Below are 64,230 nucleotides of genomic sequence, written 5' to 3' on the forward strand. Positions count from 1 at the left end.
CTGCAACCACCTCCATCCCTCCATGCTGCCAGAATGAAGGGATAAATAGCAGGTCAAAAGAAGAAATTTCAGCAGAATTTCCTTTGCAAGCAGGTATTTTTAAAGCTGCCCAAACAGATAGAGCTAATGACCATCTTCCAGTCTGAAACTGAGCTTAAGTATATGGTGTTCCACTCCTGAACAGGAAAGAAAAATCTTTTCCAGGATATGAGATCAAACATAGTCTAAGCATATTGAAGATAACTGTTTCCAGAGCAAATAGAGAGTAGTGGAAATCACTCTCTCCTTATATGTTAAAAGTGCTGAGGAGACAGGGAAAATGGGCAACCAAAAGAAGGAGGCAGCCCAAGCTACCATGTAGTGGAAATAACTTGTGGATAACAGAACTAAAAATATTAAAAAGATTACTTTCAGAAGATCCCTTCTAAGAAATAGGACCTCATGCAGCTAATTTTTTTTTCTAGAGGAAAACATCTTTTGATCGGAAATTATTAGTTACAAAAAAAAAAAAAAAAAAATTAAAAAAGAGCCAACAAACCTCTGTATCTTCCTAGGCTTCCTTTTTGGTCATTATATAACTGAGTGGGCTGTAAGAGTTCTTGACTTGGTTATGGGTACACCTGCAGTACAGTACCTACCCAAGTATGCTGCTTAGGCTCCCTAAATTAGCACAGTTTCCATGATCTGTGTTTCAGGCATCACTGACTGTATTTTGCTTATGTACCTCATGAAAATTCAAGTCGTTCACAATGCTTAGCTTTTGCTGCACTCTCACTCCATCACTGTTGCCAATACATAAAGTTCCTTGGCACATCAGGGCAGACAAACTGTTTCTCTGGATGGCTCATTTTTCCAGAAATGACATGTGTCACAATGCAGCTCAGATTCCTTAAACCCTACATTCATTCCCAGCCAGTCAATATATTCTCATGCCCTTGTATACAACCTTCAGTCCTTGAAAGGAAGAAGAATTAACTTTCATAAAATCAATCCTCAGTATTCCTAGTGTAACTGACTGTACTGTCACACCTAAAGCCTCTGCTTCTTCAAACATTCTCCTCATTCCTTGAGGAAGAAGAAAAGGATAACAACTATTTTCTTAATTCGCACCCTCAGAACAAGCATAAGTGCTTATGGAGGTAGAAAAACTCCATGCCTTCAGAATTAAGTCCTCCTTCTGCTGGAGACAGACACTCTGAATGCTCACAGAATCGTTTTTCTACTTCTGGGCCAGGAAAACCACCCCAGTCATTCTTTGCTGATTCTGATCAAGCAATGAGACTTGCTTGAGGCTGTACATAATTCTTAAAATTGTACTTCGAAGAATGAATTTAACGCAAAGGGGTGGAGGATTTGTTTTCTCCTTTCAGTCTAAATGGCTTCTAGTGACACATATTTCTACTGGTCAGCTAAACGAAAAGATTAGATCTGCCAGACATTCCAGTATGTGGGTAGTGCTGATCAGAAAACAAATGAACAAACACACAAAAAACCCACTAAGATTCACAACTGTGTGTGTAGTTTATAGTTTATACCTCTGTTAGTTTTCTCTCTTAGTCTGCCTCTTCTAAGGCCATTAAAAACTTCTTTTGAGTTGTACTTATGACATAACTTCAATATGTAAAGAGATACATCAGTATGAGTTTACTTAGCTTCTTCAAAGTGCTGTTCTTGCAGACACACAGGCTCCCATCCCACAAGGAAACATTTCATGCATTCAGTAATCATCACAAATGCTTCACTTACTATCCTAGTTTTATTCCCTGGCTGAGTATGTTTAAGCAGAAAAACCAGGGAAAAACACAGGCACTGAGGTAAAAACCTGTGGAGCGGAGGCGAGCAGGGCTGCCTGTCGGCGCCTCACCAGGGTCACCTCTGCCACCTGCCAGCCACCACACCCCGTCCTGGGACATGGCCCAGGCCCACAGCAAAGGGGTTGCTCGCCCAAACCAGGAAACCCCCATGCTTGTTGCATTAGGAATTTCATTTCCATTTGGAAGCAAAAAAAAAGATGTAGTGCTATAATATCCTTCTTTTTCCTGTATCCCCAGTTCCTGATTGGCCCAGCCTCTCCCCTTTCTTCTTTCTTTTTTAATCTAAGAAAGTATTTGCCTTTGACTATAAAAAAAAAAAAAAGAAAGAAGAATATGTAGAGAACTCAAACATCAAAATGCCTCAATCTATAACCACATGTCCTTAACAACTAGCACAAAACAGCTCCTGAACGACAGTAGGAAAAGCACAAATGTGACTGAAATGGCATTTACAAAATTAAGAACTCAAATCTTTGGCACTTCCTAGAAGGATTGGTTCCAAGAAAATAGCATTAGTGGTGCACTAGCATGGGGAGTAACCCTCCTCCAAGTCTCTGACAAAATAGCTCACTGAAGGATGACTGTCAGATTTTGCATCATTCAGGAAAAAAAATAAAATTTGAGCAGCTGAGCATAATATATATTAACATTGAATGGTTATTATGTTCTGGACAACTGTTACAAAGCTGTTAGAAGATGACATCTGCTCTTCAGAAGAAAACCATACTTAAATGGGGTTTATAGCTCTTAAGTATAAGTGATTCAATTTTTAAGTCATGCTCGGTCACAATTTTTTCAGACATATTTCTTCTTTTCCCTTCAGACAATCTAAGCATAAATCTGCTGTTCCAAATCTGATGGATACCACTCCATCCTCTATCAGAGTCAGAGTCTACTTACAGATAAGACACTTTCGACTATAAGGTCCAAATCATGCTCCTAAAACAGCAGTATTCTACTTCCTTCTTCAGCCCAATCCCAGTCTCTTAAATAATTGAGTCCAAGTTCCCACATTATGTGCAAATAGAGTCATTGCTATTTAAAAAAGGGCAGGGAAATTAAACACAGTATGTCATGCTAGAACAGGGGTGCTGCTTAGATATTAATGATAATTAGGATATGAACAGATATGCAGGCTATGGACTGGTTTAATGAGGAGAAAATCCATAACCTCCCCCAGAAGATGCTCTAGCCAGTGCAGGCAAAAATTAAAAAAACTAGCCAAAGGCTGCCCGCCCACCCACAGAGTGATTAGTGGGGGCACTGCTTGCCAAAGCCAGTTCTTTACTAAAGCCTACTGTGTACCAAGAAATACAGAGAAATACAGAGTTTCTTCTGGTATTCTTTAGGGAATTAATGGAAAAACTAGAGAATAGTTAAATAATATTTTGGTTGGCTGGGATGTCCATTTCAGCAATTCAAAGGACAAAAGATTAACTTGAGAAGTACTTGCAAGGAGTTTCAAAAGTCAAGTACAAAGGAGGTTAGCACCAGAGGAGACAATAAAAAAGGAGTTTAGCCTATGATCCAAGGTACTGCATTGTACTTTAAAAGTTTACACAATGCTGCAAAACTGTATGGTGTGCTGCCAGCAAAAAGTTTCAATTATATGCTTTTGGAATGGCAGGTCTTATGTTTGGTGCTCATCTAAAATTGGCTCTTGTTTCTTTTCCACAATGGCTCATTGTGTTTTGTTGTTCTGGACCAATTCTTTCCTTCTTGATTTGATGCTTCTTGGATACTCAGTCTTAAAACAATTTATCTTTTAATAGTCACATTAAACACAACACAGCAGTACTGCTTTTTGGTATTGTCCTTAGTATTATTTTTGAAGCCCTGTCGGAGGGATTGACCTTCCACTCTCTTGCCTCGAGTCAGTGGATTGTCACTAAAGACTAGGCTGAGCTGTTTCTCTTTACATAGTTTTCCATCCCTGAGTTTTGTGCCCAAGGTTGGTAACTTCCCAAAAATCAGCCTCTTAATCATGGTGCTACAGGCCAATATATCCAGGTACATACAGCATGATTACACTCCCGTGCAAAAAAATAGGCATTTTATCCCAGTGAGGGGTTTTACAAACTGCGCAATTTTCAATTCTGAACTGCTTTGACAGTTACTCCCAGGAAAACTAAGCATACAGGCTCAATTTTACCCTTCACCAGTTCAGAACCAACCATTTTATGAAATCCATTAGGAAATATTTGTTTATGGATACATTCCTCTGGACCAGACTATTCGTATTTCTCCACTATCAGTTAGGATTTCTTTTCCACCCTGACCCACTAGGCCCACCTTTGGACAAACAGCAGCACAGGCCAGGCACTATGATCTCATTTCAGTTACACAGCACTATAATTTTGAGTCTATAATTCCCATTCTGCAAGGTCTTGCAAAAAACTAGCTTTTAAAACAGTGATATACTCAGTCAAAGTCCTGAAATGATACACATTGACCATCCTAATCAGGAAACTCAGACAAGTTTTAGCCTCATAAAGTATATTAAGTTTAAAAAGGCACAAAGAACAAAACATCATATAGCTGTACTTGCAACCACTTCTGCAGTGCCATGGCCCATTTCAGGGAAGCATCTCTGTTCAGGAAAGCAGTCACAGATGAGTTCGAAACAGGCACTTGCTGAGGTGCTATCCTGAATGTAGCCAATATTTGGGCCATTTTTATAAATCAGTGGCCTTGTGAAGGTTTGAATAATCTATACTTTTGCCTTTCGGTTTTCAAATGCAGAATACAAGCTCAGCAGTCATTAAGAAACATTGCAACCTGTGGAGCAATGAGGGCAAGTACTGGTAGAAGGTTTTAACCTACTTCTGGTTCCAGCCGTGCAATGTCCTCACATCTCTAACGTACAAAGGAGGTGGCTCTCCTAATTCATTCATTATTACACCTCTGATTTTAATTCTTTCTAGATATTTTGCTAGGAATATGGTTTTCAAACAAAGCTCACTCTAAGTTGTCCCTTTGGCAGCATATGGGTCACCACAGCAGTTCTTGGAAACCTTCATTCCTTGCAGCAGGTTCAGCCTACTCCAGCACTCCTGCACAGGTACATGAGATCCTGCAAAACAGGATGATATATGGCACTGAATATTGCTATGGAGAGAGGAGTATTCTCACTCATGCATGCATGTGCAAAAATGTGCTGCAATAGCCAACAGTCCTTTTTATTCAAAATTTCACTCCCTTCTCATATCACCTCCAAGGCCCAGTAGAATAATAGAGACATCTGCAAAGGGGAGTAAGAAATCTTTACAGATCCTCCTGCCCTACCATAATTTACTGCCTTTACATCCCATCCTGATGGCTGGTTGCTTCCTTCATCACCACCATGCTTTTACCATTATGACAGAAAACGATGAGGCAAGAGGAAAAGACCTGCAATCATGAAGCAACCCAGCGATAGCCCAGCTAATAACATGAAATAAAATGCATTGTGCTTCCCAGCTCCAGTGAGAGAAAATGATGAAGCACAAACCCAGTTCTCATCATTCAGCAGTCTGGCTTGAAGAAAAGAAAGAAAAGAGACACCACATGATAGCTAGAATAAGATTTTGGATAATGTCACAGAAATTGTTCCATTTTCTGTATTACATAACTGACTGGTTTCAGGTCCTTCTTCTTACCTACATATGTGAAGTTGTCAGACCGGATAAAAGTGAAGGGATACTACGCTATTTGACAATAAACCTCACTTTCAGCAACCAGTGACAGTCATCCTGTTCCAGAAAGCATATGTATGTTCTGTTTTGCCTGTAGATTATTCCCTCAAATAACTCTCAACTAAACTTTTCCTTGTTGCATTGTCTATAATCCAAGAAAAACCCTGATGATCGTAATGTGGGAAGACAGTTGCCTTCTTCTGCTTATTTCCTATAAGACTGCTCAAAAGAGTAACAACTTTATTGTGTTTAGTCTTTTCCCCCAAAGCTAAATTGTTGGAAATGTAATCCAATAAAATGTCTTTGCAGTCCATTTCATGATCTTTCAGAAAAGATTTTAATTTTGAGCAGACTTTTACCTTTTTTTCCAAAACCAACAAGTATTTGTTGCTTGCCAGAGAAAAAAAAAATGGGTTGAAAAGCTCTGATTTTCTGACACTTGATCTTATAATCTAAATTTTTATTTCTTCCTTAAGCAGTCTGACTTCTTGGGGGAATATATGAGAGCAATCAAAACCAGCCTGAGAAGCAGGAGAAGCCACCAGAGCCCCTCCAGGTGTGACACTGACTGACATGGGGTCCCAGGCTGTGCAGCCCCACAGGGCCAGGTTCCTGAAAGGCACCTTGCAGGCAGGTGTGCAGAGCCTCCTGCAACGAGAGTTGACAGTGGCCCTGGACATATGACAGGGGTCACACTTAATCCATGAGCCCAAGCTGTCCTCCACCCAGCCTGTGCCACAGGAGTTCCTGAGCTTAGAAAGTGAGGAGTTTTCAGTGTCTGCTACTCTGTCCCCAGGAGCTTGATCTGAACTAAAAGTGAGTTCCTTTGGGATCACAGGAGGAAGACCTCCTCTGCCAAAGACATTACCAGACTTTCCTGTTCTTCACTCTTCTGATTTTTCCTAGTAAGAAAACACCATTTTTTAGGTATATTGCAAAGGATTGTGGACCAGTTCAATAGTTATATCACCAATAAAGGGTTTTTTCCTTCAAATTATTTCCTTACATCTTAAATACACAATATTACATTCAATTTGCTTTTTTTTTTATTGCTATTTCTATTAGCCTTACTGAGCATACAGTGACTACATATTCTTAGCTATTTTATAGAGGAGTTCTTTGAAAATAAGCAAAGACATAAGTCAATTTATGAGATGCAGAAGTGTATTACCATCTGAAACTGTAGCTTTTCATACTACTGTAAGTCCACATTGTTTTGTAGCATTTTTATTTTTATCAGAATTTCATTAGAGTACAATGATAAATGGCTGTTGCATACCCCCAGGCTCACAAGTTGTTGAGCAAAAATCTGCCATTACAGGAAGGTACAATTGCTAGATTTTAAATAAATACACTCTGTCATGAAGCTGTATATAGCAGGTATATATAACAAATTAGTATCAGAGGCACATGTATATTATATAACCGCATTCTAGTAATGTATTTATACCCTGATTTATTCAAACTCTATGTGATGAGCTTAATCATAAATAGAGGCAAATTAAGAAGTGCATAATAATTTTCAGCTCAGAGACCAGCACCTACTGTGGTGGTCTTCTGCACAGGGATGAATATCTTACTTAAAAATCACTATGCACAGTAATTTGGAAGGAAATAACCTCCTTTGTCATGTTTGCATCTATCCAGCAAAAGGAAGTTAGTGATTAATGCTCAAGAAAGAATCTGTTTCCTCCATACACTTTGATTTACTCTCTCTTATTTTTGTGTTGTATTTTGATAAAGGACATTGTACTCATCCATCAGGCCTGGTCTTAATCTTTGTAACTAACCCAGCTCCTGAAATCCTCAGGCTTCATGCAAACCATTAGTACTTGTATACAACCATATTACCAACTGCTGCAGACACAAAGCAGCTCTTTGCAGCCAGGCTACCCTTTTATATAACCTCAATATTTTCTCTTATGAAGAGAAATATAATCAAGACAAGGCACCAGAATTCATCCTGCATAGTGATATTCATTGCATGACTTTATGGCAGCAGCCTCATTTCCTACCAGTTGCCAATATATTGTACCACAAGTCACTTTCTCTCAAAATCAGTACAACTGATTTTTTTCTCAGAAGGTTTTCCAATACACCCTTGAATGGGGAGAGTCCACTGCCCAGTGCTGCACAGCAGGATGGTTTTCCAGGGAGGGGTGCGAGGGGCAGTGGTGGAGGCACAGGAACTTGCCCTGCCCCTATCACCACCCAGCCGAGTTCTATCTCACCCAGGCATGAACACCCACCCAGCAGGGATCCAGTCCATCCTCACTACAATTCCCTGCTTTCCTAAAACCACAAAGTGCTCACTCCCCTGTCCCGGAGGCTCACCACACAGGAATCAAAACCTTCATGGTCCCCTTGGTCTTCTTCCCATTCTCCATTCCCCTCTAGGTTATTTCTACCTCAAGTCCTCTCAGCAGACAGCAGAGATGCCTTGTGTCTCCCGCAGCTTGCCCTCCACAGACAACCTCAGGAGAAAAGCCACTCCAGCAGCCATGGGGAGGGATGATCCTGCCTGGGAGACAAAACCCCAGCCAAAGCTTACAAGCCACATTTAACAAGAATGCTACCACCTGTTTGGCTATGACATCTGCCTAAATAAAAATTAAATACAAAACAACACCCTGATTTTAACAATAATTTGAATATTTTTACAAACACTTGTTAAAGGGAGAAGACAACTTGCCAGGAGGACAAATGCTCCAGGAATCGCTGCATCCCAGTCTGACTAGCAGCGTTTATTCCCTGCAGCTTATTGCTCAAAATCGGATAAATGCTGGAAAATCTCTCAACTCACCACACTTAGGAGCCACAGTACAAAGCAATGTTTGTTTTAGAAATACGATTACAATGTATACAGTGATTTATAAATATTTGCATTTTATAATTCTTTCTGCAAATGAGTTTGTAAGTCAATCCACACACGGATGAGATTCTTCCCTTGCAAAAGGAATGAGCCACAGAATTTTAACTAGTGCCCTCTTAATGCCTGTGAGCTTTGGTCACTTTTTCCCTCCCAGGGCTCTTCCCTCATGAGGTACCAGGGGAAAATTACTAACTTTTCCTTTGCACAACTTCTTACTTGGGGCTGTGTGGGAAAGGCAGCCATTGTCCAAAAAGCAACAAAACCAGCAGGAACAAAGGAATGGTCCATTTCAAAACAGAGTTGATATTTCAGACAGCCTCCTGCAGTTCCTTCCCTGTATTGTACAAGAGAGTGTAAATACTTGCTGCCACAAAGAGGCAACATGCTCCAGCTCTTGCAGCACACAGAAATGCACCCATCAGGGTCCAGACAGAACAACCAGTCTTACAAACACTTTTTACAGTGATGTTAAAGAAATCCCTAGCACTACTGGGGAAGCCAAAGGGCTAATTAGCTCACAACAGAGATGCAGGTTAATGCAATCCCTCAAGGGTGCTTCTCCTGAAGTCCAGGTATCTAGAGTGTTAGTGCCAAGTGCCCACACGTCCTCTTCATCCTGCCTGACTTAAGGATATGTGGAGGCTGGAGATCTCTCTTCAGGCTGCTGAATGGCAAATCAAGAGTATATGGAATTACTGAGTCACTTCTCTCTCCTTCCTCATACACCAAGGAAAGAAAGAGAGGGAATTCAAAAGATTAAAAGAAATAAATCCAAGTCACAAAACAGTGACTGCATGGCAGTCCAAAAGCAAGGGGGTCAAGCCTGCTAGTGCACAAAGCAGAGACAGCATTACATGGAGACAAGAAAACACCTAAGCCTGTAGCTCATGGCCAAAACACCATGAGACAGCCTTCCACTGTGGCTTGGGGACTTCCTGTCAGTGATGAGGTTGCTCTCCCAGGCCTCCAGTACAAGGGTTGCCTTTTCTAGGAGAAAGAGAAAATGGCATGTGCAGAATTTTACTTAATTTCACTTTCCCCCACTCCTCTCCACATACCCCTCCACCCAAGTATGCACACTTGGCAGTTTTGCTTTTTCCATGCTGAATTGGACTCTGGAAGAGGAATTCAGACAAGAAAATGTAAGGCAGAGGCTGATGCTGCAAACACATCAGCCAGCATGTCCTCCTGCTCTACCAAAGGTAAAGTGCTGTCTTCAAGACAAGCTTGCTTGTTGGGTAAACCAGGCTGAGAAAAGATGAACATACCTAAAAATGAAGTAAAATAAACACATCTACAAATGTCACAAAGAAACTGTCCATTTCTATGTGCTACAGGACAAGTCCAACATCACTGAAACAACAAGGGCACACAAGTCCAAATGCGCTTAACCCAGGCAACCAGAAGCGTGTTTCAAACCACATTAAACCAAGTGCACACTCTTCATCTGATGGCAGTAGAGGTTCCCTTCTTCATTTTGGACATCAGCTCCTTTTTCTCCTTAAACCATATACCTGCCAAGCTCCCTGAGTATCTCCAAAATTCTAGCAAATAAACCAATTTCTGACAATTTGAATGAGGCTGTTGCTAAGCAACACCTTTTCTCTTTCCTTTTTGGTTTGTTTTTTTCGGTTTTGTTTCAGTTTGTTTGGGGGTTTTATGTTTTTGTTTGGTTGATTGGTTGGTTTTTTGTTCAATTAAACTTACAAAAAAAACCTCTTAAGATTCAAAATTTTCAATTTTTTTACAAAAACAATGCCTCAAAAAGAAGCTCATTTTTGGAGACTAATTGTATTTCCTATATTCTTCAAATAAAAAACAAGTTTGTTAATAATATGATGTTACTAATTCTTACCTACAGCCCATCTTACACTTTGGGGAACTCCAGTGCTAATCAGCTTCTTTACACCCATCCTTTCCTTCCCATCTGTACTTCTGCTTCGCCCTGTGAAAGAGGAAGGACCCTTTTCCCTAACTGAGTTATGGTAAATATGTGAAATAAAAAATCCACATAAGAGATGATCCAAAGCATGCAATACTAGTGGGGGATTTTCTTTTAATTTCAGCATATTTTGGATCTGAAAGGAGTCAGGCCATTTATAAATTTCCTTGCAAACACTGCACATAAAATTATGAAGCTGTTTCTGTAAAGCGGCTCATTAATTTAAAAGGGTGGCTGATCCCTGAAGGGAAGACCCTCTTCAACAGGGAGGTTCTGATGTCACACCGGGATTTCATTAGTGTACTGGCTAGAAAAAACGCTAAAATAAAATGTAAATAACTAACTAATTATGCATGCAGTACAAAATGGAGCACCTCCAAAGTAATTAGAAATGTCCATACATGGCAGTCGGAAATGCAAGCTGAGCACAGAGGGTTCATGCTCTCCAGCTATGACAACAGAGCGATCACGGAGAGTTTCTAGGCTGCGGTGGGGCAAAGAGAGATGGCATTTCCTGAGTGTGCTGCCTGTGACTAAATTTAAATTAACAAAATTACGAGGGATTGAACCATTGCCAAACCAGGACATTCTGGGCTCATCCTTGTCTGTCAGAGACTCATGCTAAGGAAGGCTGAAATGTTACATTAACAGAGATAGAACTGGATTGTTTTTAACAGAGCTGAACCTCAGTAAAGACAAATATAGTTCTGTATATTGTCAGTGAAAATGGTGTGAGTTACAAGAGAGGATGAACATAGTGACAAGTAAGGAACTAAGATGTTTCCCCTTCCCTTCACCAATTAAAATTTTCTTTTATTTTCATGTCATTATTCTACCTGTAAAACCAAAGGATTCAATGTAAATGCTTCATTATTTTCTTAGAACTCCTTGTTAGACCTTTTTAATCCTTGGCACAAAGAGATGTCATTTTGAAATTATTTTCCTTCTAATGAAAGTACCGTCTTTGCTAGGAGATGTAGGAAACTTTCTTTGTAGAGAATACAATTATGCAGAATGGCACAAATTTTGCTGTCATTTGTAATCCTAAAACTCCTGTGGAGCTATTGAAGCTACATGGGCATTTCAGAGAAGAATCTGTTTTAACTCTTAGACACTCTCCACTTTTTTTACAGCAAGAGCTGTCACTTCCCACTCAATTCTTCTGCCAAGACATCACTTTTCCTCTGCTGCAATCTCAACTGAGTCCTGTTCTGTCACAGTGATGTGATGCTCGCTACCTCAGCCAGAGGTTTTGTACTCTAAGTCAGGTCATACCTGAAGGAGTATTATTAGCAACCAGCAAGAACACCAAGCAAAGCTACTAAGCCTAGAGTTTTTTCTCCTTCTAAAGCCTCCCCTCCATTTTTATTTAGAAATCGGTAAACTACAGAAGAGCCTCTCATGTCTCTTTTTCTTGGCTGGGTGTCGTGGGTGCTACTGCTAGACACTTTTTTTTCTTTTTTTGTCATATCATAGTAAAACAAGAAACACCCCTCAGTTTTAAGGTTCTTCATGGTTCACACTATTGTCACCCAAGCCACTATGTTTCCTCCTATAGACCAACTTTCTGTGCTTCATGCAAAAGTCTGTCTTCTTGTTGCCTTTGTCATCTCTATTCATAACATCTACTCTTCCTCTGAAAACGCTTCAATCTAGGAAAGCCAGTTTCCTCCTCCTATCTTCTTTTCAGAGTTACTTAAAGTCTTACATGTTACAAGAGGCATTCCAGCTCAACTAGCACAATTTTACACGTTTCTGTAATTCCATATATGACATAGGTCTCATATTTAACCCATACTAGATTAGAAACCCTTGACCATCATCTCCCCAGGGACGCTCTGTATTTTACCTCTTTTACACCTTTAGGTGGAAAGCAGAGCTTGGCAACACCCTGAACCAAAGTCCTGCTCTGAAAAGGCATTGGGTCTAGTTACTAGGTACTCCCTGCAGAACGAGAGCCCTTGTCATAGTAACCTACATTTTTGAACAGATGCTAGATAAAGTGCAAGCTGCTTTTACTGCATAGTTTCAATGTATCACTCAAGTCAGGTTTCTGATATGTGGTCCTGGAGCAAGCACTGCTGTTCCCCTGCACACACCTGCACACACAAGCCAGCAAAGGTTGCTTTATTAATAACTAAGGTTAAAAGACAAAGTTAAGGCAAATAAATATTTTTTCCCAAATGAGGAAAAAGCTGATGATCTCGAAAAACAGTGCCTTCTGGTAAGATCTCAAGATTGTCATGGGCTCGGTTGTGATTTCTTGTGCAGTATTTTTTAAAGCGTCATGTTTGTCTGCCTTGGGTGTTTGGGTTTTCTAACACAGGGCTGATTTTTCCATGTTTTAGGGAAGGAGCATGTTCATTGGGAAGAGCAGTATAGGAGTGAGGCAGAGATGGAGATGCATAGCAGCCTGCCCACGCAGCAGCAGCAGGCACACAGGGCCAAGGAGGGCTCACCTCGAATGAAGCCCCTGCCTTACCGGCACAGGATGTCACATCCACAGCATGGGGGAGTTGCCATGGGAACCACCTTATTTTTTATTTTTTTTTCTCCTAAGCAAAGCACACAGACCTGTGCAACCCGCCAGCTTGCTCACTGTAAATTATTGCTTTCTCAAGGGTTCAGTAACTTATAGAGGTGCCCCTTCAGAAGTTGCCTGAAGTGTTATTAAATAAACTCTTTTGGGGGTACCATATTGACACTTTTGCCACAAAAGGCAGGTGTCAGCCAGAGAGAGAAGGGGAGCGCAGGGCAGGAAGAAGGGGGTACTGGGGGGGCAAAAGCCATCAGGCACCCCAGTCTTCAAAGGTGCTGCACAGCATGGAAACACAGGAAAGCAGTTAAAGGAGAGAAGTCCCATGTAGAAAAATGTGTCATGGAAATAAAATTTCATCTTAAATACATTGTGAATATTATTAATTGATTGGTCAATTATAGCAGACTTCAATGAAATCACTACTGTAAGTCCCTAAAACCCATAGGGGTTTTTTTAATAGTCTTTAATTTAAAAAAACACCTGCAAGTTCAAAAACATACTTAGGCTGAAGGTGAAAATTGAGAAGAGGGCATGAGCAAGGTGGGTTTCTTGTGATGTGATTATTAAATAAAAATATTGCTCTTTTCAAAGTTTCAAAAGTGAAAAAATAGACAGTTTAATAATGCAGATATGTTGTATACCCTTTCAGAATGACTAACAAAAAAAGGTAGAAATCCCTTGTGCATAGAATTTAGTTACTAAAATAAACTGAAATTAAAAAAAAAAAATAAAGCAGTGCATTAACAGTCAATTTCTTTGCCTCTTCAGAAATAAATATGCAATTATTAAACCACAAATATTCTACCCTGTTGAAGCCAAGGGGTGAACACTGGATTCTGAAAAGACAACAGATCCAAAGGGTAAGACACTCTAATTTCTTTAGGAAGCATTTTTTCTGTGAGCAGCACATTTACAACTCTCTATGTGCAGTCTTTGGTATTTTGTTTTTTCTTTTTTCCTTCTTTTTTTTAGAAAATAAAGAAGGGGGAAGGGGAGAGAGCTGCTTCTGGTTTACAGGCTACAAGATGAGATTTGCAACATGCCATATTTTGTGTGGTCTAGCAAGCTACTACTGGTTCAGGGAGCATTCTATTTGCAACTGTTTTCCAGGATAATAAAACCATGTGCAAGTGTTTTATAGAATGTATTTCATATAGAAAGTTTGTAATCCAAATGTATAAATACTCAAATAACCTTGTGTGAAAGCAGGTAAAAAATGCCAGGGGGAAAACAAATAACAAGAAATCATATTTGAGGAAAAAACAAACAAACAAAAAAAAGTAGAGTGAAGGAAGATGCTACTGCTATTCTTCTAATGCAGTGAGGTGGTTTGTGAGGAGGTTTACATTCCTGGAAGATAATGTTAAATTATAACTATATTTTATTCATTCAAATCGTTAACAAGTTGATTTAAGCTATCTCCTACCAAGGACTTGATCTGGGGGTAGGAATACATGGGAAAGAAGAAGGTGCTTCACTGCTTGCTGAATTCTGAAAGTATTACTTAAATTATATTCAAGTCATCAGATAATTATGAACTTTCTTTTCCTTTATATTTATATGGAATATTTATTGAATTGCACAGTGTGCTTTTACAATAAAGTGCTTTTTACATTGGTTTCTTTGTTCATCCAAAATAAAACTGACAGTTATCCTTTTATAACCTATTCTGAGAACATTTTCTCTTCTTTGAAACTGATTGATGCACTACTTTAAATGTTCCTGCAAATATCGTTTCAATTCAAGTTTCTGCATAATGTAATAAGAAGATAAAAGAATTCTATACTTCAACAAGAGACATTACAAAGCAACTAGAGACATTATCAAGGGCATTAACAAGCTCCTAATAGCAATAAAACCTTTTAACTGTCTGATGTAGAACATGTTCCTACCAAACCACCACGTATTATGGTAATTGGCTCCAATTTCTGAATCTTTCATTGTAAAGTTACAAAGAGTTAGGTAGACCCGAAAAGTGAACCTGGAATTCACAGTTCAGTTGCTTATCTTTTTTTATTATTGTTATGATAGTGTTTTCTTTACAATACACAGAATCAGCATGAGCCCCAGCTGCAGCAATGTCATTTTATATTCTTCTCTAAGGTTCCTGATCCTCATCTTATTCTCGTTTCTCAATATTTAAATGTATATGGTTTTAGTCCTTCTAACAGCTTATCATGTAAAGAGTATTACAATGTGTGAATTGGTCATAGTTTGGCCACTTCACACGCTCAGTCGCTGCAACACTGAAAGTTCAGAAAATGAGATATAACTGAACTTCAATGCCCTAATTTACCTTAGGAAATAACATGGGGTAAGTTGCTTACTTTTCTTTTTTGGATTCTCCTCTCAAAAACATAAAACTCAGGCTTCATCCAGGGTCCCATGAAAATAAATACAAAATTCAGTACACAATAAAAATGAAACTAGAACCTGCAGCAGAAAAGTGGAGAAGTGACATGAGGCTCTGTGGTGATTAACCTGCAGTGTAAAGCCATATGTCCTGCTGACATGTCTATCGTACTACACCATCCTTCACAGGCTGGCAACCTGTTTACTTGAGAAGGGCAATCCAGTTGGCATCTAGAATCATGGTCCAAAAAAGAAGTTGTAATTTCTTGCCTCTGAAACTATCCAGGCTTAAAGGACAAGATGCCAAGAAACAATGTACTTCAAAGGAAACTCTAAGGAGAAAAAAAAAAAACAACCAAAAAACCCTATAATGTTTCCAGCCCAAAGCTTGGTGTTTAGGCACCACAAAACCCGTCTCCATTAATATGACAGGCTTTTGGGGCAGATGTGCAAAGTTTAGATAAGAAACAAAAACTGAAAACACCAAACAGGATAACTGGACTACACACGTCTTTCTCTCTCAGAAGAGCAAAGAACTATCTCATTTCCGAAGTTCTGGCTGATGGCTGGAAAGATGATCACTTGGACTTCACTGAGATCATAAAAGCACAGCATGCAGTTTCTACCTAGTCTGGAAAAGCAGTTTCACTATTTCCTGTAACATTTAATGGCACAATACTTTCATTACAGTGTAAATTAGAGTAATCCTTTTATTATTGCCATTATCAAAGGCTGCTTTAATTAGACTCACTTAAAGGTTTGTTAAGGCTTTTGACAACAGAGCACACAACTATCACACAGTTACAAACATGCTTTCAGCAGGATTACTAATAAACCTCCTGAAGCCTACTCAGAACTACAAAAAAAAAAAAAAAAAAAAAACCAAAACAAAAAAAAAACCAGGACAAACAAACGCGTTTTCCAAAAAAAGCTGTGACTGGTCTTTCCACTGCAGCTGTTGTAAAAGTCTGGGAGATTAAAACAAAACAAAACAAAAAAGACTTGAGGAGCAACAGAAACAGAATAAATCTGCAAGGACACCAATTATGTAGGTGAAACATTTTATCAAAGTATTGTAATTACTGTGACTTCACTTTCAAAAAAACATAAAATGGACTTTTTGCTTGACAACAGATTTTCTTCATAAATTCCACCAAAATCTCTATAGCCTTGCATTCTGCTTATTCCAATCTATTGTGTCTGGTGTTAACCCATTAACAATTACAAGTGAGATATTAGCCTTGGGAAAACAAAAATGGCATCACTCAATGCCATATTACCTTACACATTTCTGCAGTGAAGGAAAGCCTACTGTGGTGTTGGTCTCCATCATGGATGAACCTTTTTGAATGGTGCTATTGCTAAAGGCATTTTTAGGGCATTTTAGAGGATTTCCATTGTTAAAGCAGTACATTTTCAAGTCCTCATTTTACAGAAAACGAGCAGAAAGAAGCCAACAACTCCAAAGCACGGAAAGACGAATAAGCAGGCACCACAACACTGTCTTTGGCATACAGCCAAGACTGAAAATCGCGCTGATACCGCCTTGCCGAAGGGACACGCGTGAGTTATCCCTTGCGAACACGTTTCCCCTCCGATTATCGCTGGAGGCTGAGCGACAGTCGGCCCTTCCCGACGCACCAGCGGGTCGGGACCGGGAGTTTAAATTACCGCGCTCATACCTTGGGGGGGAGGGGGGGGGGGAAGGGGGAAATAAGATCCCGGGTGGCACGGGGAATTAATTACGGCCCGCGTGGAGGGGCTGGGGTGGGGGCGAGGGGCCGGCAGGGGAGCGAAGCGGGGCTGGGACGGGCGGGCGGGGGTAGCGCAGGGGTAGCGGAGCAGCCGAGCCCGGCCCGGCGCCGCCGCGGAGCTCGAGCAGCCCCTGGCGGAGCCGCGGAGCCGCTGCCGCCGCTCCGCCCGGCACTGGGGCCGCCCCGGCCGCGACACCCGCTGGTGCCGGCCCCTCCGGCTCCCACTTACTGAGACACGGGTCCTCCCGGGAGCTCGGTCCCCGCTCCCTTCTCCGTGGGCTTCGACACCGTCTGTCTCCTTTTCTGGCACTTAGAGAGGGGAAAAAGCAGTGGGGAATGTTCAAATACGTCGATTCGTCTCATTAAAATGCCGCTACCTTCAGACAGGTGATCTACCGGACAAGCTGCTGAACGGGAAGGGGCAGTTCTAGAAAAGCATTTTCTGTCGAAAACTTCCTGAGATCGCGGCTCTTGCTGTGTTTGAAAGGGCATCTGTGATATTTGGGGTCTCATATGGACCCCAATTTTGGGCAGCAAACCTCTCGTTTAACGAGGACAGCCGGAGGAGCCCCGCAGCTCCAAGCCCACGGGGCATGAGGCACCCCCGCAAGCGGCCGTCTGCCCTCTCGCTCCCAGGGGAGGAGCAGCATCCGGCACCCCCGGCTCCCTGCTCCTGACCCGTACCAGGGCGTGCAGAAAGCTCAGACTGCTCCACAACCCCGGCCCAAATTAACAAAGACCGTTGAGCTCTGCAAACCCGAACTGCTCTTCCAGTACACAGCAAAATGAAAGGGATAAGATCAGACAGTTTCTGGTTACAAAAATCGGTTTGATTATGAATTAGAAAGATCAATGAAATCAAATAAACCACTGAAAGGGGGATAAAAAGCTACACTGTAAGTTTCTACTAAATGTCGCTTTATTTGAATAAGAAAGGGAGGAATGAATGTGAGGAAAGCAAACAGTGTGAATAATCTCAGCCCTAATGATTAATAATTGCTACTTACCTGACATCCCAAGGCCTCACGGGAGCCCGGGGGGACAGAGCTCTGCAGGCACTGATTGAGGTGCTGTGCAGTGACTCAAGGGGACCATGGTAAACACCAGGCAGGGGGGCATCAGGCTCCTGCACGTGGGGTCTCTACACAACCTCTCCTACATCCTTGTAATCCACTAAACACAGAGGTCTGGACACACTTAGCATGAAGCACAGGAGCCACTGCTCAGTGCTGGGTGGCTGCTCAGTAGCTCAGGCCACTTCATGACACCCTGAACCCACATATCTTTCATTAACCTCTTTGTGAGGACAAACCAAACTACTACAAACCATCTCCTCTCCTAATCCTGCCTCTTTTTCACAGGCAAAGCTGGATGCTGTTTGTGAGCGCTTACACACATCCCTGGGTTAGGACAGCACAAGCAACTTGTGTACTGCCACTGAGGTTTGGGAACTGACTGCAGGAGCTGCTGTACCGGCTGGAAGTGTGAGATGAAGCACATCTGCCTAAATCACAAACCCTAGCACAATGCATGACTCATTCTTGCACCTTGGAAAGGAATTGCTTTTGCTCAGGTGGCACCAGCAGCTGAATTTTACAACCAGCTTCCCAGCTTCATTTGCTTCTTCCCATATAAAAAAAGCGGGGCCCTGCATTTTTCAGACTATTCCTGAAAGTTGTTTATTTCACTGTAGCTGCATAGTACTTAAGATGAACTCAAGTTTAGACTATGAATTTTTCAAAAATAAGTGGGCAAAATAAATCTTTTTTAAAAAAATCCTAAAATTAAAAAAAAAAAGGAAAAAAGAGGAAAAAAATAAGAAAAAGAAAAGAAAAAGTTACAAATCTCTCCAGGGTCATTCCAGCACTAGGAGAAGTAAGTAGGACTGAGCTGACCTGAATAAAAGCAGATAAATTAGCCCAGTGTTGTTTTCAGGAATTATCCAACTAGAACAAATACATTTTGTTAAATATAATCTAAACAGACTGCACTGGGCAAACAGATTCTGGACTGGGGAGTCTATGGAAACCCAAATGTTTAAGAACAACAACATTAGATTGTCCACCACTGAATTTTTGAGCAATACATTTTGATCAACTTCTTTCTTCCCACTCCCTTCCCCTTATTCATATTTAATTGTCTGAATTGTCAGACAGTTCAGATTGGAAGGGACCATGGGAGTCCATCCTATCCAGCCTGTGCTCAGGACAGGGTCAGCCATGAGACCAGACCAGGTGACTCTGGGCTTTGTCAGGTTCTTGCAAACTTGCAAGGATGGAGGCTGCACAACCTCCCTCGACCCCCACATGTGGAAAGTCCCTCCTTGTATCAGCCTGAGCATTTCAGTTTATCCCCACTTCCTCTCACCCTCTGCCATTCGCCAGTGTGAAGGGCCTGGCTGTGTCTCCTCCACAACCTCCTCACAGACACTGGCAGGTTGCTGGTAGGTGCCCAAATCCATCCCCTACCCTGGCTGAGCAAACCCCCTTCCCATAGCCTCTCCTCACAGGGCTCCAACCCCAGACCAACTTGGTGGCCCTTCACTGAACTTATTCCACTTTAAGGATGTCTACTCCTTTCATTTCTGCTGCACTTTTCCACAGAGTTTTCCTCCCAACAGCCCATCCCAGGGATGAAACTCAGAGGTTTCTCCTTTCCCAGGGCAGATCTTTGCATTTGTTGCCATTGATTTTCATGAGATCCCTGGCAGCTCCCTTCTCCAGCCTGGCTAAGTGTCTCTAAAGGGCAGCCCAGCCCTCAAGTATGTTGAATGGTATCCCTCCCCCAGCTGCAGCTGGTGACACCTGCACACTTGATGAGAGTGCACTCCACCACCTCCCCAGGTCACTGACAGGGACATCAAACAGGACAGGTCCCGGGATAGACCCCTGGTACCCCATTTGTGACATGCAGAGCAAGACTCATCACCCACAGCCTTCTGAGACCCAGCCTGGGTTTATAATCCACATACTCATCCACTCATCCAGACTTCAACATACTAATCTGGATGCTTGTCAGCCTCCTCCTTTTCAAAAGAGCTTTCTCTTGTTCTGATGTAACACAAAAAGAAATGTCACTGTACAAACCTCCTCCACAGGCAGAATAAACAACCCAATCACTGGAAAAGACCATTACTCCCAATAAAAAGTGGAGAAGTAAGAAAACTATGGGAATGTCCTACAATTGACTTTAGAGACAAGCCTGTTTATGCAAGCACTGCTGTATGCCACAAGTGCCTGAGCAATTTAAGGAGTCATTAGATAGTGTAACAGATGTTTCAATACTTTACAGATCTAACTAGCAAGCAAAAGCCACACCACATTGCTGTCACCTGCTTCAGTGCAAAGAGGGAAAGAGGTGAACTCACCAACCCAATTTTTTTTTCACATCATTAACTTCTTTCTTCACCACTGCCTCTCCCCGAGTCCTCGTTGCCTTCATTTTTCTGTCTCCCTGTGTCAAAGCTCCCATCTCCCCACTGTCCATAGGGTCTCTATCTTAGTTTCCTCTCTCCCTTCTCCTTGCAATCCTGAAGGACACAAGCAGCCAAAGCCTGACAGGCCAAAACAGACTTTTTCCATGGTCAGAGAGACACAGGTGAGCCTCTCCTCACTCTCACCTGGCTCCTGCTGGGATTCTGCTGCGGGTTGCCTCCAACATTTCATGACAAACATTTTCCATTACATTTTCCATTTCCAACTCTCAACCTTTCTATCATATGATTTCAGGTTAAAACAGCAGGAATTTTGTACAGCTTATCTAGTTCAATATGATCTTTCTGTCAGCTGCTGAAAAAAGATTGTAGGCGTTAAAGCCAAAAGCCAAAATCCAGCTGTGATTCATCTCCAGCCTCACCCTAGAAACTTAACCTCATCCCAAATACCAGTTTTTCTAACTGAAACCAAAGGCCGTCATTCATAACTTTAACACTCATCACAACTACCATAAACAGATTTTCCTCAGCTGTGTATGCTTTTTAGTGATTAACATAGTACAACAGCTAAAATAGAAAATACTATGTAGTTCCAGCTACTGAACTTGTATTTAACAGCTGCTCAGCACCCTGTGGGACTTCCAATGCTGCTTTTCCTCCAGGCAGATAAAGGAAGAGTGTGAGAAGAGTCACGTTGTCTTAGACCACCAGTGCACCCAGGCAAGGGCTGTAACCGCAGCCAGCAGGGAAAAGGATGAAAACACACACACCTTACACAGATATTCCCTCTGGCCATCTCTGGCCTTAGAGATAATGCCTTTGTATTATAAGAAGACATAAAAAGAAGAAAAACACCTCATTGGTGTTTTCCATTGCATTCCTAAAAAAAGGGGAGAAAGCTTCTGAGAAGAACAGTCCTTCCCCAAACTGACAGGTGTCAGTGCTCCTGCTAGAATAGCTCTTCCAGGAGATCCAGAGCAAGCTCTTGCCCTAAACCTAATGCATAAGAGCAGGGCATATGATTTATACGTATTATACTGGATTAGGAAAGAGACAAATTTTATTTCTGCCATTTAAAAACTATTCCTATATTTAGAATTTTTATATCATTTCACAGAAGGATACATACTCTTTTGTTAGCTATCACACCTGTACCCTGTCCTAGGTTTTCCCATATTTTCCATCTACCTCATGTCAGAGCAGTGGTTCCTGAACTGTAGCCCACCAAATCACAGCAACTCATCCACAGGAAAAGCTGCACAGTTCTTCATTGCCTTTGTTTAATAAAGTTTAATGGGGAGGACACTTCACTCCCTTAGCTCACTCCTTGCAGCTTCATAGTTGCCTATGGTGGAAAGACAAAAGTGCTTGGGAGTCACTTTCTGCTTTCTGTTCCAAAGAAAAATAGTTTTATAATGGAATTTTTCAAGGATAAAATTCACTTGGCCATATAACCAGTTAGGACAACTAAGAAATTCACAGAAGTATATCTCTGCAGCAAAGGACCCAGATTCCAGAATTTTGCAGATCCCAGACACTAACTGGCTTGATCTTGTAATTTACAGTGATACCACATTACAGTGACCTGCCTACATCTGACATTAAGCATAATTTAATGCTTGTTAATCAACAATGAGGGGAAGTGTAAGCCCTGCGTTCCTTATCTAATGCTTTCCCTCTCCTCTGCTGAGAGAGTTAGAGGATTTGTCTTGTTCTGTCTATCATCTTCTTCGGTAAACACCAATCAGTGCAATAAATCTGGTAAGCAGGTTGACTTCTGACCTCTTTGTTCATATTTGTGCCATATATAAATATGTTGCTGGCAATATTTTCTGGTGAGTTTTTTTTAACCCATTAAACAGAAATGCATTATAGAATAGAACATAAGGGAATTTCAAAGTATTATAAATATAGGATTAGGAAACTTGCCAGCAATATCTATCGCTGACAGCTAAATTTATTAAAGTTCATCAGCAGTAATTGCCTCATTGTTCAATGACTTTTGCATGTAATTATCACCAGTCTAAACACAGATTGCCTCAGGTACAGTATCTAATGTGATCATGCATTTTGAATCCTATTAAAATAGCTAAGATGTAACAGAGATTATTCTCTCCCTACCAGTAAGGAAGGGAAAGAAGCAACAGACGCAGAGAGAGTTTATTTTGCTCAGCCTAAACAGTGTTATTTCTCTGTCTCATTCCAGTGTTTCCAGCAATGCTTTGCTACCATAGATGCTGAAGCAAGACTTAAGAGATGCCAATTCTATACCAGTGTCATTTATCTCAAGGACAAATGAAAATTCCTGTGCCCCACTAGAAAGACAACGCCTGAGGCATGATTGCTAAAATGGGCTTTAAACGTCATGCTATATTTTAATAGACAGAAAGATGGATACATCAATGTCTAAAATAATAATTCTTAAATTATATTTATCAGAACAAGGAAAGGCTGGAATTGTAATTTGAAGAAGTCTGAGCTCCAGTATTGTGAGATAATATCCAAGGAGAGAGGACATACAGTCCTTTCTTTGAACTTCTATGCTGTTTTAAGATGTTTTCAAGATCTAAAGGCTCAGCATCAAAGACAAAATTTCATACTTTTTTTACAGCAACCTAAAATCTTCACACCGTATTACTGTCCCATTCCCAAACCCCACTTCCTCAATAAAAAGTAAATACATCAATTATTATTCCCTTTCCTCAATGTACCAGCTCTTTTGAGACTGAACAGAATACACTCTACTCTTCTGAATCACTACATGCAATAGACACATGAAGGGTTTTTAAAAAATGAAATAGAATAAAATTTCAAAATTTAGCTTGTAGATTTATTTAATATTTTCAAAAGGATCGTCTTAAAAGCTTCAATAGCATCTTAGAAATGCATTGGTCATTGTAGCCAATTTTGTCAATGTCAAATACCCACCATTCTCATGCCTCCTTATATGCACATTTACCTATCACTTCCTAGGGTAGTGACTTTTCAGATAAATTCATATTCAAGATTGTGTTTCAGCCGTAGATTTAACAGCAAAGGGTTGCAAAACCATTACGTAGTATTTAAAAATACAGCATGAAAACCTATGTTGAATAAGGACTTTCAGCAGAGAAAAAGGATTTGACTGTGCAACACAGACAGCTTCAGAAATTCTACAGTCTTTTCAAACACTACTAAGCTGTTCTCAATTTGATGTTGTCTGTTGTCAAGGGCTTTTGCAGTTCTCTTGTGAGAAAAGCAGCTGCAGACATAAATGCTTGAATAAAGATAAAACTTGTCCCATAGTACCTTCCCTTACCCCTCCTCCTGTTGCTTTTTCTCTCAAGTTTATTAGCATTAATAATTGGAAGCACTGATGTAGCCTTTTAGGGTATTAGACCAAACCTGTAAATTAATGCATTGGTTCATCACAATTCATTAATCAAGCCTGTGCTGGATTTAACAGACAGCAGATTATTAAAGACACCATATTACACAGATGAAAAAACCCAGCTCCCAGAGGGTCAGCTGTAATGTGAATGGTTTTGCATAAAACCATAAACCTGCTATTAAATTAAAAACAGGCAAAAATTATGTCCACTGCTTATCTAAAGTAATTTTTTTTAAAAGGGATGTTATGCTAATTTGCTTCTTAACTGGTCCTGGTTACAGAGCAAAGGACTAAAGGTTAACGGCAATGGCTCCTCTGATGCTTGGTTAAGCAACTTACACTAACATATCCTGACTGAGGTGAAGAAATTAATGAAATTACTACTGTAATTCATTACTAATGGAAAATTGTCAATGCTTTCAGCCAGCAGTTCACACAAATTTTCTGCAGACATGAAGTCCTAGTATAGTGACTCATGCTCTTAGACTTGCTACTCTTATGTCAAATCCTGGCACCATTCATCACAGCCGAACTTTATGCCATGCTATCCAGCAGAGTTGAGCAACCTTTGATCTCAATAGCTGAGGTCTTTCTACTTCTGTGACACAGGTTTATGAAGAAAGAAAAAATAACATGTAATTTTCAGCATCAATCTAGAGAATGCTAAAATAAAGAGAGGGGAGAGGCAGAATCACTGCAACCAGCATCCACAATATAATAAACATAAGAAAGGTTGTAATTTTTCAACTATTGGTGCCAAAACCAGTGTAAATTAGTGTAAAGTTTATATATCAATTACCAATTTAAAGGACAACTTCTATAACAAATAGTGAACATTAACAGTTAGTGAAGATTTTGAACAAGATTGTCCTACAATGTTGTGCTACATGGTCCTGGTTTCCCTTTATATTCTTCACTAAACCACAAAACAGAACATCAGAGTAAGGCAGGATAGCAAAATTGTCCATCCCAAAAGAGAGATTCATCTGTGACTACTGTAACAGTTGTCATCTACAGATAGCAAGAATATGTTATATTCAGTGACTTTGACTATATAAACAAAGTATTTAATATTACTTGACTGCACATAACATGAGATTCCTAACAAGAGCATTCTTTTACGTTAATTTATAGGACAATGTTAATTTATAGGCTATTGTTTTATGGTTGTGGAGTTATGCTGGGAGGAAGCTAATAATCTTTACAATATTCTCATTGATTTGCTCTTTGCTTGTGAGCAAGAAAGATACTCTTTCTGATGGCCATAAATACCCAAGAGATGAGAACTGTGCAGCACACTTCCCAAAGGAGCAGCAGGGTTAAATTTATGCAAACAAAAATTAAAGTTTGAATATCAGTATTGTTTTCCCCCATGAGGAAGAGTAGAATTAAAAGAGGTAAGGAAATCCCTACCCATATAAGAATTTGACAGAGCACATCGGAAATGGCTTGTACTCTTCTGTGCATCCCACCATGTGAAATGGAAAGATCTGGCACAGTGAGAATGACATCAGCATAGAGAGCATTTTTAAAGGAAGAATAGAGCAGATTTGCTGTCACATTCTTCCCCCCCTGTGGGGAGTGGGGCTCTGTGGATGTCATTCAGCAAGCACGTCCAGAAAGTCCCTGTACATCAGCTACTTTAAGTGATATATGATCTCCTCAGGAGAAGCCATTGAAAGTAAAAACCAAAAGAACATTGTCCAGGGAAGAGCCCCTCTTCACATGTTGCCCATTCTTTATAATTGTTCCACAAGCATCCCATCGGCTGCTTAGAGGGAACAAGTGCCAAGGCAGACAGGACCCCCATGCACTCCAAACGGCATTTCTCAGACTAAACTGAGTTCAAAAATTAGCATTTCTGATAACTCAGAGCAGCGTATATAAGAGCTCTTATTCAAAGTCCAGCTAGCCTGGCATCACAGTGCACACCGAGAGCAAAGCACTGTGTGAGAAAGTGTCTGCTTCCTCTGCTTTGCCGTTGTCACTCCTATGGATTAATACAGCAGCAGAGCTTAGAAATGCAACCTAGAAATCACAGGAATGGTAATGTCTTCGTGGAAAAAAAGATGCTCAAAATGTATTCAGTGTAAAAATCTCTGGTTATGTTATTTAATACATAAAAATTGCTTAGACCTCTAAGCTAATTCTCATTAAAATCAGACAAGTATTGCCTTTGCATACATATCTCTACTGATAGACTATAACACACCATATCAAGTACAATCCTTTTCCCAGTACTACACACCAAACTTTCAGTGTACTCATAACATCTTAACAATGCAAATTAGTAAACCTTCTGTCAAATTTTTTAAAAATTATTTTAATTTTATATTATTATTTTATTTTTAAAGCATTTTAAAGCATTCTTTTGCAAACCTCACTCTAGTATTCAGTGGGATGGTACACACAGTCCCATTCTTCATGCCAAGTGTCCCAAAATACCTGGGGGGTTGGGAGAAACTTATCACACATATATAACACTGCTGCAACTTCCCTATACTACAAGCAGGTGAAAACAACAACAGGTTTAGAAGCAACAACAAAGTACACCTTCTTAGCACTATAAAAATTACAAAATGATAATGTTGAATGTGTTCCTTAATTATAAAAAACTCTGCAAAGAATAACATGATTTAAATTTATTATTCAAATGCTTTTAATTTATGACAGGCTGCTGCTTCAAATGCAAGTATTAAATCTCTATTAGATTCGTTGAGGTAAAACACTAATATGCATGACTGAGGTCTTAAATTTCCAAGCAGCAACAGTGTTTGCTAGATGCAATAAAGATTACCTTAATTAAAACACTATCCTCAGCATCTCAGAAGATTTAATCCAAATCTTTATATAGGGCACATTCATTACCTATCTCCAGTTAATAAAAATATGACCTACTTCGGTTACATTTTAGAATTTAATGTTGATTACCATTTTGTTAATAGAAATAAGATACTAAAGACTTTAAAGACAAGCCAAAAGCAATTTTGCCAGCCTAATTAAAATACTATTTAATGGCCTCAGAAGGAGCTTTATATTTATTCATAACTGTAGATGTAGACTTTTTAGAAATGTTTTTAAAATATCAAATTAGACAACAGACTCCCAAAAATATACCTAAGAATAACAAGTGAGATTTATAACCAATGGGCTTAAAGTAGAGCCTAAAGAGATTCAGAGAAGAACTCCTAAACCCCACAGGGACACTTTCGAACATGCGAGCTGTTCTGATAAGCTCAACAAGACTCTGCACTTCTGTAGGAGGAGGCCCATACCATGCGTCTTTGCAGAAGCAAGGCTTAAATTAATCATAACACTCCAAATGTAGCATCAAGTTACTGCTAAGTAGTAGTTTCCAAGGAGACATGATGCTTATCAAAATACTCTGATGCGCTGCAGGCTGCCGGATCTAAGACAGCATCTGAATGGGTTAGTGCACTTCTTAGCAAAATGCAGCTTATTCTGCTTTAAATCAGGGACACAGGAGGCTCAGCAGGAAGGCAACGTTTTGGGAGAGCAGGGGGAGCATACATCCACGCCATAAACGTTCTCTTGTACCAACTACTGCCATAATAAACAGGATAAAGGGGGTAAAGAGAGATCACGGCCAGGCAAAGCATGTGGCCAGATACCACACGGGCCACCACTTCTCCAGAGCCATCCATTCACCTCCTTGGATTTCTCAAGCCCATGCACAAAGTTGTCTTTTCACAGCATTGCTCAGCAAAATGCAGTCTCCCTGTACATATCCTCTTCTCCATACAGAAAGGCTGGACAAAGACATGCATCCTACAGAGACAGCATGTCAGGATTTGTCCTACAAACCCCCACAAAGGTGTCATTTACAATACCCTAAAACAAAATACTTATTTTTGAAGGTAAGAACGTCAAGCGACAGCTGAATCTAAAGCCTTGTCCACTTATCATCTAATAAAAAAATGCTAGCATATTTCTCTTGCAAAAATTAATTCAGATTGGACACATCTAGCTATTACTGGGTTTGTTTGTTGAAAGGTTTTGAGGGATGAAAGAATCATGCTGCTTTCAATACAATGTTTATGGCTTCCTACTGAATGTGATTTTGAGTTCCTACATTGTAAACCTGAATGTATTATGGGTGAACAATGCCACAAACCTCTCACCAGGGTTCTCACCACAAGAGGCAATTCCCAGTTTAATTAAAGTCAGCACACACTGTTTTCTCTTGATCTCCATCACAGAGAAGCCACCTGCTCCAACAAGGGGGATTCATGCAGTCAGTGTGAATCTGAAGTTTACAAAAGGTTTACAAAACCCAGACTTTACAAAGGTTGGGAGACCAAGTGGCAGCTTCAGACAGAGCAGTACTGCTCAGAGGCGGCCGTGGAGAGACATACGGAAGCCTCACTGCAGCCTGTGATCTCCTCCCACACTTTCTGCTCTAACACACTGTGCTGTGTCTGGCACTCTCTACTCCCTTCCCTCACACTGATTTTTGCATCAGTTTCTAGTCCAATGTCTTTTTCCTTCTCCCTCGTTCAGTATTTCTACTCTATTTTTTCTCTACTTCATAATTTTTGCTGGCCCTTTATTGCTAAAAAATTATTTAAAAAGCTCTTTCCCAACTCTCAAGTACATTTTCTGAAAAAAACAAGGGTAATGATGCACTTTCTTAGAACCATAGAAGATCCTGAGTTGGAAGGCACTCATAGGATCATCAAGTCCAACTCCTGGTCCTGCAAAGGACTACATCAAAATCACACCATGTGCCTGAGAGTATTGTCCAAATGCTTCTTAAACTCCGGCAGGCTTGGTGCCATGACCACTTCCCTGGATGAGTCTGTTCCAGTGTCCGACCACCCTCTGAGTGGAGAACCTCTTCCTGATATCCAACCTAAACCTCCCCTGACTCAGCTTCATGCTATTCCCTCGGGTCCTGTCACTGTCACTACAGAGAAGAGAGAGATCAGTGCCTCCTCCTCCACTTCCCCTCACAAGGAAGCTGTAGACTGCAATGAGGTCTTGCCTCAGTCTCCTCTTCTCCAGGCTGAACATCAATTTTGTCATGTTCAGTCCAACAGCAGCAGCTGTTGCCAACAGCCAGCTTGGGCTGCCATGTGCCCATGGTCAGCAGCATCTTGTTCTGTCCCTCCATGGATCCCCAGCTCCACAGCCTCCCAGTGCACCCACTGCCACACACACCTGTGGGGCTGTTCTCTGCAGCCCTCAAAAGCTGATGGCCGAACACGAGGAGTTAATTTTATCAGAGAGGCAACTTCTTAAGCCTAAAAAAAACTGATGACATTAGAAAGCTCATTGTAAATTTTACATAAAGAGGCCTTGTCTCTTTATAAAGTATATAAATGTCACCCACTGGAAGACTGTTGTCACAAATGCCTCCCATGAGTGCCGGATCTGTCTGTAACATGGCATATAAGATGCTTGTTCTTCTAGTATCTGCACTTTTCAGCAATTATTAATTCCTTAAACATTTAAAATAGACCTTTTCAATTGTGCTTTCACCTCTTGAGGTCAATGCAGCAATCTTAGCTCGTGTGGCTCATAGCCCTGCTTTTAACATTCATGTTCAAAGACATATAAAAGACCCAAACTAACCAAGAGTCAAAAGCAGACTCCTGAGGCTAAGATCTGTTTTTCCAAAAAAACTCTTCCATATGTTAATATGGAACCCTTTTACGAGGCTTCATGCATGAGACAAGGGACTCTAAAATATTCCTTATCTCGGGGAAAGCACAATAGTCAGGATTTTTCCCCTTTCAACTCTCAGCTATTCCTCTCCATGAGACCATAGGCTGCAAAGACGATAAGGAGAGTATTCTAGTAGATCTATCCCTCTCTCTTCCTCTATTATTAAGAAACCAAAAAAATAAAACCCCCATTACCTCCAAAATGGAGGCAGGCTTTTTGTTAGATAAGCCACTCCTCCACATCCACCAAACGGATTCATACTGGTCTCAGTATCTTCTAATGGTTTCATCAGTTAATATTAAATTGGTTTCAGATAGGAAAAAAGAATTTTCCTTGCAGTGCACTAAATAATTTGCCTTTATATAGACTGCATAAACTACATTTCTGAAGAGGAACAAACAATTATTGTTCCATTTATATAAGTGACAGTGGATGGCTTCTCACAGATTGACAGTAGGCATCCCATACTTTCAGTATTTTGCTCTGTATCTGACTTTCATTATTTGATCATTTTTTTACTTCACATAAATGGAAAAATATCTCATGGCAAAACCACAAAAGGATGGTGTTTCGTAGCACAAAACTCTGGAATTAGGGTATTCCAGTCTTCACAACAGCAAGACAGTCCTTTGTGTCAGGGTTAGAAATGGCCATATATAAAACCAATCCATATAGCTTGGACAGTTGATGGGATAATGTGGCATATAACATACATGAGGTGACAGTCCCCAGAGGCACTGTCAATATCAGTTCTCATGTAGCCTAAAACCAGTTCTGATACCCACCTAACCCCTTGTGCCTGTCACAAGGTGTCCAGGAACAGCTGCTGGGAACAGCCTCTGCCCTCTTTGCTTGGACAGAAAGAACATCATTTTCCCATTTCTTCCAGCCCCAGCTGCCAAAGTTGTTTGCTCAGTTCCAGGGCCAGCCAGACTGAAATCTTGCCCCCTCTGGTGTCCCTTCAGCCAGCGGCTGCATCAACATAAACTGTAAGAGAAAGCGAGGGAGACCACTGCTCACAGCAATACCTGCTCCTGGAACAAGCAAACCTTTGCCCTCCTCTTCAGCTCAGTGCTGGCAAACTGAAACCAGGTCTGCCCTGACTACGAGCACCCTCCATGGGAAGCAGCGGCTTTATCATGCCAGCTATAATTTTCCAGGGAAATGACACTTCATCACTGAAAACCTTAGGATGTTGCCACCATAAACCAATCACTACACAAGCCCTTTAATTGCTCTCCTGTCTGCATTTACTACACAGTGGGTTGTGAAACAAAACGAACCAAAGAGCAGTATTAACCACCGCACATTTCTGATTTTTACCACACTATGTAATGATTTTCTAGAATTGCCAAAGCTTCCTATTTCTGCAGAACTTCAGTCTTCAGTTCATCAGTGAAACATCCACTCTTTCTACTTTGTAAAAGTAAAAGGGAAATTTGCATCTGTTAAGGAAACTTCCCTGTCTGACCATCCAGGAGTTTCTCTGGCAGTCATTCTCGCACCACCTGAGCTAGGACCAAAGCTCCTTCACAGCTACACACCCCACACTCAGTCAGATTACGTTTCTTTAGTGGTTCGACCCCAAGTTTCCCATAACAGCCTCAGACATCCAGACCCTTAAAATAATTTAATCGTGGTGTAATAACTAAATAACAAAATAGCAGCTTGAGGTGGTGCCTCCAAGGAGGGACCGCACAAAGGAACCCCTGGGCTCTTCTCCCCTCACAGTCTAAGGCCGGGAAAGTCTGGGGGTCTGTCTGGGGGTCGTGGGCTCCTGCCATGCCTATGCCACAAGTCCCTGGGCCCTTTATTTTGCAAAGGGTCGGCAGTTCATGGCCTCTTTCCTCAGGCTCCAGCTCCCGCCCCCCAGAGCTCGATCAGCGTCTCCCAAATTATATTCCTCAACATATCTTTGGAACAACCTACATCATGTTTGACCTTGAGTAATGACCTGAGGTTTACTGCAGGTTATTTGTTCACATACTGGTTGTTTTCAAATGTTTTGGCACATTTCAGCATCCCCTCTGATTTTAATAGGAAAAAAGAACAAAACAAAACCTAAACCCATCTGTGCAGACAGTAATCTCACAAATACATCTGTGCACAATCTAAGAGCTATCAATTCAGGTTACCACAAGGTATATTTATCATTAATCTTTTCCCAGACTGTACTGGGGTTTGTTTCTGTTTAGATTTGAAACTTATGAATGAGACCTACAGATTTGTTAAAAGTTCTGCTCCCCCTTCATGGTATTGCAGAAGTACATCTCTTTTCTTTTTGCTATTGGAAAATGGCATAAATAGAAACTCTTCCTACTGGCTACAAAAAAAAATTAAATCCTCATTCCTATTTAGAAAATTTTACCCCCTTGCTGCTTTTCCCAAGAGTCCCTGCAAAATACTGAGTAATGAGTTACACACACATCTTTCTGCTGTAGTTTATTCCATGGCAGTTGAAATTGAGTAATATTTGTTGCATTGTTTTAATGATTTACTGTTAATAAGAAATTTTTAGTGAGCTGTAACCCATTTTTACTTCAGATCCATAAGAAACCTAACGGTTCAAGTATCTCTTAGAGCTTTCTCACATTCTACCTAAAGGAAGGAAAACTTATTTTGCTGCTAAAACTTTACCCACAACTCATTTGTTTCAACTTACCAGCGAATTTATAGAAAAAAAATCCAGGAACTACCTAAGTAAGAATAATTTTTTCCCTTTTTTACATAGCTATTACTAAGAACTATGCAAAAAACCCCAGGGATTAGCTTTTCATTGTCCCTGATACCAAGAACTACCAAGATTTCAAAACCAGTGCTCCCCAGTACTGAACAGCTTCACTCTCCACATTCACCATCTCCCTTTGGACCTGATTACAAAGGTTCAGTGTTGCTACCTTTTCCAATAGATTTGATCAGTTAAATAAATATTCTGAGTCAGTACCAGAGTTCCTGTGGGTATTACACTGTTACACACTGAACAGCTTCGAGGGCCGTTCAAAAGCTGAGACCCTAAAAATTGTCAGCATGGTGCCTGTACTTCCAAGCCTTGCCTTTGCCTTTAGCTGTTCCCAATCTTCCAGCACAAAGAGCTCTTTAGTGCCAGCAATGCGCTCTGCTGTGTAGATATACCTGTTTTCCTCTGCTAAGCACCAACATCAGCTTCTGCAAGAGCTCAGAGAGATGGCAACTCCAGGCCAGTTTTGGGACATGTCTTTATTCCTGCTCTGCTTTATGATTCTCCTTCTTCTTATGATACATCTTTTTTTTTTTTCACAGCTCAAATATGTAAATGAACAGCTACTCCAGAGGTTTTATCTCTGTTCCTTTGTTTGTTTTAAAAAGCGTTCCCTTGCTTCTTCAAAATTAGTCTGAAGGAAACCTGTAGCATCTTTTAGTAACTAGTATTGTAGGAAGTAAATAACAGAATTGATAGCAAGCAACTGCCAGCTCCCTCCCTGCAGCAGCCTTCAAATAACAACAACAACAACAAATAAAAAAAGGAGAAGAAAGAAATCTGGTGCAATGCTGGCATGAAAGACACATGCTTTGTGCCAAGCTCCAGGCACCATACAGCCCAGAAACTCTGATTGACACCCTCACACCCAGATGAGTTTATAGCATTTGGCTCCTTGTCAGTGCAAAGGTAAACCTGAAGTTCTCCTTTGCCACAACAATAGCTCAGAAATACAATTTTTCTGGATATCTTGTAGCCATTCTAGTACAGTATTTTCTTTTCCTCCTGTTTTCCTCCTTCTCTAATCCATACTTATAGGCTGGTTCATAATTGCACTGAAAATCCTTGATTCAGAATAGGTTTACAGCACTTAAATCTTGTAATGCCACTGACCACCATTATCACCCCAAATTATCTTTGTAATCGACATGGAACTGAAATACATCAGCCTCCCAAAACATTAGATACTCTTTGAGCAAGGACCATCTAACATCTCCATGCCAGGTCTCTATAAAATCAATGCAGAAAAAGTCTCATAAAAATTAAACACTTACCTGTATTCTCTGATTCCACATATAAGCAGAATCTTTTTTCCCCAAATTGATTTGTCAACTCTCTTAACCCCTGCTTTCCAGAATGCCCATTTTGTAGAAAATCTGCTCCTAGGAGCTGCTGGTCACCATTTCCGTCAATCTTCCCAAACACATGGAGCCAGAACAGCCTGGTTTTCCACTCATGAGACTTCTGGAGATTGTTGCCTCAACAAAGCCTCTGTCATCCTTGGGTCATTTGAGGACAATTCCTAAGAATTGTCCCAATTCCTCTGTGGACAGCGTACAGCTCCTGAGTGAGGTTAGTCATCTCTATACTCATGAAAACTTCCACTGCTTATTCTCAGTTCTACATGCTGCTTCTGCTAAAAAGAGAAAATGACAATGAAGCCGAGTATTTATTTCAAGCATTTCTACTTGAAGCTTGGATACAGTAGCAACTTCTTTGCTCATATTCCCAAACTTCTTTCCAGAGAGTAATCAATGCAAAAAAACTTCATTTCGGCTTCTCTGAGAGCCACATCACCAGTTTTTATTGCTGTCTGTTCCTTTCTAACACCTCCACTTCTACCAAATAAAAATCAGCCTCTGGCACAGCTCAATCCATACAGTTCAGCTTCTGTTCAGCATCTCACGTGGACAGTGCTCTCACAAGCAACTCAGTTACTTTACTTTAAAAAAGAACTGCTTTTTATATAAAGATACTCATAGCATCATCTCCCATAAAAATGTACCCTGCCTTTGTAAACCACTACAGATTAGTGACCAATCAGAGACCAACAAAATCATTTTGTGTTGTTTTTCTAAGTATGTCCCAGAAAAGTAAAGGTACACTGAGTTTACCATTCTTAAAATCGTGGCACTGGTTTTGCTGTGCCTTGTCCTCTGTGACTAGCACAGGTGTAAACTTCAGGTTATTACCCTCCATGGCACTGACATAAAAGGAGTACCAAGAACACTTTACTGATGTGAAGCTCGGATTGAGCAGCAGTCAACCATTCCTCTTCTGCATCGCTGAAATTAACTCCCCCCAAGTCTCCACTTAAAGTTCCAGAAATATCCAGCTAATTCCTTCAGTGGAGCAGTTCGATGTTGCCAAAAGTGGTCCCACAGAGGCCTGCAGAGTACCCCACCTCCACCCCACAGGCATCAAGATCCAGAGTAACACAGGGAATTGGCCTGTTAAATTCAGCTCCAGAAAACTCTGATCATTTGACTGCTTCCCATAGGTGCAGGAATGTAAAAGGTGACAGTAGGAAAAGAAGCACAAAGCAGAGTTATGGTTCTCATGCAGAGATCTTTTGTATCAAGTTTCATCCTAAAATAGCTCTTTGCATTCACGTTATAATAGATAACAATGCACACATATAATGAATCATAGACATTTAGAATGGGAAATACTAATAAAACATTGACTCCAATTTCATGATCAGCTATGTTCTAATGCAAGATACAAACAGATAACAGGTATTACATTAAGAAACACAAAGAAAATAAGTGCAGCAGTTGTTAACTTATTAGCATAAAATTAAAGTATCTGAATGCATAATTAACTGCAAGTATTAAGGTATTCATTTTTAGAGTCCAAAGAATTCCTTAAATGAATGTCTTTTAGGCAAATTTTTCTGTCATTCTGAAGAGTTCTCTTCACTGTGGGTTAATACTTTGAAGTTAGACAGCACAAACTAATACAAAAGCCAATACGTGAACACAGCACAGAACAACAGCTGCAAAACGGCATTGCCATATTCACATTTCAAGTTCCATTTATGTCTATAATTAATATAAATAATCATAACTCTTGCATAAGATAACATAAAAATATGTACACATAGAAAATATAAAGCCAGAACAGAGTGTTGCCAGTGTTGCATGTGTTATGCACTAAAAGACAGGATGATAATGCTTAATACTACTATAAGATATATGAAAGTTGATTCCAGCAATTGCACTATTTCATAATATAAGCAATTTCAGTTTCAAACTCTGGCAGAAATACAGTGAGTGCAACCTTTCATCATCTTATTTCAGCTGTACTATAACATGATTATGTTTGTATTTTCACAGATAAAGCTGAACAAATCAAGGGACACTCGGTTTTAAATCACCTATATGCAGGGTTTATTAAACTATTTTTAAGGGAAACAACATAAACAAAATATTTTTTCCACTATGAAGTTTCTTTAGGTTCATTACAGTATTTCTGCATATAATTTATACTAATCTGAGTTTTGTAGGTCAGAAATAAGAGACAAATGATCTTATTATAGGAAAATGAGACAAACCACAAACCTGCAAAAATCAGCCTTATTCACAAAACAATCAAAACTACTTTCAATTATTTTTAATTGATTATGCCAAGGATTTTCGTATATGAGTTTGTACAGTGTCCTGTCCTTCCTCCAACATCAAATAACAAATCAGAGTCAGAGGTGCTGCAGGAATTAATGAGACTAAATATGAAAAGCAGGTGAATTCCTAATACTGATTATGTCCTCCATTAAAGTCACTTCCCTCCTCTAGATCTTTCTTGTTTTCTTAACCCATTTTTTGTTTTCTTTACACTTAATACGCCAAGGTATTCAAAAAGACCAAACAAACCTCACTTTTGTCCTAAAAACTTGATTATTCAAGTTGTCAATCCTATTGCAACATCTTTCATTTTAGCCTGATTTTCAAAGGAAACTATGGTTACATATCTATGCTGTCTGTACAGAAGCATGCATATTTACACTATGAAGTTCTCCCAGAACTTTTTAATTTAACTCATTTCAATTAAAATGAGAGGTTAACAACCTGAAAGAAACCAAGTACCTAAAACTTTGATGAACGAGGTAACAGCTGAAGAAATGCTATTCATACTCTAAAGATTCATGCAAACAATAATCAATTTATGCACAATCAACATCAGGCACTCGGGAACCCACCTGGGAGAATACCATCAGGAATCTATCTTCTGCAGGGAAGGCTTCATGTGTGCTATTGTTTAGAAACAAGATAGGCCACCAGAAACAAGGCTTTACTAACCATGCATTTTGAAGAACTACTTATAAAACAATATCCAGAAGAAATCTAGCTTCTTATTTGTTAAATCATTTTTGATTTGTGGATTTCTTCTTCTTTGCAACTGAATTGTCAGATTCTGATAGTTACATACACTTCACAAACTTTTTAAACTCTGATAGGCATTCTTTAACAACGCTCAAGAGTTTTGACTTTTCCCTGCATTTTGTTTTTCTGTATCTGCATGTTTTGTTCTTCTTCTGTGTCTGCTTCAGTTCCCTTGGAGGGCAGAACATGCACCACAGTACCTATTTTGACGACTTTTGTGCCCCAGGGGCTCACAGGCTTTCCCATCTCTTTTTACAATAAATGCAAGCAAACCATCAGTTAACAGACAGCTGCAACATCCTTCCAAAAGAACAGCCTTGAAGAACATTGTTTACTCGTCTGAACAGAAGATATCCTCCTACCCTTCAAAATAAGTGACTGACTGATGGGTAGGCAAAAGCATTTGCTTTAACAGAATCAGACTGACATCAGTTTTCATGTTCTCTGCTGTCTGAACAGTATCAAGCTGACCAGATTTGTAATTCTCCTGAAGCACATCAAACCAAGCAAAAAACCTGCAGTCCTTTCCTACACCGAACTTGTGGATTTGTCCAATGTAAGCTAGTGAGTAACAAATTTAACTATGGTAAAAATCCATTGTATAAACTGCATTTTACAACTCCTGAAATATAGAAATCATCTAACTTCTTACAATTTCATTTGGCAGAAAGATGAGCGCAGATTAGGAGAGCTACAACTTACCCAATTCTCATTTGCTCTTTTTATCTGTTTTTTTAATTAGCTGTTTGAGAATGCCAGCTCTGGCCAAACAGTTGACCAAGAAGGCATCAGGCAATAAAACTCAAGAAAATACATCAGTTTATATTCAAGTGCAACTGGCAACCACTGACCCTACAAATAGCTTTTCTTGTGCAGCTAATTACAGTGACTTTTCTGCAGGGAGAAAAGAATTAGTGAGTCTGCATCTAATCTTGCAAGAAAGATGACCACAACTTATGCCTCAATTATTTTTTAAGTCACATGCAATTTGAGATCACATGAGTAGGTATGCTATTCAACCCTATTCCCAAAATCAACAGAAAGCATATACAACAGATTTATATGCATGTTGGATATGGCCCCAGGCAGATTTTAATGGCAAAATATTGTGATATGGGTTGTGCTAAAGTACCTTACTATTCTTGTTCCAGAAATTTGGAGGGTTTTAAAGTAAAGATTTGGCTTAGGACATGAAATCCTTCTGGCAAAATCTTACAACATTTAGTTTTGCAGAGAGATACTGATTATGTTTTCGTACTGTACATGCATAGGCCTTTTCTTGGGTTTGATACTTGTCAGATCCGCATAGCATAAGGAGAGACCCCCGGCATCTTTTCAAGACTATACTCCACTGACACAGAGTTTTTCAACATAGCTATTTTACCTGAGAACAGCTCAATTCTGGAAACTGTAGTTTAAAATATATGTTATTTTAATATTTTAAAGAGAATTCTGTTTCATTCTTCTTTATAACAGTAAGAATTCATCTTCACATGCATTTAAAATAATGGAAAATTAGATTCCTATCTCTCAGGAAGCCATTTCAAAATAATACAAAACAGATTTGTAAAACCTGTTCAACCCAGTCTGTTTTCTACTGTGCCTAAAGTATTACAAGTGCTAAGCATGAAAGGCTCATTAAGAAGAACTTTTGCTATTATCTCATTAAATAAGCATCAGTGCACAAAATAACATGCAACATACATATTTGAGACACTCTCTATTAGGAAAATTACCAAACTCCTTAGAAACTTCAGAAACTCTCTAATCGTCTACAACCCCTTATGCATCTGATATCTCAAAAAAAACCCTAAAAAAAGTAAACCCTAAAAGTCTTACGAGTTTGCTTTTCCAGAACATATAAAGAAAGAGGTATGATTTCATGGTCTGAGTATGAAACTGGAAATCATATCTTACATAATAATTTTCCAGGACAGAAACTAACCAAAGTGTCCTGATCTTCCCCCAGTACAATGGAAGTAAATTAATTTATACTGGATTGATCAAATCTGTTTAGTTTACAAAGAATACATGAGACAGTTGGTTTCTAGGAGTGAGTTTTAGAGAGCAGTAAAGCACATGTTTAGCTACATGCTAAAACCAACTGAAATGACATTGCTAGTTACTGAGAAATTCATGGCTGCAAAATTTTTATTACTGGATAATTTATCTAGCCTGGCTAGAGAACAGTTTCAGGTAAAACAGAAACCAAAGGACATTAATAATTGTAAGAAATAAGTATCCAATTCTCCCTAGGCAAACAGAACTTGCACAACTTGCAAAGTTTATAAAATTATGTACATAATTTGTAACATTATACTAATGTAAATGTAAATGTAAAACACAGACTGATTAAAAAAAAACAACTATAAGCTGGCCAAGGCCAGTGACCAATCCAAAACAAAACAAAAAACCAAAACAAACAAAAAAACAAACAACAACAAAAAAACCCCACCAAACCAGAAAACTTGACCAAAGTCTTGAGAGACAGAAGTCTGTATATATGCTGCTCTGACAGTTTAATTGAATCAAGATATATAAAGATGCACAGACAGTAAAACCAGATAAAATGCAAAAAGAAATCTGTAAAATATCAAAGCAAATATTACCATTGGCTTTACCTTAGCTTTTTAATGAATTTAAATTCTCCAGTTAGGTGTTTTTATACATTTTAGAATTAAAACTAACATTCAAAAAGACACTTTAAGTTTTTTCAGGGCCAAAGGGACACAAGTTTTTTCTTCAAATCAATAGTCTAGCATTTACAGTCAATTAAATGGAGAATGAAAAGTTAGCAAATGAACTCCTAAGGAATATTAATTATATGCTGTCCTTACATATTGAAATCTGTGTTTGCTATGTTTTTATACAGAAATATCTTCATATAATCTCCCAAAGCAAAATTAATCATGCTTTCTAGCAGACCATTATCAACAAACTCTACCATGAGAGAGAAGAAACAAAATATTGAAAAACAGGGACTGCAAAACAGAGTCTTAATGTATGAATTGCCTTCTTCTTGCAAGAGAATGACTACTTCTGGCACTTTTTGCAGAAAAGCTTCAACATTTGCCACATTAGTCCTTTTATCTTCCATCAGCATCTGTAGTCAACTACTGCTTTGGTCAAAGGTCCCATGTTTTCTTTTAATTTTATTTTAAGAGAGGAGGCACAAACTCAGAGAAAAGAGTTGTAAGTCCTGCAGTTTCAAATTCCTTTTGTAACTCCTTCAGTGTTGAGTATTCTTTGACTTCAAACGTCTGAAACCTACATTGTAAAAGGGAAACTCATTAACATGTCCAGATTTGTCAAAATGTAATTATCAATTCTGTTACTTCTCTATCCACAACAGTACTAAATTATACCTTTTATGCTGTGATTGTACTTCTGTCTCACACAGTACACTCATCATTTTCTCTTTGCATTTCTTTCCGCTTGAGTCCACATCTACCTTACAAGTTTTCTGAAGAATCAAATAGTCCTAGGTGACAAAAAAAAACCCAAAACAACAAAATATTAAATGTCACTGAGTATCTTCAAAGTTTAGTAAAAAATGCAAAAATTCATATGAAACATACAGACTTTTTTCCAGAACATAGCAATCAAACTTCGAAAGTGCCCATCCCAAACAGTGCATGACTGCTTCTATTCATCAGTTTGAAGTTAAGTGCAGGCTTAAGTGATTTAGAAAAGCCAAAACATTCTCCTCCAACATTGCCACAAAAACCCACCTAATGCAGTGGGACTTCATAAGTATAGACAAGAATTTCAAAGCCCGGGCATGCACAAGGAGCACCAAGTCAAGGAAAGAAACAGTTATTAATGAGTTCGAAATATGTCTGTTATTCATTTCACACCACAATTTTTTCTGCTTTCTGGGGCATTTGGGAAATACAGCAAACTGAACCTAGGCATATTTAAGTCAGGAAACAAAGGGAATACAGGGGTATAGTTGCAGTGAGAAGCAAAGCAATACAGACCACAGGTCTACAGGTATCACTGGTTTCTTTCATACAGAATATCTTCTTTCTCTTAAATCAGAATAAAGTTGCTGGGCCTTCCTATTCTCATAACGATCAATTTGCTTCCAAAACCATTAATCTCAGAAAAACACAGACAAAATATTCAGACATGTAGGCTTCAGTGGTAAATCGATAGAACTAGTCAACATTCATTGTTCCTGCACCTTAATGCTGCTCCTGTCACCCTGAAGAAGAATCAATATTATCTTGCCCATGAACATCAGTCTTCCAGTCAGCCTTAGATCTGAAGCCCATTTTTCCACAGTTTTCACGTATTTTGCCTTTCCTCTCATGTGATCTAAATGCAAAAGGAGCATCCAGATACCATCTTCTGTACTTGTTCCTTTTGAGGAAGTAGTTTTTTCACTGCAAACTGTTGCTGATTGCTTAATGACATCTTTAAGATGCTGCTGTATCCAAAGAATCAGATCATGTACCATGGGTTCAGAAAGATGCTTCTTTGCTTGTTCAAGTAATTTATCTTTCACATCCATACATTGGGCCCTTGTAAGCTGGTCTGAGTTAACAGAAATATCTGGTACAGTTGATGGATAACTGACTGGTAAATGAAATAACAACTTTAAAAGTACATCTGTATCCAGAAGTTCTTTCACAGTGATTTGAATTCTAAATGAGATTCCATGCATCTCTGGAAAATATAAAAAAAAATAAACATTAATAGTTTGTTTCACGGTGAAATACACATATATCATTAGGTCATGTTATTTTCTCTAACAATTCCACTCAAATTACTGCAATCTCATACAAAATAAGGGTGTGGGGTTTTTTTGCAGGGTGAGGTGGTTGCACCCAATGACTTAAGCTATACCTGCAGGGAATCCTGAAATGAAACACTTCCACAACATAGTAGAAGGAAAGTTATTAACACATTCTAAAAAGTATTCATGCATTTTGGCTCTTTCAAAGTCTAGAAAAGCCAGGAATAAAGAACTGTCTCTCTCAAACACATAACTCAGTTTCTACAGCTCAATAGCAGCAGCAAGGACAACTGAAAATAGAGACTTTTCTGGATGGACTCAGCACTGCCCTAACTTTGCTCCTAAAGAAATCTGTAAGACTTCTAACATCAATACCAGGCAAACAGACTTGCACTGGGTATTTTTGAAGATAACCAGTCAAAAGCAGTTCCACACTAACAAGAGACTTGGAAATAAAGAAGTAGGATTCTTTGTCCCCTACAACTTGCAGAGAAAATATGCTTAAATCTTGTCTGTCAACTCCTCTACAACGGTAGGACTGATATAATGAAAACAACTCTGCTGGATATCTGACCCTGGATACTACATATAAAAATATGCATATACTTATATAAATCTATGTTTATATATCTGCATATTTACTCAAAACCTTAGCATCTACTTTAGAACAGAATTATTTTCAGAGTGAAAAGGATACAAATAGTATGCAGCAGGAAGGGCTAAAGACCACATCCTCCTAATAAACCATATAATCAAAGATGCTTAATATGAAAATTATGTACAGTCATTCCTGAAATAAAACCTTTCGCGGAAAAACAATACAAAACTTGACAAAGTGAGAAGCGAGGACAAAGACCTAACCTACTTTTGCTCCTCTGCCATGAAGTAAGATGGTATCAATTAGATAAAAGATGATCTTCTTCAGATGTTCTCTGCTTCACCCCTTTGATGCATTCTAAGCACTTCACTCCTTTTCTTTAAAAAATTGCTAAAATGTCAGGGTGATTCATTCTATGAGGGCAAGAGAAGCCAGATTTGAAAGGCAGATTAGAACAGAGCTGAGTTTCAGAGCAGCTCTTTTGAAGTGACTTGTGTTCTCCCCCTACCTTACCTTACCTTCCTTTACATGACAGTCAGTTGAATTATGTTTGATTAGTATTGCTGACACTGCTAACCAACCTCAGTGCTCTCCATGACTTTATATTAGAAACTTACTAAATAAGTGAAAGGACCAAAAAGTTACTTGGACACCCAGAAGCACTTTAGAGAGTAAACCTAAGGGCTTGTTTCCAAACCTCCTTCCTGTATCATACAAAGAACTCTCTAGGTCAAGGCAGTCACAAAATAAAATCAGCAAACCCTCCAAACCCAACAATAAAAGTCTAGCAGTACTATAAAGAAGTCTCCAGATATCTACAGATCATCACTGCCTAAAGAGAGTGAAATCCAGTGCTGAAAGTAGCGATGCAAATTGAGAATTAAACAAAACTACACCCAACCATGCCCATACCTACAAGGACTACGTGTCAAAGTGCTGTTCCCTGCCAACACAATTCATGTCCAGTCTTCCAAGACGCTATGAAAGGTTCCAGGCTATTTTAAAGGCAAATGCTCCTCAGAAAAGCACAAGCCTTGGAAGAGACCCTCGCACATGGTGAGTAGCTATGCAGGAGGACCTTGCCATTCAAATCCGTCTTCTGCTGCCCAGATAAATGTTTCTTCCTGGGTACTAATGATGATGGTTCCTCTGCCATTACACTCAGCACACACAGCCATAGACGCAAGAAGAAAAGACTGCGCTGCACCTCCTGGGACCCCCAGCACCCTCTGGGCCACCACAGAGGGTCTCTGCACACCCCTGAGCATCACACCAGACACAGACAATGCCTGCTGCCCCACCTCCTTCAGCCACCCCTTACTCATGGCAGCCCCACCAGGTGCAGCCAGCTGGAAGCAAGCTGCACCTGGCTGAACGGTAGGAACATTATTGTACTCCTGCCTGTGAATCACTTCATTTTCAGCTACGTTGTCAAGAGATTTTAAAATATACAACCTATATAAGAGTTGAAGAATACTACTCTATTGCCAGCTTAATTACAGTGACAGAAAAACATGGTACTTTTCTGATAATCCTCATAGGATTTTTTCACTAGCTTGTCATAACGGATCTCACCAACTCAGAAGTAACCTAGGGATAAACAGACAGGCCAACCCTGCCCCTTCAACAAGGGCCTCCTGCTGCAGTGATCTTATTCTTAAGCCTGCAACAATCTCACACCTTTCCCTGTGATGACAAACTAATCCAAAGGAAGCAGTGCAGCCTCGCATCCCAAAGTGTATCACCCTGAGCCATCGCAAAAAGCCCAGCCGCACTCATTTACATCTGCTTCAGACTCACTTTTAAAAAAGGAGAATCAGTTCAAAACCTACAGCATCCAAAGTTTATTTTAACGTTGTAGCGTCCATTTTCTGCACCAGCGCTGCAGACGCCGGCAGAACAAAGAGCAAACCACCGGCACCCTGCACAACCTGGCTCCAAAGGAACATTTCCTTTGTTTGCACATGCTACAAGAGCTGAGTTGTCTTCACAGCAACATGGTGATTATTTCTGAAATAAAAGGTTGGGTATGACTGTTCCGCTGGCATTTAATGTGCTAATCAGACTAAACTCAATATATTTTAACTCATTTTCCCCATAGCTGCATGCTTATCAGTATATTTAGCTCTAGCATACTTCAGATTTTTTCTTATGTTCCATGTCAACCAGACAGATATCCCCCTCCTCTCCTGCCCAAAGGCATTTTATGCAACACATGCAGTCTATTTTTAAATTCAGAAAATGGCACCTACTAACGTACAAGCTTAGAATATCTAAATATATTTTTATAGCAAGCTTGGTGAGCAGACTAGAAGAGAACAGATTAACAATTAAATTATGGATTTCTATCTGTAACACTAATCTTTGCAAATAGATACGTAAGGTAAAAAAGATATGCTGTAATTAGTTTATTTAAATTCATCAACACATTGGTTTTAATAAAAACACATTTTACATTCTGAATACTTCATTGTTAAATTCCAGAAAGCCAAAGTTTTTACCATACCAAGAGACCTGCAAAAGAATTTTCTTACATTCCTCAAAACCATAAATCCCCAATGGCCTCCTTTTTGATCCTGTGGATTTACACACAAATTACTCTTAATATATTAGAGATATCACAACATAACAGTCTTACTGGAAGTTATGTCTATGCACCATCTGTCAACGATAATTTATATGGTTCAAAGAGATAAAGCAAATATAAGCTAGTGACTACAGCAAAAGTTAATTGTATACAGACTAAAGGATTCTGTAGCCCCAACATAGGACAGGTAAATTCAAAAAGTAAGAAAAATACCAATAATCATTGTTGTAAATAATCTTTTCAATTCCAACAGAAAACTATGGAAATCAACCCTAGATACCTGATCCTAACATATCATGAACACAGCCTGGCTAAAGGCCCTACGAGGTCATGTAAAGTCAATATAAATAAAATAGCCTGTTCACGTTCTGCATTTGTGGCACCTCATTTTATGTTCCAGGAAGGCTTCTAAGCCTTTTACATTCTGGTAACTTATAAACACAAAATCATTCTTCCATATATGAAGCACAAAGAAGAATGTGCATATATCTGTCTAACAGATCTGGAGGAACAGACATGTACATGCACTGTTCAGGTACGTTCACAGTTTTTAAAATTAACATCTCATAAACCTGGATACTGTATTTTCAAACTATGCCCAAAATAACATTATTGAACTTTTTCATTTTAAGAAGATAAAGCTCAGTTGAAACATTTCAATCATATTTTAAAAATACAACCTTATAAAATGGCAGAATTACACGCCTACACTGGAGCAAGAGGTGTGTCATGCAGATCTAGACACAAAATTCTACTTTTAGATTACCCCAGTTAATTGTGATCCCTGCAAACACTGATGCCTTCATCCTTCTGAGGCTGTCTACACACACAGTTTTTAGTTAAAGTGAGTCGCTCAAAAGCAGCCATGTGCAATTTCACACAACAAAGCCATTTTCATGGAATAACAGAATGGCTGACGTTGGCAAGAACCTCATCCAACCTCTCCCCTCAAGCAGGGCCATCTACAGTAGGCTGCCCAGGACAATGTCCAGATGGCTTTTGACCCCAGGGAGGGAGACTCCACAACCTCTCCGCAACCTCTTCCAATGCTCAGTCAGCCTCACAGTAAGAAAGTGTTTTCTTAATAATGCCAGTCCTCTCAGGCTGAATACACACATATGCAAACAAAATCTGACAGCAGACCACTGCATCCATCTTTAACAGCATTCCCCAGGACTTCAGTGAAGTCCAACCGGCAGGAAGCCACTTGCTGTCCATCACTGTGCTGGGGAGCTGAGCGGCACTCTGCAATAGCTCCTAGGGCACCAGGGAAGAGTGATACAAGAATATGGGTGTATTCTGTGCATCTGTGTGAGTATCTCTCTCCAACAAATATGCAAGAGTTGTCACATCCGTGGTATGCACTACACAAAATTTACTTATGATCTGGATCTCAAACAGACACGCAACACTTACATATGCCCCCTGACATTTAAGCCTGATAATAACTGCTGTTGTACACTGGAACGACTGAAGGTAGTTCCTTGCTGAAGGGGCATCTTCACATCACCACACAGTACAGACTGATAAATGTCATCCCTTAACACGACGTTCTGAACAGTGGCTAGTGCAGAAACCGTGAAGTAAAGGTGTCTACACTGACTGCATTCCTACCCTATAGCAACCAGCAGCTGACAAGAGCAAGGAGTACAGACCATCTGAGCAGTCCACCAGCACCAGACACACACATCAGCCTCAACACCCTGTAAAACCTACAGCCATACACATCTTGCTGAAGCTGGAGAACACCTGGCACATCATAGGGCTCAGACTATTACCTTACCCCAGAAAAACAGAAATTATCCAAGCACAGCATGGTCTCACGCTGATCTCATACACAGCAAAAGCTACACCCCTATTAAGTATTACAGGATAAACACCTGGTCCTGTTACACGTATGAGATTCACCTGGTTATCTACCTAGGTAAGAGCCAGCCCCTTCCCAGCGTGGCCCTTCCCTGCTGCCAGTGCCTGCAGGCGTTGGGCACAGCCGAGACAGCGAAGGTCGCTAACTATAACCGAGCAGGGCCCGCTGGGCTCCGTGCCCTAAGCGCGGCAGCACCGATACACGGCGGGTCAGGGACAGGGATGGGCGACGAGGGCCAACAGCGAGGGACTGAGCCGCCCGCAGGGCAGCGGGGCCGGGCCGCCGCCAGGGCAGCGGGAGGGTCCGGGCCGCGTCACCTGAGGTCGCAAGCAGCTCGCAGCCGCCCGGTTCGCAGTAGATGGCGGCGAGCGCCGACAGCTCCTCCCGCGCCAGCTCCGACATGGCCGCCGGGGGCGGGCGCGGTGCCCCCTGCCGGTCGCGTGCCCGGCACCACGGACGCCAGGGGGCGCCGTCGGCCCGGCCCGCGCCGCAGGGACGCGAAAAAAATGGCGGCTCCCGTCGCGCGTCTTGCCCTTCTTCCCTGTCCCCCTCTGCGTCCCTCCCTGCCCCGCGATGCGCAGCGCTGTGCGACCTTCCGACCCCCGGTCAGCCTCGGGCCCTGGGCGGTCCGCCGGTGCGCTGCCGCACATACCAATACACAAAGATTTACTGGAATATAAAATTAGGCTTCTTGTATTCAGTCATTGTAGCTTCACAATCCCGTTACCAGCCATCACACCGAGGTCTTGCACAGCCGACAGCACCGTTAACTCCCAGGCATAATGATCTCAAACGTTCAGTATATTCCTTATTATAAAATCACTTTTAAAAGAAAGCGATGGGGGGGTTACTTTTCAGGAGAGTATACCCTGCTATTTCTATGTCTCTAAATTCAGTTGAAATAACAAGAAACACGAGAGCGCTGGGCCAGGGAGAAGAGGGATGCTGTGACGGAGCGGCACTGCCGGGTGCAGGCCCTGCCGCTGTCAGAAGGCTGTGCTGAAAATTAGCCTTAGAAGTGCCTCATTATATTATTAAGAGCTTTCTCGCCCCGGTCTTTCCCCCTTCTCTTCATATACTTTGCATATTCCATTTTACATGTTTAAATAAAAAAGTCGATGTAAATGTGTTTTAAATTGGCACTATCACAAGACATGGAGGTCCCTATGAATAAGTTACTGCACTCTGACATTTGGAAGTCATCAAATAAGACAGTATAATGTCAGCTTGATATTTTTCACACTATGAAAATATCAGCTTCATGTCAAAGATCTAAATTCCATCTTAATGTAATAAGTTTTCTTGTATTCACAGACAACTGAAAATGCTAAATATTTAAATTTGAAATGAACTTCTACTGGCCTTCATATCCCATTATCAATAAATTGAAGGCCAAGATCTTATTTCCCCTTTTTTTTTAATGATTTCTTCAAACATGGCAGTGTCGATAGAATAGCATTAGCCATACTCTTTAAATGGATGCTTTCCTATCAGCATGTGGCAAAGTTAAAAAAGTAAAGCTCCACTTTTTAGAGTCAGCCTACATTAAACCAGCTCCAGCATCCTGTCATAAAACGATTGTGCCACCAGTATCTTCTACTTTGGCTGACAAGCCAAACAGAATGCAACCTTTCATACATAGGTAAGATAAATCTTCCCAGTGTTATTTGCAAAAGTAGTGTCTTTTGCTTTCCACTCACTACAATTACAGCCTTAATCAATTAGGTGTCGCTTCGACTAGTGATTATATATAAAACAATGCATTTAGACTTGTTTTTCCCCTAACTTGAGTGGTGAATCAGGGGAGGAGTAGACAGATATTTGGGAAAAAAATGTCTACCTTTTTACCATTTTTTCCATGCCAGCCACTCAGGCTTCTCCTCTACCACAACTGCATGCAGTCCTAAAGGTGTGTACTCCAGAAGGCATTAAAGGACCAGTAGGAACAGTGTAAAAATCACTGCAGTTGCCCATTTTGGGGTCACAAAACAGACACTAATGAGGAACTCATAACCACAGCAAAGGTGGTGGATAACCAGTACAACACAAACCACATCCGTCTCTGGCACTGCTGTAAGACAACTGCAGTTCCCATATTTTCTGCTACAACAACTTTGCCAGCTCTACTGTAGCCAGAACGGCATTCTAACCAGCTAGAACTGTCCTTACATGAGTTAAATAGCACTGCTTTTTCTGATACGTAAGAAAGAAGGTACCATTTCTGTAATAACTGCGTTATTGCAATGGTAGAAGTTTTCCCAAAAGTGGCTTGTACAAAAGTGGCAGAGAGAAACCAACATGAAAACCTATAAAATTCTCTCCAAATAAGCTAAAAGGCAAAAGCTTGAATAAAACAGAAGGAGAAGCAACCCCAGTAATTGTGAAAATACATGATAAATCATGGAGGTGTTTTCCCACTGGTATTCTCAAGTACTGCTCGTGCAAAAGCTTGGGGTTTGGTGTTTTTTTTTTTTGGCTCAAAGCATGTAGTTTTCTACTGTTGGAATAAACTCATTTAACAAAAAAATCTACATTGCAAAGTAAAACTGCCAAGATTTGCATGGTTTGTTCTAAGGTTAAATTCAACATTTCCATGAGGTTTTGCTTTTCAGTTTTTGAAAATGAACTAATAAACTCTCATTGATATATAAAAAAAAGACCTTCTCCAATTTGAGAAAAAACAAATCAGAGAAAAAATATTTTCTATTACTTTTCCTTTAGAAGGAAGTTTTTCAAGGATTTGTGATCTAGCAGTGCTTTTTAAAGGCACTTGCATTTATCCTCCATGCATCAAACTGCTCTAAGTCAATTCCCCAAGACACTTAATCTTTTGGCAGATGGAAACTCATTTTGAAAGTGATCTAATGATCAATTAAAGCATTAGCTGTCTCTACGGACAGGAGGTTTATGGGGTCACAGTCTTCAGAAGCTGCAGCAAGAGCAACAGTATGTTAGCAAAATAGCTAAAACTTTCTGTAGTTACCACAAAATTGGCAAAACATTGGAAAACAAAAACCATGACTTTTTTTTTTTCATAATATGTTGAAATTTTCATAATATGTTGAAAACAAATTAATGGCTTCTATTTTACACAAGAGGCCATGGTCCAAACTGGACATAGGCAAAGGAAATGATCTTTTAAATGTTTTTAATGAGCCCTAATAACAATCCCAATACTTCCAATAAATTTGCATTATCCTTTGAAAACTGGATTCATTCAGACTCCAGTCACAAAATATATAACCCATGCTGCAAATATGCAGATGTGAGGAGCTGCCATCAGAATCAGTGGCTCACTGGTAGATAATGCATCACTTTGTGCATGCTCAAGGCCTCACAATAAGGTCTGGAGTCAAGAAGTGTACTCTGCCCAGAGGTTTCTCTGCAATTTGATGTACATAAGACCAAACAGATCTAACTGTCACATTCATAAAAGAATTTAAGATTCTTTCTCTAGGAGTCTGGCAAGCCATTTCTTCTTGAAGGAAATGCACATAATAGTGATTAGCCATCTAACATAAACTAAAAAGGTTGCTTTTTACAACATGACATATCTAGTATGACCACAGGTTCTTAATGCTAACATTGATGAATCAATACGTATTTAATTCACTCCATGAAGTTCTTTGCCAGTAATTTACTTTGTACAAAGGTAGAATAATAAATAGAACATATTTTCTTTCAGTGAGAGTAAAAATGCATGAAGTTGCCTACTAAAAATTTGCAGAAAACTAGCAATGCTGTGCATTTTTTAAAAAAACATATGTAAGAACTTATGAGTAGGGAAAGCTATGACACTGAAGACATTAGCACAGATAGCACTGAGTAGTATATTCTGCCTTCAAAAAGTTCAGCTTCCACATCAAGTTCCACATCTGCTTGCGGAACCTTACTACATGGACTCTCCTCCAGGTGTAAGCACAGGGAGACAAAAAATTAATGTGTAAAAATTAATTTAGTAAGTGTTGGGAACAGATCTCTCTAAAAAGTGGTGGTTTTGAAAGAGGCATTTCTACTCTATAAAAGACAAACATTAGTAAGAGTTCAAAAATTACACAATGCTCCTTAGTTTACCAGTTCGTTTTTAGCTGCTGAGCTACAGCAGTGTTAGTATCCACGCCTCCATCCTTTGAAATTTGGCACATTAGCTATTATTCCCCCACACTCTGGAATAAAAAAAAATGGGAGTGCATAAGATGACAGTCTATTTATGACCATTTTGAGAACACTGAGAGATCCTTTGCCACACTCACACCTTTTGAAGGCAAAACAGTATTCATCACCACATTTTAGACTTCAAATTTACAGAGCATATTAAAGTCCTAATGGCAAATACATTATGTAAACACTAGAGAGCATTTCACACTAAACTAGCATACCTCTTTCACCTCATAATTCAAAAACAGTAATTCAAAACACCTTGCTTTGGCAGTAAAAAGTAGCAATAATCAAGAAGGGACACAACTACCTTCGTACAGCAACAGTCTCTTTCTTTTACAGCAAAGCAGGGCAGAAATTCTACGGCTTAGCCAAAAAATTCTGAGAGATTTAAGCTAAGACCATTGGAATGATATGAAAGAGAGCAGCAAAGGTGTTTCTAGGGGGCAGGGGAAAAAAAAAAATAAGTGAAGGGTGACAGAGCTACAGCTCCCCCTTCCAAACTGCCTGCTACTACATTGCAAAGGCAAAATATTACAAGATGACTCAGAGCCAGGAACTCCAGGCATGCCAGAAGGGCAAGCCTCTAAGTTACTCCTCAACTACAGAGCGCTCATGTTGGCCAGGTACCAACAGGACAAGCTGCAGAAGAGTTGGGTCAACATCACTGAGTAGGGAGGGTATTGTAGGCACAACAACCACACAGTCAGTGCCTCCACACAATGGCAGCACTGTGCCAGACATCCTGACTGCAGGATATTTGAATGCAGAATGGTCTCCTGCTCCAGGTGATACAGATCAGTATCACTTTTGATCACATATAGATGACCCAAGACCTGATTACGGCTGGAGTGTTATGCTGGAGCCCTTTTCTATCAGTCACAGAGACTGCAGTTTCTGAGCACCCCAATATCCTTGAAGAACCACATACATCTTCAGTGGCAGACCAGGAGGGCACTCCTAACTCGTTTTATCTGCAAGAGTCAAGCAAAACAGGTCAAATAGGGCTTTGACACAGTAAAGCAGAACATAGGTAAACTTCAGATATCTAAATACAAAACTAATTTAAAAAGTGACCCATCTTTAGTGAGTGTCTGCATTTTCCCTTATGTATGTGCACAAGGTTAACCTTGGTTTGAGATGTTGGTTTCCAAAATTCTGTTTCAGCTTGACTGGGACTGGGAACCTGATGTCACTGCAGAATTCCTTGAAAGGGCCTGCTCAGGATACTTCTTCACTTTCTTGAGCTCCATGAACTCTCCACACCTTTCTATGCTTATAAAGAAATTATATAAATGTATTTATTTATGCATACTCACATCCTTCCTTCAATATAGCCTAAATGATAGTTTTTCACCTATGGATTTAAAAAAATCAATTTAAATTACTGTTTTTCAAGTTTACATCAGAATTCTAATAATTCTTCTCAATGACACCCATCTCCTGAAAAACAGCAAACTACCAACATCCTGCATCAAATAAGCCAGGCCTAAAAGCAAAAACTCAATGTTTACTTCCTTAAGTCTTACTGATTATAGAAATTAATTACTTTCATTGACGCTTCTAGGATTTATTTTTTTTTTTAAATTTCCTTGCATTCTTCTTAAATTAGCCAGACTTGGGATGAATATATTTGTTGTCATATGCTCTTATTCTGTGAACTGCTGGTTTGGTAACAAACACTTGAATTTAGTCCTTGGGTTTTGGTTCTGTAGTCACCTAAAAAATGAGTAGTATATATTCAAAGATGTAATGATAGTTAAGTTGTAGTAATAATACAGTAATATATAATAAATGTATCAAATATATAACAAGATCATAGTTGTAACAGACTATAATCTCATATGACACATGCAAAAGCTCATCTTAATAATTCTTACAGCTGAAAGTATGATCACCAAAGTTAAGAAAAGTATATTTATTTCCTTTTACTTTGATGACAAAGTAGAACATTTCATTAACAGTAGCACAGAAAAGAACAATTTTGAATCTACGGAAGATGGAACATAACAGGACACAGTAAATACATGAAGTGACATGTGACAGGTTTCACCAGATTTAGCAGCAATAACAAATTTCCATAATGCACTCAACACCACACTGCCAAAACCAACCAAGCAAACTCATTCTTTTGAAGCTTCTGAAGTACCCCCTACAGTGGTGTACCCTTTCCATATCTAGTTGTGAGAAACACAGAATCCTCAGTATATCAAGTTACCAAATGCATAAACCAATAAAAAAACCAAAAACCCAAAAAAGAAAAAAATCACCCCAAAAAGCAATAAGCCTAAATCTTTACTGCTAGAACAGAGAAGCAGTTCCTTCATTATCCAATATGCTTCATACAAGGTCACACACTTCTCATATACCTCGTACATATGTTGCCTACTCAGATGGAATTTTTTTCTTTTCCTATTTATCATTTATACATATATATATATATATATATGTATGAACCACTAGAAAGGTGAAAAAGGAATGAGCAAAGCGGATATGGCAAGAGCATGGTTTTCCTCTTAGGATTCTAGACTTCTGGGTAATATCTATTCCTACCATGCATGACAGTTGTCTCTGAAGTGGGGACCATTTAGAATTCTAAAGTATGAAAGCTTCCCTAATTTTTTCCCAAAGGGGTAGCTGGGGAGTTTCCCCTCAAGGAAAAGAAAAAAAAAGAAAAACAAAGAAAAGAAAAAAAAAGAAAAGAAGAAAGCTTCCAATGTCAGTTAAACATAAGGACTTTGAAAATGAATGTACAGCTGTTTCCCAGTTAAGGCTGGGAAGCTTTGTGAAGGCAGCTTCCCCCATTTGAGAAGCTACAATGTGATATGCTCTTACTCCTTTCAACTTACTGAGCCATGCAAATTTTAAGCTATTACAGTGGAAGACTTACAAAAAAAAGACAGTTTCCCTTATTAAGCACAAACATTAATCAAAGATTTAAGCCACACAGCATTAACACACATCACTCTAAGAAAACATTCAAATCAACCTTATTTCTTGGCACTTCTGATACCCTGTTAGCCAAGTTATATACACAGCTGTGATATGCCTCACTCTAATCAATCACATGTGACTGTGTAGTCATACACTCTTGTGCTATTCTGCTTTATATAAAAAAAAACATGCTATGGTACAGTTGATGAAGCCAAGATGCCAAATACAGATGCACTGCAGGAGGTTCTTTAAATAAGGCTTGTCTCTGTATTGAATGCCTTACATGACACATATGAAAGACACGAAAATACTAAAATAATACATTTTCTTACATCAGAAAACAACGTTTTAAATACTGAAATAAATAGCCATTAAATATTATCTCCTTTTAGAAATGCTTTGAAAGTGACACTCATTTCCTGATTCTAACAGATGTTCTTCTGTTCAAAGATAAATTGCAGATTAAGGCATGAGTATATTCTCCTGTTCAATTTAACATACCTTTAAAATATTCATACCACACTGTACTTCCTTTAACTGAATGACCTCAACTGACATTTTCTGAGGAAGCATGTAATTGAATAGGTAAAGTGCCCATGTGAAAACAATACATGGGTTTATATTGTTAATAAAACATGCAGTTTGAAACAATCCAGATCTTTTAACCTTTATTCATCATTGAGGTATCCAAACACTTTAACTATGTGATTTATGAAATTTCCAGTTTTCACTAGTAAAGTAATACTCAAAACTTCAGTCAGAATCAGAACTGTAATGTATTTGGTGCAGCACTGAAGTCATGAAATGAAAAGGTGGCAAGCTTATGCACAATCTGAGCCAAAGTAAAAAAGGTTCCCCAGTTTTTAAGAAAATTAAGATACATGTTTTTGCTACTATAACTTTATTATTCCATTTGAAACACCAAAAAGCATTGGTGTACTTAACAACAGATTTCCCCGTCCTCCCTTCCCATCCCCAAAGAACAGTGGTAATCATGAAAACAATGACAGCTGCAGTGAACTTCCATTTCAAGTCCTGGTATTCACTTATTCTTTGTCTAGGAGGAAAGTAGTTACTTTTTGAGTACACACCTCAGGAGCAGTTATGAAGTCCAGCGCCACCAAGCTACCTTTGTTCTGTCCCACACAGCCGAGAGAGAGTCCAGTGCAGGGCGCACATCCAGGATGGTGAACTGGTAGTTCTTATCCACTGCTCCGCCATCATAGTAATCAATAACGTAGCGCACTTCTTTTCCACACCGGTCAACAATCCAATCATGTCTGTCAAAGGGTAGCTCATATCTGGAAAGATATGTAGAACACGTAGATATTTTAATGGATATTATGAACCCGGGAGAGGAAGTCCTATTTAAGATTTATTTATCCGTAAGATCCCACTAGTACTTCTATCTTCTGGCAATTCTAACTTCCAGTGCCAGTTCTGAAACATCTTACAATTACTTCTACACCACATTTTCAGACACGTTTCCCTAACCTCCCACCTCCCTGGAAGACCTTTCCTGCCCACATACCCCATCCATGAACGTATTCTGGCTCTTGGTGAATACTCCTTTGCTTTGCCTCCAAACCGCATCAGTGATGGTCCACACGGACACTCCCTGCGCACACAATTAAAAAGGAAAGAAGGTTTTACCTTTAAAAGCAGTCTTATTTTAAGTAATTAAACCACTAGGGTAATTTATTTTAGTAACAGAGAAACTGAATAGAAGAAAGAGCAACAGTAAAAAAGTAACTCCAAGTGATCTAAAACAACTTTTTTTTTTCTTTAAAGGTCTGAAAAGTTGCCCGGTTTCTGCCAGCCCTTTCTGCTGGTATAATAAAGTACCTCTGATATGCTCCATACCATTGTTCTAATTTGTCAAGAGAGCAGTTCTCAGCAAATCTAATCCACAGATTTAATAGACTAAAGAACAGAAAACCATAATCCAAAGATCATAAAATTTCAGAGAAAAATTTATACATACTAGTTTGTCTCTTGCAGGAACAGGGGCTATGCTGATCTAAAAACTGATAGTTTGCTTTACACCAGTCACTGCTAATCTAAGTTTATGTCTCATATCTTTGTCATAACACAATGAAAAATATTTCATATGCATCATTTCATATGTACATACGCAGCATGAAGAGCTTCCCACTTCAAAATCTCCTTCCAAGCTTGTTCATTATTTTGGTTGTGAATCTTAATGATGTTGGTCATGTCTTCACTTGTTATGTCATCATCTTTCCATCTCCACCTAAAAATAAGAACTTGGAAACAGTTTATAAGCATTACAGCATAACTACTGCACCTTCCTCAATTTATCTGATGGACTTTGGAATCAAGATTTAAGGTTTTATGCAAACAGACAAGACAAGTATTTAAACTTCTGGCTCATCTGTCTAAGCATCATGAGAATCACTTCATCTTCTGTGCAGAAATGTAGTTATCAAAAGTTATCATCACAGAGATACACAAATTCTACATAGCCAAATTAAAAGCTTAACTGGATCAGAAAGTTATCAGTGTGTGCAAACATCAGAACATCCATAGGATTCATAAAAATGCTTGGGAAAAATCCCACTTGCATTCCTAATGCACAGAAGTCCTGTATTCAATACACTTAGTATGCTTAGAAAACCCTTTCATCTCTCTTGACCCTGCACTGTGACTATACAAAAGAATAAGGGAACAGTAGCACAGGAGTTTTCTAGGCCACAGGAGACATTAATCATTAAATTAGGTCTTGCCTACACTAAATTTCTTTAAATACTGAAAATACCTACTAGTAAATTTCCACATTTTTAGCAATTCTGCAAAGTCAAGTTAGTTGTTCTCACAATCATAGAACTTCTACTATCAGTTTATAGGCCTAGCGTGAAGCCAACTGAGTTTGAAAGTTGGAAAACTTGCAAACTTGGTTTATGCCTATCCACAGATAGGCATAATTTCTGAGCCAGTAGCAGTTGCTTGACATTCCTAACATCCTCCTGATCACTAGAAGGGACATGGCCTTTGAGACCAGCTCACCCTTTAAAACAAACATGTTTATAAAACAGTAGTTTTTTAAAAGAGCTAGTTAATTATTTACTGGTTAGAATCCACAAACTCTTCAAAAATAATTAATAATAACTAATTATATTACTTAATGAATTTCAGGCTCACAGACTCCATCTTATAATTCACAGTGTATTTATTTACCCTTTTCTTAGCATAGCATTCCAGAACATTTGCTCTGAAGGGTAGACCCATTTCTTGTCAGAATGTGCTCTAGGAATAGAAGATTCTTCTCTAACAGTTGACAATGGAAATGGTTGACCTGGGGATGGCTGCTGATTAGGAGGAGGCATCTAGAAAACAAGAAGAATTAAAAACAAACTTGAGTATGAATAGTTTTTATGTTACAGTGTTTGAGACAAATCAAAGTATGATCAATCAGCTCTTAAAAAGATCAAAACGTTCAGCCTTTATTTAATTCCATCAACATTATCTTTTTTGCAGTAAAACTGTTTGCACAAGTTTGTCATTGGAAGACTAAAGGAACCCTTTTTGCCTAAACTTCAACTTCCAAAAGAGCAATGCTTTTTGTAAATCAGAGGAAATCTTGGAGAGATACTAATCAGAACTTACCCATACTGCTATTAAACACAACCTAAAATCTACCAACGTAGCATAAAAAACATGCATATAACTAATAAATAGAGAGTAAAAGGTATTTACAAACTGGAAAACCACCTTTTATCAAAGAGGTGTAAATCTGAAGACAATGTTAAACAAGACATAACTTGTTTTTATATAAAAATTTGCACATGAAAAGAGAAAAAGCACCATTTAAAATAAAAAAAATAGTGCTATTTGCCAGACTTTCCACCTTACACAGTATCACTATTTACATTTGTGGTACAGTATTTCAGAAAAAAACAAGACTAAAGAAAACATCTGAAATAAGCAAAAATTACCATATTGCTAGGATCTATGTCATCTTTCACTTGAGATGAACCAGACTTCACAGGACATGCTACAAACTCATAAGCTCTTTCTTGATGTGCAGGAACATCATCTGTGTTCTCAGTTCTGTGATCAGCAGTTTTCATGTGCATTGGACAACCTTAAACACAGGAAAAATAGTATGTATTTTGATACAAAATCAAAACTCTTAAGACATGACATGAAATGGGAAATGCTCAAGCAAATGCAAGCAGCTATTTCACTTTTTCTTCTGAGCTCTGCAACAGTTTTAACTTTTCTCTTTCCTGCATTTTTGGACCCAACACCATGGTAAGATCTGAGCTTCCTGTATGTCCTTGAATGCTTATTTCCTACCCCATGCTGGCCCCTATACTGAATTGTCAGTACTTAAGATTTCCTCAGCAATGTTAATCCAAAATGTGCTGACTGTGTCACCAGAAAAGCGAATGTCCTCCTTTAGACATTCATCTGATTCCACCTTTCTGCTGCCCTTTTCTAGATGCATGTTTTTTAGTGACATCCACCTGCTCCCATTTGCCATCTCTGCAGGGGCTCCCTGACCCTTTGTGGGTGTACCACACCACAGGAACAGATCTGCAGGACTCCTGTGAAATGGGACAAATGGGAATGACCTACAGGTTCTACAACAACCACCTCCTGTCTCTACAGACACAGCACCTTGTACACTGTTCTGGTGAACAACTGCCTCCTATTCGTGAGAAGTTACTTAACAGCAACTTTTCCTAAAAGAAAAACTTAAGTTTTTATTTGAAGAATAATTTCTTTTTCCTCCCTAAGATTTTTCATCTGGTTTCCACATAAGGAGTTTAGTTCATTTAAGTTTCAAGAATGATTACCGCTCATTTTTTCCTGATGCATGGGACATTCTGAAGGTGGAGACGCCGTCTGGTACTGCCTGGATGCATCCGGGGAGGATGCAGACAAACCCATGGCTCCCACACACCGGGCCTACTTACATCAAGTTCCTAAAGAAAAAAGAAGCAAACACTCGTAATACAAAAGTACAACTTATTTATAAGGGGGAACGCAAGCGCAGATACAGTGCTGCATCACAAATTAAAACGTTAATTACGAAATCGGTTTAAGTAACAAGCTTCCAGCCCAAATAAAACCCCAAGGGTCAACCAGGGCCGACCTCTAGCTCCCTCCCAAGCCCCTCCTCGCGGCCACTGGCGCGGGGGGCTCAGCCCGTGTCACACGCCCGGGCGGGGCAGCCGCGCCTCCCGTAACCCGCCACACTCCGTGACCGACTCCCAAGGTCAGCTCAGGCCCGCCCGCAGCGCGGCCCGCCCGCAGCGCCCGCCTCCCGCCGCCGCGGCCCCCAGAGCTGCCGCCGCCTCCACCACCGCCGCATCCTCATCATCCTCCTCCTGCTCCTTCTCCTCCTCACCTCAGCCCTGCCGGCACAGCCCGGCCCGCGCCTCCGCGCCGGCCCCAGCGCCTCGCGAGAACGGGCACCCGCTCCACGCCTGCGCGGGCCCCCGCCCGCTGCCGCCACGGTGAGGGGCGGGCCCGGGGACGGAGGGGCGGGCCCGGGGACGGAGGGGCGGGCCCGGGGACGGAGGGGCGGGCCCGGGGACGGAGGGGCGGGCCCGGGGACGGAGGGGCGGGCCCGGGGACGGAGGGGCGGGCCGCTCCGCCGGGCTCAGGGAGGGGGGCCGGCTCCGCCGGGCGTTCGCAGCGAAGCTTGTGCCCCATTCAGCCCACAGATGCCCAGGCATTGCCGCCCGGGGAGGGCGCAGGAGAGCCCGCGGCCGCTGGGCCCGGCCGTGCCACGCCGAGGTGCACAAAGGCTGGTTCTAACCTTGCCGACGACACCGAAATCTGCGAACCGGGACTCGCGTTAATCCCCGTGCAGCGGCGTTCTGCGAGTTGTCTGTGCTCTTACCTCGTGCTGTGAAATCATCCCTTACAACTGCAAGTTACTACTGCTAGTACCACTGAATGTAGTGGCAGCACATACCGATACTGTATAGGTATATCCTTTCTAGTATTAAACTTATGGGTATACTAAAGTTCCTTAAGATGATTTTTAAACATCAAAAGCATCACAGCTCTTTTAAAATTTCTTTAAAATATTGCCTTATTTCAAGCCAGAAGATGCAGTTTAACTACATACAAGAAATACCGTGCATAACACACAAACGATGAAGCTCATTGTGCATCAGACCAAGGAAGACTTACCTCCATCCCATCCCTTTTGACCAACAGATGATAACACCTGGCTATACTGTAACAGTGGGCACAGATCCCACAGGACTATTTCAATGTTCATCCCACAGCATGAACTCTAAAGAGGCTGTCAGGTGCAAAAAGCAGGTGGGGAGATGAGAAACATTCATTATAAACATGCAACAATTAGAACTGATTAGAAAAATATTGTTTCCCCAAATATTCTATTTCATTTTAACAATTAAAGTAGAAAGGAATTTAATCTTCAAGTGGCACAGTTATTACAGTAATTTAGGATGAAAAAAATCCAAATTCAAATCTGGAAGAGAGGTCACTTACACACTCTGCATGTAGAGACAGAAATGAGTGATTCTCTGCCATTTCTTTTGAAAAAGATCAGAAGGATTAATAGACAAATTCTAAACCACACTGAAGCAGTTCTAACCAGCACTATTTCAAACCATTTTACTGCCTGAATTAAAAAACTTCTTTTATACATTCTTCTCAAGAGTGCTGTTAAGATCATGTTCACATACTGTCTTTCAAAATAGGATCTTTCTTATTAACGAGGACATTGCCATTCAGTGTGAACATGAAATAAAAATACAAGGATAAAGCAATATCAAATATTCATCCTTTTAGTCATTTTTTGCCCTTTTATAGTCTCGATTACTTAGGAGGAAATTGCTTTCTACCCTTTCTGCATGAAGGAATTATTAGCACAGCATATGGAGAACCTCAAGATAGAAAAAAGAGGCATCATGGTAGTAATTGAGTCTGTATTATATGCCTTAGAAAACATTCTGATTGCCTCCATCATTTCCCAATTTAGGCTTCCCTGCAGTCTCTAAGACGACATTCACAGTAACAGCTGGATAAGCTCTAGAATAATTTTAAGTCTTCACTGGCTGCACTTACAGAATCACAGAACAGTTTGCATTGGAAGGAACCTTGAAGCTTAAGTCCCCTGCCAGGGGCAGAGACACCTTCCCCTACACCAGGCTGCTCAAACCACCCCCCAACCTGGCCTTCAACAGGGGCATCCACAGCTTCTCTGGGCAACCTGTTCCAGGGCCCCACTACCCTCATAGAGAAGAATTTCTTCCTAGTATCCAATCTAAACCTGCCCTCATTCACTTTCAAGCCATTCCCCCTTGTCCTATCACTACATGTCCTTGTAAAAAGTCCCTCTCCAGCTCTCTTGTAGCCCCTTTAGGTGCTAGAAGGGGCTCTAAGGTGTCTAAGAGAGCCTTCTCTTCTCCAGGCTGAACAACCACAAGTCTCTCAGCCTGTCTTAACAACACAGTTTAATAAGATCCTCCCATAGACCAACTAACATCTCTGCTTCTAAATATTTCAAGTAAGTGGCAGAAGGACTCTAAGGTAAACCAGATTTTCTCTCTCTGATGTTCTCAAACAGGGAATTGGTTCTACTCTCTCTTCTCAAAGTACATAATGCTGTTGATGTCGATGTGCCATCTCCCTGCTTTTCACCATCATCACACTCCACCAGAAGCAACAACTGCATTATTAGTCATGGTATAGATAATAGTTTTCCCCCTCTGTAAGATAAGCCAAGTAGCAAATACTTTTTACTCTACGTAAAGCATTACAAAGAACACCAAGGTCACAATGTCAACGAAGCACACAATCTACCCTTAGGTATACTGCACTGTGAACTCCACAAAAGCAGAGCAAAAGATAAAACAGTAGTCCATCTCCAAAAAATGAGATGTCCACTGTGAAAATTAAATAAAAAATTTTAAAAATCTTAGTGCAGAGTTATCACACCAATATGAGGAGAGAAAACAAAGTTTTTAGCAAGAACACAGAGAGTAATAAAAAAAATTTGGGAGGAAATAAAAAGCAACTTTGCATCCGAGTATGACAAAGAAGTGGATATACAAAATGCTTTCTATATCCTACATCTTAAGGCGGTATAATGTTTCTCACACTTTAAACAAGACTTGTTGAATGTATCAGGTTAAGAACGGCTCACTGAAAGGCATCCCTGGTTCCCAGCCATGCTCAGTCCTTCCTCTCCACCAATGTTAAAAGCTGCCCAATGCCAATACAAAAGCCTCCTACCAAGCCCCCATTGTCTTTCCTCAAGCAGTTGGAAATCTGATCTATATAGCATCTGACCCCAAAGAATATCTGTTCCCAGACGTTCACACTCACTTTCAAACAGACCAACTAGTTAATGAGTAATTTTCTACACTAACAGTGTAAAATTAGTACCCTAGGAATAATCTACATATGCGACTAAACACCTCTCAAAAGATGAGAGGGGAAAAAAAAGGAAAACCACCTCACTGCTTTGTGTTTTCTTCTAGTAATTTAACCATTGCATAACACAAAAGAAAACCCACAGTAACATGAGTAATTCCTGTGCTTGAAAGTCAGTGGTTAAGACATAAAACAGCAGCAACTTCCTGCGAGGCTGCTCAGAGAAACCTCTGAGTTTTACCACACGATTCATGCTTCCTAGGCATACATTCACTGCACATACAGAATCTACGAATTGCCATATTTAGGAACTTAATTGCCCATCTTAGTATTCAGTAAGGGACTGCGTAGCGCATCGTATCTATAATACACTGCCAACAGCAGCTCTTTTTCCCTGGAGCCTTCAGACAGCTGCCCAGCTTATGTCCTGAAACATGCAGTATTATAAGACGGTGCAATATAATTATACTATCCAACACAGAAGTTCTTCCCCAATACACAAGAGAATTTAAACTATAGTTTAACTTACACTCCTGGCCCCAGTAATGTTCTACATAGAATTTCAGCCTTGAAAAGTCCAGCCACCTGAGCAACTCCCATCTCCACCTTTTTTTAAATAAAAAAGATACAGTATGAAAACTCAAGATACCATATAAACCAGTTGTTATGGAACTGAACCCAAAGAAAATTGTTCTTTCATGATGCATTCATTATAGGTACATAAGCTATTGCCAAAGAAAAATTCACAAAATAAGAAACTGTGTTCCTTTCCTTTATTATGAAGTACCAATACCTTGCATACAACATGCAATTTATTGCTTATTGACATTATTGCATATATCAAAGGGAAAAAAAAAAACAGCCAATATCATTTTATGCAAGCTCCTAAACTGTTCAAACAAATATAGAAATGCCTTACAGTATCACTGAAATGCAAACAAATAATTCAGATTCTTTCTTGTAATAAAAAGTAAATTTAAACCCACAATACTTAATCATTTGCCTTACTACGACCGATTACATTTATCACCAATCTGCAGAATTGTTATATTGCATTTTCAAGTTCTTGTGCCATGATAAGGATTGCTACTACAATCAGGTCACATTACTAGTTGAATTCAGTAATGTGGTCCTGACATTTTGTGATAGTATTAGTATTTACTGCAAATCAGATTGTCAAGATTTACCAGAAATCAGTCTAGCAGAATCTACGGTTTTCATCCTTGCTCTGCACATAAGTTAGATATATTTATCAAGTTTCTTCTTAGATAGAAGGTATAAATATTTTTGAATTACAGGCTCCATTACTTATGCTAAACTTGTAACTCATTTGTTCCCAACAGGTTTTGTAATTTGGTTTTATAACAGGTTAGCTGTGCTTACAGGTTAAATTATTCTACATGTATAGGTATCTCTCAATATTAAAGAAAACACTGTTTGACATATGCATGCTAGAAACAAATCCAGGATATTTGGATGTGTGCATATTAAATGTGCAAATTATATAGCCGACCTCATGGTTAGCCCTTTTCCTCCCTTCCCCCTATCATTTGATGGATTTCTCTTGTGAAACTGGAATAGGATTACAATAAACAAAACCAATATATGCCACATTGCATTCAAAATGTTGTGTTCTGTATTACAGCTTAGTATTAATATTTAAATGTTGCTTTCAAACTTAGCAAATTTTTAAAAATACCAAAATTTAAAAACTTAGAAGACAATTTACATGCAACATGTTCCACTTGGGTACAGATTCTCATATACTTAAATATTTATAGGCTCATAAAAGCATGTCCTGTCCACAAAACAATTACAATGTTTGACATCCCACACATAGATTAAAAATAAAGATACAATACAGAATATTTTATTTGCTTTTATATTTTCAACTTCAGTAAACAGGAAGTTATAAATAGCACACTGAATCATTATGGTTGATAACAAGCCATGCTGAACTCTTCATAATTCACTCTTTTAGAGACATTTCTTTTATATTACAACTAGGTTAAAAATGTATGTACTTTGTTATAAACGGATGGCCTCAGTGCAGGACATCACACAATGAAACTGTTCTCAGAAGAAACTTTGCCAAAATATTTCTTATACCAAATGATACAATTTATTTCTCCTAGCTACCTTCCATTCATTCTTTACTGAGCTATAAAGTGCTTGGTTATTATAAACAGAGCGAGAATGTCAAAGGAGGTAGCTAGTAGAAATTTTTAATGGGTAAGAACCCTTACCAAGTGTTTTTACCTAAAAGTATGATTTGATGCATAATCCCAGATCTCTAAACAACCCAAGCAGCACCTCTTTCATCTTCTCTGCCATAAAAAGAACTTTTAAATTGCTCAGAAAATCCTAAGACCTTCACCTGTCCAACAGAAATTTTATCCA

General features: G+C 39.7%; 2 protein-coding genes across 8 annotated transcripts; both read right to left on the minus strand.

The window, feature by feature from the left end:
• Positions 1-34,723: 34,723 nt before the first annotated feature.
• RWDD3 (RWD domain containing 3) lies at positions 34,724-47,259 on the minus strand. 7 transcript variants are annotated; one of them, XM_027651718.1, is made up of 4 exons: positions 47,078-47,259; positions 40,744-41,228; positions 39,923-40,038; positions 34,724-39,824 (listed from the first exon to the last, which is right to left on the minus strand). In XM_027651718.1, exons 1-4 carry the CDS (start codon positions 47,082-47,084, stop codon positions 39,710-39,712), a joined length of 723 nt encoding a protein of 240 aa, XP_027507519.1. In that variant the 5' UTR covers positions 47,085-47,259; the 3' UTR covers positions 34,724-39,709. The 7 variants fall into 7 exon arrangements, with proteins under 7 accessions (XP_027507519.1, XP_027507523.1, XP_027507518.1 ...); XM_027651722.1 differs by lacking the exon at positions 47,078-47,259 and adding an exon at positions 47,003-47,069; XM_027651717.1 differs by lacking the exon at positions 47,078-47,259 and adding an exon at positions 46,668-46,767.
• A 5,152-nt stretch (positions 47,260-52,411) lies between these two features.
• LOC113951151 (cytochrome c-type heme lyase) lies at positions 52,412-58,896 on the minus strand. Its single transcript, XM_027651805.1, has 7 exons — positions 58,820-58,896; positions 58,266-58,394; positions 57,399-57,547; positions 56,641-56,789; positions 55,577-55,696; positions 54,974-55,060; positions 52,412-54,743 (listed from the first exon to the last, which is right to left on the minus strand). The coding sequence occupies exons 2-7, from the start codon at positions 58,357-58,359 to the stop codon at positions 54,545-54,547; spliced, it is 798 nt and encodes a 265-aa protein (XP_027507606.1). The 5' UTR covers positions 58,360-58,394; positions 58,820-58,896; the 3' UTR covers positions 52,412-54,544.
• Positions 58,897-64,230: the final 5,334 nt, after the last annotated feature.

This window comes from Corapipo altera, unplaced genomic scaffold (assembly GCF_003945725.1).
Source record: "Corapipo altera isolate COAL_440 unplaced genomic scaffold, ASM394572v1 57, whole genome shotgun sequence".
Lineage (NCBI taxonomy): Eukaryota > Metazoa > Chordata > Aves > Passeriformes > Pipridae > Corapipo > Corapipo altera.

Bases quoted from the DNA above. Each gene is read 5' to 3' on its own strand.
- RWDD3 (XM_027651717.1), bottom strand. From the start codon at position 46,752: ATGTCGGAGCTGGCGCGGGAGGAGCTGTCGGCGCTCGCCGCCATCTAC. The intron at 41,229-46,667 runs GTGACGCGGCCC...TATATTTTCCAG, and splicing joins CGAGCTGCTTGCGACCTCAG to AGATGCATGGAATCTCATTT. The intron at 40,039-40,743 runs GTGCAGGAACAA...TTTGTCACCTAG, and splicing joins GTGACAGGAGCAGCATTAAG to GACTATTTGATTCTTCAGAA.
- LOC113951151 (XM_027651805.1), bottom strand. From the start codon at position 58,359: ATGGGTTTGTCTGCATCCTCCCCGGATGCATCCAGGCAGTACCAGACG. The intron at 55,061-55,576 runs GTATGTACATAT...TTGTGTGCGCAG, and splicing joins TGGGAAGCTCTTCATGCTGC to GGAGTGTCCGTGTGGACCAT. The intron at 54,744-54,973 runs GTATGTGGGCAG...ATATCTTTCCAG, and splicing joins AGAATACGTTCATGGATGGG to ATATGAGCTACCCTTTGACA.